This window comes from Glycine max, chromosome 2 (genome assembly GCF_000004515.6).
Source record: "Glycine max cultivar Williams 82 chromosome 2, Glycine_max_v4.0, whole genome shotgun sequence".
Classification (NCBI taxonomy): Eukaryota; Viridiplantae; Streptophyta; class Magnoliopsida; order Fabales; family Fabaceae; genus Glycine; species Glycine max.
The window spans coordinates 7,629,525-7,701,613 of NC_016089.4; the positions used below are offsets into that span (position 1 = coordinate 7,629,525).

General features: G+C 35.9%; 5 protein-coding genes across 5 annotated transcripts; 3 read left to right on the forward strand and 2 right to left on the reverse strand.

Moving 5' to 3' along the window:
• Window positions 1-3,401: 3,401 nt before the first annotated feature.
• Window positions 3,402-6,521, reverse strand: LOC100815328 (RuBisCO assembly factor 2-like). The gene is made up of 3 exons (XM_003518577.5): window positions 5,915-6,521; window positions 4,153-4,345; window positions 3,402-3,596 (listed from the first exon to the last, which is right to left on the reverse strand). The coding sequence occupies exons 1-3, from the start codon at window positions 6,275-6,277 to the stop codon at window positions 3,505-3,507; spliced, it is 648 nt and encodes a 215-aa protein (XP_003518625.1). The 5' UTR covers window positions 6,278-6,521; the 3' UTR covers window positions 3,402-3,504.
• A 5,680-nt stretch (window positions 6,522-12,201) lies between these two features.
• LOC100777207 (methionine gamma-lyase) lies at window positions 12,202-15,235 on the forward strand. Its single transcript, XM_003519964.5, has 2 exons — window positions 12,202-13,120; window positions 14,563-15,235. Exons 1-2 carry the CDS (start codon window positions 12,370-12,372, stop codon window positions 15,132-15,134), a joined length of 1,323 nt encoding a protein of 440 aa, XP_003520012.1. The 5' UTR covers window positions 12,202-12,369; the 3' UTR covers window positions 15,135-15,235.
• Window positions 15,236-16,497: 1,262 nt separating this feature from the next.
• LOC102668354 (uncharacterized) lies at window positions 16,498-17,365 on the forward strand. Its single transcript, XM_006575748.1, has 2 exons — window positions 16,498-16,684; window positions 16,965-17,365. The coding sequence occupies exons 1-2, from the start codon at window positions 16,498-16,500 to the stop codon at window positions 17,363-17,365; spliced, it is 588 nt and encodes a 195-aa protein (XP_006575811.1).
• Window positions 17,366-21,339: 3,974 nt separating this feature from the next.
• LOC100777730 (transcription factor MYC1) lies at window positions 21,340-22,820 on the reverse strand. The gene has a single exon (XM_003519965.5). The coding sequence runs from the start codon at window positions 22,688-22,690 to the stop codon at window positions 21,551-21,553; it is 1,140 nt and encodes a 379-aa protein (XP_003520013.2). The 5' UTR covers window positions 22,691-22,820; the 3' UTR covers window positions 21,340-21,550.
• A 40,723-nt stretch (window positions 22,821-63,543) lies between these two features.
• LOC100816401 (protein CANDIDATE G-PROTEIN COUPLED RECEPTOR 7) lies at window positions 63,544-65,333 on the forward strand. The gene has a single exon (XM_003518579.4). The coding sequence runs from the start codon at window positions 63,737-63,739 to the stop codon at window positions 65,060-65,062; it is 1,326 nt and encodes a 441-aa protein (XP_003518627.1). The 5' UTR covers window positions 63,544-63,736; the 3' UTR covers window positions 65,063-65,333.
• The last annotated feature ends 6,756 nt before the right edge of the window (window positions 65,334-72,089 follow it).

A 72,089-nucleotide genomic window follows, 5' to 3' on the forward strand; every position in this document is an offset into this window, starting at 1 on the left:
TTTTAGAAAAACTTAAAACCAATTTGAAAAAGTCAAAAAACCATTTGAAGAGTTACATCTTTTGATTATTCAGAAAAAATCACTAGTAATCGATTACCAAATCAGTGTAATCGATTACACAAAGCTTTTATGTGAAAGGATGTGACTCTTCACATTTGAATTTGAATTTCAACGTTCAAAGGCACTGGTAATCGATTACCAAAACATTGTAATCGATTACAGCTTTTTGAAATCAATTGGAACGTTGTAAATTCATTTGAAAACTTTTTCAATCCATTTTGCTACTAGTAATCGATTACAACAATCTGGTAATCGATTACCAGAGAGTAAAAACTCTTTGGTAAACATGTTTTGAGAAAAATTCATGTGCTACTCAATTTTTGAGAAAAACCTTTTCATACTTATCTTGATTAAGCCTTCTCTTGATTCTTGAATCTTGAGTCTTGAATCTTGATCTGTTGAATCTTGATTCTTGAAATCTTGATCTGTTGAATCTTGATTCTTGAAATCAACTTTCCTCTTGAATCTTGAAGTGTTCTTGATTCTATCTTGAATATCTTGAACTCATTCTTTGATTGACCTTTGAGCTTTTTGTCATCACCTTTGTCATCATCTTTTGTTATCATCTGTGTTATCATCAAAACATCTTTGAATCAATCTTGATTCATCATGAAGCTTTGCTTCTACACAAAAGCTAATCGGATGACGAACGAAGAACAATGAACGAAGAACAATGTAGAAGTCGATTACGGTCGCAATTCGGTAGCGCCTCAGCCTCGTTTTTCTCTTCTTTCTTCTTCTTCTCTCTGATTTCTCTCAATGTTGAACCTTGGAACCCTTTACTCAGCCTCCCTCATGCCTATTTATAGCAAAATATGGCATTAGGGGTCATGGAAGCTCGCCTAGGCGAGCTGTTGCTTCAACCTGAAGTAGCCTTGCTCACCTTACTTTACCCCTAAGCTATTTGGGGGCCCAGGCGAGCCAGGGTTCAGAAAAGGCTTAAATGACCCTTTTACCCTCCTTTTTGGGTATCTTTCACATTCTTGATCAAAACATTGAATGATCATATGTTTCACACTGTAACTAACGTTCAACACCGTAAGTCGACTACCAAGGATCAAAAGATCAACAAACGATAGTCCTCAGACGAAATTAGGGTATGACAGTTGCCCTTCTTTACTTATCTTTTATTGGAAATAAAAGGGAAGTAAAGATAAGGACACTAATTTCGTTCGAGCGATCTTGCTATTCGACCGGGCAAATGGCAAAAACCAAGGAAGTGAAACCGAGAAAACATGAGGACATTGAAGTTCTGTAGAGCGGAAGACATCTGAAGTTCTCCTTTTTTTCTTCTTCTTCTTTTAAAAAGCATAGAAACAAAGGACATCGAATCCTATGAAGCACAAAGACAAGGACATTGAGTCCTATAATAGACCAAAGACTTTGAAGTCTTATAAAGTGTAAAAGATGGAAGACATGGAAGTCTTTGAAATGTAAATAACAAAGGACTTTGAGTCCTATGAAAACATAAAGACAGAGGACTTTGAGTCCTATGAAAGATAAAAGCAAGGACTTTGAGTCCTGTGAAAGATAAAAGAGACGACTTTGAGTCCTGTGAAAGATAAAGGCGAGGACTTTGAGCCCTATGAAAGATAAAAGTAAGGACTTTGAGTCCTATGAAAGCATAAAATTGATGACTTTGAGTCGTATGAAAGATAAAAGCGAGGACTTTGAGTCCTATGAAAGATAAAGCGAGGACTTTGAGTCCTATGAGAGATAAAGGCAAGGACTTTGAGTCTTATGAAAGATAAAGGAAAGGACGTTGAGTCCTATGAAACAAGCCAATAGGTACTAGTACCAAAGGGCTTAACCTTATGAGAAAGCAAGAGGTTGACTCTTTGAGAGGGTCTCTCATCCTAAACTCAAAAGATTAGATTTGGGAAATTGGTATAAAGAGAAGTCTATGCACTTATAGCCTAGTATGAACATGATGTTTGGGATGCAGATGCATGCAATCTTCATCTTGAAATGCTAGTAATGTAAAAAGGTTTTGAATCATGAAAAATGTGTAATGCTCATGACAATTTTTCTTATTTTTGTGATTTTGATTTTGATTTTTTGCTTTTTTTTCTTTTTTTATGGAAAACACAGATTATCTGTCTCTTTCTGAAAGACGTGATGACTCATGAGACCTCATCCTATCTTTTGCAAACCTCTTTGGGGACTCCCTTAGAGTGTATGTTTTGTTTGATTTAGCCACTTGAAAATTTTGGAGTGATGACAATGGAGCCTTTTGACATTTAATCAATCAACTGAAATATTGATCCTAGGGTTTTCCCCTGTTCTTTTGTTTAAAACTTTGACGATTTTGCACAGCAAGAACATATAAGGCTTTGGGACCGATCGCATGCACCATGAAAGGATGACAATGGATGGTTACACTTTGGTGTATGACCAAATGAAACTTTCCTGACTTAAGATTATAGAGTGATGCCAAGGATCTGTCGATCCCACTGAAACTTGATGACATGGTCTGATCCCGAAAAAATTTATACTACAAAGGCCATCATTGGATTCAAAAAGGAATCCTAAGAAGTCCGCATGAGTGACTAACATCAAATGTTTATCCTACTATGATAATTGCCGGTGTTAAAAATTTTAATTAGTTGAATAGTATTTTTCTTAGAGTTAATGATTTGATAATTTACAATTGATTAAGGAAATGGAACCTTACAAATGATATTATCTGTAATACTTCATTAATAGATCATTTGTAATAACAATTTTGCCGCGAGATTTTTACGAAATAATTTGTTTGGATATGGAATATGATCCTTAATCATCTCGTATATGATTAAAACGCTAAAATATTTAATTGCTTTCATTTGATTTAGTATTCATATTAGTTGTTTGTTTCATTTTAGCGTTGCATCTTCATTTAAACGTCATCGGTTGTATCTGTAAGACTTTGATAAAGTCACGGCATATTTATACTCCTGATTCAACAAATCCATTAAAATCTATTTTAAGAGTGCATGCGTCAATGTGAATCCATCATCCCGTCCACTGACTTTAAGAATGTAGTTTGATTTGCTCCCTCTTATTTCAGAAATTTGATTCCCAGTTAAGTGTTAATAAAGTAATTGCCAATGCAAATGTTTTCTGATAGATTTTATAGATTCCATGTTGAAATTGAAGGTCTTTTCCACACAAATAGAGTCATTAAATCATAATGTCCAATTCTTAGTTGAACCCTCCAAGTTTTGGCATGCATGTGAGTTATAAAAATGGCTGGTTTAGACTTTCGAATATAGTTTTAGGATGCTGAAAGTTGTTACACTTACGAAACAAGAATAGATATGACACATGTACACAGGCATGGGGAGTGAAACACTAAAAAATGAAAGTAAAGAATAACAGATTTAATCAAATAACACAAACTAGTGGTAATTCAATGTTGAAGAAAATCAAGTGGCAAAATGTTTTATGGAGTTCGTGAGGGCATTACGCCCAAACCCTTTTCCTTGGGACAAGATCTGATGTCTTTATCTCATCTATCTTTGCAGCAACAATAAAATCATTCATAGTTAAACCTCCTGCAAAATTTTGAACCATTTCAAATGTTATAAGATGAGAATACGTGTATGTATATTCATGGGTACGTATAATAAGAATAATTCTCACTTTAAGAATGTGAGAACAATAATTATTGATCATATAATGGTACACAAATGATCAAGATTAGAAGTTAATAGTTACATGACTACTTAAAAAAAGAATCATGTAATCTTATTTTTTAATCTTCACTATTCAAATACGATATAATATTTATTTTAACAGATAATACGATTTAATAATTAAGATTTATAATTCTCTTTTTGTTTTTTGCAATAAGTGTTCTATAATCTATATGATGTATATATAATGAGTAACTCCTTTACACAGACATTGGAACTAGAACTAGAACCAATTATGGCCTAGGTGATGTTCCATGAGGGGATGTTGAACCCCACTACCAGGAACTTGCAACCAATAACTAAAATAAATGCTAAATAAAATGAAAAAAATGAATATATTGAGATTTTGATGCTAAAATGAAAATCTGATATCAAATTGAATGTGGAAACACAAGGGTGCAAATTTATTGCTTACCAATGGAAGCTGTCCATAGTTCTGCTCTGACTTGATTTGGTTGCTCCAAGTAGATATTTGGGAAATGGCCCAAAGCCTCAACAACCTTAGAGATCCTGTTAATGAGTTCAACCCCACATTTAAAATCTCTTAACTTCCACAAGCATTGAATTTTAAGTCCACCTTCCTCATTCACAAGTCTCCAACCCACAACCTGCAGAAATGAAGAGAAAATGAGTTTCAGAAGGTGGAAAAAGTAAGACGGACAATCAGGTAGTTATTCCAAACATCCTTCTCTTTGATTAAAAATTCACAATCAGGTAACTATTAAGTTTTAAGATTCTTTTTGAGTTTTTATTATTAAAGAAATATAATAAAAGAACATGCAAATTAGTATTTACCACTGAAAATGCTAATTGTAACTAAAAGCTATCCAGAACAATTATACATCACTTCACTTTATAAATAAAAATTCTGCATGTCCAACCATTGAAAAAACTTGAAAGCAATATCTTGGCAATTTGTGTTTCAACTAAATAAACATAACCAAATGTGCTGCAAAAACAGGATCAGATTTTAAAACTTGAAGAGGCAGAAAATTAGCATACACTGACTAAAAAAGCCCAACTAAATGCATCTTCAATATTCATAAATTTTTCAGAACAGAGCAGAATAAAATTGGTTGGATTGTTGATTTTGATCACAAATATTACATTCATCATATATGGGGTAGCATTTCAAACACTGTATTCACCAGATTATGATCAGAAACCCCACAAATTAAGAGCCCTTATTTCTTCATATAACCTTTCACATGCAGTGTGTATAATGTATATATACTCTAAGAATGGCAACAAATGAATTTACATTATCATGGCATCAAAATCTTTTGATCAATTAGTTAAATGTTTGATCCTCATCACCTGCTCTCTCTTCATAATCATATTAACATTTCAGCCCAGCATCAACTCAGCTACTCAAGCTTAGGAGCTATGGTTTGTATAAAATTTTAAGCTTACCTTTATTTTAATTTATTGGTATTATATATATATATATATATGTAAAATAAAGTGTAGAAGAAAAGGAGGCTACTCCATTACAACTCCAAGTTCATGGTTTCAACAAGGACTTACAAGGGTACTCATTAATCACTTACCCATGCGATTGCTGGCAGCAAGAACTGAACCAAGGCCTTATAAGGTATATAAGACAAGTGCTTTGGTCCTTACCAGAAAGAATCACCTGCTGCATATGTATTTATATATGCACAGTGCTACGAGTAGATCAAGAACCTGATTTACACATCATCCCAAAATACATGACATCATACCAGAGTAACACATTCCGAGTTCAATATTTTGATTATTTCTAGGCATAGGTACTATAATTTATAACCCACTCTATATAGAATATAGAAGACATAAACAACCCACATTTTTTCGCTCTAAAAGGTGAGCCATCCCAAGCAAATAGAGACAAACCATTTCTATAGAATATACTACCATTTCTTTCATGAATTTAATTGAAATGACGTAGATTTACTATCTGATAACGAATTAACATATAATTTAGTTTTTTTTTATCGACCAATGTTAATTTGTTAGAATATTAGTTTTTGTCTGCAGAGGGGGTCAAAGTGGCAAACTTCTTCCAAACTTCTTCCTAAATCATCCAACTCACATTATATCTCCCGTTAATTTAGTTAGTTACGTTAAATTTGTTAAGATAAGGAATTCTACTCTTTCTCTGAAGCATATATGGGTAAGGAAATGTTGGTGGTTACCTTTCTAATGAGCGTCTGGGCGTCATCCAGCGAGATGGGGGGCTGCGAAGGGGAAACGGGAGCACACTCCTGCTGCGAGAGGGCGAGAGCAGTGATGGTGGGGATGAGGATTTTGTGCTCGGTGTTGCTGTATCCCAGCACTTTCTCCCCGAAGGAACTCTCAAGCTCCGCGGGGAAAGGGTCCCGCGCCCCGAAGTCCCCCAGGAACTCGTTCACGTCGATGGCGCGCGTGACCAGGAGCGAAGGTGACGACGACGCGCCACGGCCACGAGCGAGGAGGGACGTTGGGGCGCGTGGGGGGCACGCCATGGGGCGTGCCACGGGGAGTACTAGGTTGAGGTTGAGGTTGCCTGTGATGGCCATGTATGCGTGCGCGCTGACACTGTCTTGTGTTATGGTTGTTGTTGGTTGGGTTGGGAAGTTGGAATGGATAAAATGGAATTGGTTTTGTTTGTGGCTAGTGAGTGGAATGGAACGAAGGATGTTGTGTGGTGTGGTGGTCAACAGCAATATATTATGTTATCCAGTGGTGGAGGGAACTCTAATCTAATGCCAATGTTTTTTATTTCTGTTGAATTTCTTGTTTCGTGTGTTGGATTGAACAAGTAGTTGCGATGAAATGAAATCTTCATTTCATCCTTTATATTTAAAAAAAAAAATAAAGGCACTATCGTATTTACTCTGCCACAACACAAACTATATTTTTCAGTTTTTAAACTTTTGTTTAGATGTGGTGGATTAGAGATGATGGAATCAGAGAGGAAAAGATCGAGAACCAATGGAATATTTTTATTATTTGAATGGGTTGATAAAACAGGAAAAATGGAAATTGTATTACTATGGTCTACCAAAATCAATTTCTTCTTCAATATATTTGAAATGAGTGGAAATGATTGTGGTTTTTTTTATTCAATTTTTATTTTAAGTTTAAAAATCAAATAAATGTGTTTATAATATTAAAAATGTTTTCTAAAATAAATGAGGGGATAAATCTATTTTTATGTATGTAAATTTTTTACAAATAATTTTTTTAATTACCTAAAAAAGGAATGCATGTGATAAAAAATAATTTTATACAAGGTTGTTTTTTTAATTCTAAAATATACTAAAACGTTATTAATGCAATGTAATGTTGAAAATGCTTTGAGGCATTTGTTTGTGGATTGTGGTGTATTCGAGTAGTTCTAGTGACTTGGTTGGAGAGGAGGGAAAAAGTTATCCTTTCTCTTATAGTGTGAGGATCAAGGTGAACGCACTATATTCGTAATGTTGCATGACAAGATGACATGCATTTCGAGGAATGCTAGGCAAATTGTGGAAGCGAGCAAGGAAGTGACTACATAGGGAATTTGCTTGTGAAAAATTGTTTAGAGTTATGAGAGATGGGTCTATTTTTAAGTGTTTGAAAACTTGGGGATTGAAAATAAAGTTTTTTCAATATCTGTGGATAATGCCTCTTACAATGACTCATTCATAAGATGTTTCAAAGAGAATATATCTCTAAGTAGTAAGTTATTCTTTGGTGGCTCTTTGTTTCATGTTAAATGTTGTGTTCACACATTGAATTTGTTAGTGCAAGATGGCCTTAGTACAATTAAGGATATCATTTTCAATATTCGTGAAAGTGTCAAATATATTAACCACAACGATGCAAGACTAAAGGCATTTTGTGATGTTGTTGAGAAAAAACGCTTGAAAGAAAGGAAACTTGTTATTGATTGTCCAACAAGATGGAATTCAACCTTTAACATGCTGTCAACTGCTTTGAAATTTAAGACTGCATTTGCTTCTTACAAAGAAAGAGAGCCTCACTATAATTATGCACCTTCACTTGAGGAGTGGAATCAAGTTGAGAAAGTTTGTAAGTTGTTGGAATTTTTAATCTTGCTACTCATGTCATCTCAGGTATAATAACAATTTTTTTTTGTATTTTATTATATCACTTTGTTATCCCTAAAAGTCTTTAATATAACTATTATTTAAGCGCAGGTAATGAATATCCGACTGCAAATTTGTATTTAGCATAAATTTGGAAGGTTAAACAAATACTTGATAAGGAGATTGAAGAAGAAGATCTCTTCATGAGGGAAATGGTAGGTCCAATGAAGAAAAAGTTTGACAAATATTGGGGGGAATGTAATATGTTGATGGCTATCGCAAGTGTTTTGGATCCTATGTGCAAATTTCATATGGTGAGTATATGTTTTCCCTTGATATATTCTAAAGAAGTTGTTGATGAGAATATAAAGGAGGTGAAAAGTTCATTTGAAGAATTGTATGATGAGTATGTAGGTCTATCTTTACAAGAGTCTACGTCTAGTGTTGTTAATTTGGATGATAATATTTCATCATCCTCCCAATTCAATACTTCAGTTGTCACTGGTTTTGACGAAATTATGAGCATGCTACGTGAAAAGGAAGCTGCTTCTCCTATAAAATCAGAGTTGCAAGATTATCTTGATGAAGGTATTTATGCTCCTAACACTAATTCCTTTAGTGCTTTGGACTGGTGGAGGAACAATAGCATGAAACATAAGATATTGTCTAAGATGGTTGCTGATATACCAGCTATTCCAATTTCAAATGTGGCATCGGAGTCCACATTTAGTGCTGGAGGTAGAGTAATTGATGAATTTCGCTCTAAATTAAACGAAGAATCTATTGAAGCTCTAATTTGTGGTGGAGATTGGTTTCGTCAGAAATATAATGTGAAGAAAAAATCAAAGGTTAATATTACTTATTTAATTTTTATAAGTAATATTTAATCATTTTCTAGCAACTTGTTCATTTATTTATGTAGTGTTTTTTCGTCCAGTAACTAACATATATGTTTTTTTTTTCTTATTTTGAAGGCAGAAAAAGAAGAGATACAAATCACGTTGAAGTTTTGATTGTCTTGTGTGGTTAGAGAGCTTGCATGCATTGAAATTCTTATGGTGAATATGGAGGAACTAATGATGAAATGACGTTACTATTAATTTTATTGGTAGATATTTTATGTATCAGTTCTGTTCAAATAGAATGGAGATGTAGGCTTTATTTTTTGGTTATAATAATTAATATGTTGGTTTGATAGACTTGGATGATACTACCTCAAGTATGAGGTTTCTTTTGTTTTAGATTATTTTATATCATTTGGTGATTTCTGTTTATATTATTAATATATTTTTAGGACTACCAACTAAATTAACGTTAGATTAAAAATTAAGGCAAATTATATATTAAGGCCTTGTTTAGCCTATTATAGAAGGTGTGTTTTTTTTTTGGTAAAAACAACTAGGAATATTAAAGATTTAATGTGAAGAAGGTTTTTAAATAGGCTTTTAAATAGACTACCAGGCTAGGCTCAGGCCTTTTAAAGCCTGACCTGGCCTATTCCTACCCCTAACTCCAACACACTTAATACACTTTAAAGAATATTTTCACTCGAGTTAGCATCGGCCAAACTGACACAAAATACATATTTACTACATTAAGATATTCCAAGAATAAATTAATATTTGTATTTATTATAGGAATGATTTAAAAAAAAAAATGCCAGCCATAGTCATTAAATATCAATCAATGATTTATAAATGTATACCAACAAAATAATTAAAGAAACATAAACAAAGGCAACCATGAGTATGGACGAATCTAGAAAAATTGTTTAGTGGGGGCAAGAAAATGTTATTTTTTTATCCGTGACAAGAAAATAATGTATTATATATTTACATAAGAAAAATAATATAAAATTTTACCTGATATATAATTTTCTGATAAAACTCCCCATTACTTATATAAGCTTTTACAAATTATAATCAAGTCAATATGTGTGTTTCTCAGTGACTTTGTGTATGTATTTAGTATTATACAAGCAAAATAGTAAATATTATAAAGATAAAATGGTAAAATTAGTACTAATTTATTAGCTCTTTTATATCTTAGTTATAACTTTATGCATTCATCTAAAAAATGATTATTTATGGGGACAACACCTATTTTTTTATCAAGCAAAATCTTTTTTTTATCAAATACATATTAGAAACAAAATATCTTGTGGGTGCAATTTCCCTATAGTCTCTAATCCCTAACAATGATGATTAAATCTAAGACCCAAAGTATATTATCCAAACACTTGACTATATTGTCTAAAAAACATTTAACTACTAGTCTTTGAAATTATAATGATTGGCTACATGTTAACAAAAGAAATAAATAAAAAAGAGTGAAGGACCAATTTAATCTTTGAAATTATAACGATCAATTAAATTGGTCCCTATAATTTATAAAATGATAATCAATTTCTATAATACAAATATATTTATTTAATACATTAAAAACATTTAAAGAATCATTTAATATTTGTGCTTATCATAAAAAACTAATTAAGCATAGTTAGTAAATATTAATAGAAGAATCATAAATGTATCAACAAAATAATTAAAAAAAGACAAAGAAAATACCAATATGTCAATAAAAGAAATAATTAAAGAAATAGGTATTTTGCGTCAGTTTGCTAGAGGCTAAATACATGACAAGATGAAGTGTACCAAGCTCCAAGACAAACAAAAAGTACAAGGTGTCACTCAGGTGAGGTCTTCTACCTTTTTAGTGACAAAAAATACTCATTTTGGTAAATATTTCTTGACCAATCCCATTATGGTAATTAGCTTTTATTTTTAACCTATTGTGGTGGAAAAGCCTTAAGTATTGCATTAATTGGTGATGGAATTGAATTAATTTTTTTTAATGATTTTTGGCTTAATGGTAAATTTTATCACTCAACTTTTATTATTTTGTGATGGAAAAGCCTCAAGTTTTCAATTTTTTTACCACTGACAAAAGATAAAAGATGAGTAATTTTAACTTTTGATATTAATTATAATTGTAACCAACTTAAAAAAAGTGATTTTTTTTGCATTGATTATAATCATATTAATGTAGAAAGTCATTTTTTCTATATTGATTATAACTACAACCGGTATATAAAAATTTAGAAAATTTAATTTTTATATTGTTTTATTACCAACGTGATAATAAAATGTATAAAAAAAATTGATGATAAAATATGTAAAATGTTAAAATTTTGATAGTAAAATTCATGAAAAGTACATTGAGTGATAAAATCTACAAAATTATGAAAATTAAGTGATAGAATGCACAAAAATAAAATTTGGATAGTAAAATTTCACAAAATAGTAAAAGTTTGTAATTAAACCATAACTTTTATAAAGAATTGGGAATTCCGTAGTTGACCTCTATGGTTTTAGGAGGGAAAATTGTGGGCCTGTGTATATTCTTTTTAAGTAATTAAATAGTAATAAGTGTTAAAATAGTGTATTAGCATTTAATGATTGTAATCAACATTTAAATTAGCATTATTTAATGACGTTTCTCAAAATTCAAATAGATAAGAATAAAAAGAGATTTTGGATTTTGTTAGTATTTCCACATTTAAAGTAATAAATATTAAAATAAAAAATGCATTAGCATTTATCGACATTTTATTAGAATTCAAATTATCATTTTGTCGAAATTCAAATAAATCAGAATATGAAGAGATTTTATGTTTTTATTTTTATTTTCACAATTTAAGTACTTAAGTAATAGAATTTAAAATAAAAAATTGATTTGATAAAAAAATAAAATTGGTCCATTTTGATATAAAGAAAAGAAAAAACTGCTTTAGCATTTATTCACGCTTTATTAAAATTTAAATAGATCATAAGAAGAATTTTTGGATTGTTTAAGTATTTTCAGAATTAAAGTAATTAAATAATAAAATTTAAAAGATAAAGCAATGTATTAGCGTATAATTACATTTTATCAAAATTCAGATTAGCCTTTAAAGATTTTTTCTCTAAAGGAAAAAAAAATAGATATTATTTTACAGGAAAATAAGATAAAATTAATTCTCTAAAATCATAATTTTTTGAGAATTTTTTTAGTAATTATTGGTATCAAATATGAGAATCATAGTTTTGAATCTAATATCTCTTCCGTCTATCAAATATTTCCTAATTTTGATGGTAAAAAAATAATAATAAATTTTAATGCATGACATCCGTGTCGAGTGAACCACTAGGGTCCTTTTGTAAACACAAAACACAGGAGAACCATTGTGAAAAAGAAAAAAAACACGTGGAGTAAAAAAACATTAATGATAGGCGTTTAATTTTTCTGAAGTTTTCAGAACCATTAAATACAGGATTGAGTTTTCTTTTAATTGGGTTTGACTAATCTTAGAAATCTGTTTTCAAAGGACCAGATTCACCATTTGCTCAGATATTACGTCCAGGTTCACAGGGTAGAGGTTATTATAAATTGACGCAGCTTTAGCTAGAGAAGAACGAAAACCAACAGGGAGCACTTGCGGAGAGGGTTGTCTTTTGGGTCATCCTTTTCCCAATTCAATAACTCTCTCTCTCTCTCTTGCTCCCTACATTTTCGATCACTTTAAAGTCTCAAACGTAATGGCTGAAAGCGCGGTGACGAACAGGAAGCGCAGCAGCGGGGACGACGCCGTTTCGGAGAATGACAGAAAGCGGAAGAATATGGTGGCACGCAACATGGACCCGGCTGAGGCGTTGGCCTTGACGCGGCACGAGTTCGGGGAGCACGGTGGCGTAAACATGTCGATCGAGGCCTCGGCGACGTTCACGGTGATGGAGCCGGAGACCCTCGGTCGCATGTTCGCCGGCGAGCTGGGCCCGGACCGCGATTTCTTCATTTACAGCCGCCACTTCAACCCGACGGTTGTCAACCTGGGCCGCCACATGGCCGCCCTGGAAGGCACGGAGGCCGCCTACTGCACAGCCAGCGGCATGGCCGCGATCTCCTCGGTACTCCTCCAGCTCTGTAGCACCGGCGGGCACGTGGTCGCCTCCACCACTCTCTATGGTGGGACTCACGCCCTCCTCACGCACTTCCTCCCCGGGAAATGCAACATCACCACGACGTTCGTGGACATCGCCGATTTGGAAAGCGTGGAGAGTGCCATCGTGGAAGGGAAGACGAACGTGCTGTACTTCGAGTCCATGGCGAATCCGAGCCTGAAGGTCGCAGACATTCCGGAACTGTGCCGCGTGGGACACGCAAAGGGCGTCACGGTGGTCGTCGACAACACCTTCGCTCCCATGGTCATCTCCCCCGCTCGTCTCGGCGCTGACGTCGTCGTTCACAGCATCTCAAAGTTTATCAGTGGCGGTGCTGATATTATTGCAGGTACGTTTCCTTCTCTCTTCATTTACTATTATTTTATTCTCATAAAATATTGTCTGCGATTAAATTGTGGAAATAATAATTGGTTATGCATTTTTTCGCCGTGGAAATTATTATCTCTTCAATGCTCCTGAAACTGATCTGTGATAGTTACGGTTGACTATTAAAATTCTATAGGAATATATAATAAATTTGGTTAAATAAATTTTTTAGTCTTTTAATTTATTTTTAGATTTAATTTATTTTTTTAATTTTTTAAATTGATTCATTTTGTTTTTTTAATTTTTTTAAACTGATTTAATTTATCCTTTCAATTTAAATTATAAGAAATCATGGTAACAATTTAAAACTGTTTGATTTTAAACGGTTACAAAATCTATATTAAAAAAATGAATTAAAACATCAAATTGAATTGATTTTAAAAAATAAAATATCAACCTGAGAAAAAAAATTAGAAATTAAACTTAAATAATAAATTATAGAATTAAAAAACTAATTTAACCAATAAATTATCATTTTTTATGATTTTATGTAACTGAAATTTAAATAAATAATAAATGAAAACATTTATGATAATATAAAGTATTAAATTTTGTTAAAATCAATTTTGTCGTTTTTAATTAATGATTTTGCTTGACTGAAATTCAATTTAAAATAAATAGTAAATGAACAGATTTATGACATCGGATTTTAATATTGTTATTGAAAAATCTTTTCTTTTTCTCTTCCTCATTCTCATTCTCACGATGTGTATATTCAAATATTGTTTAACAAATTAATTACATTAAAATTCTTAGATTTCTCTAAACACTAAAAATTTTACAAATATATAAGTCTTAGATTTCCTTTTTTTTATGTTATTCTCATATTAGAGATTTATTTTGGCAATTTATATGTTCATTTTTAATATAAGTTTTTACTATGCAAATCATTAAAATAAAACTCCAATTTTAATAAATAATAGCATTAAGTTTTATCTTTTTTATTTTCTCTTTTTCATTTCTAAACTTATTTTGCCATACAAGAAATACTAGGAATCGCGAAAGCGATAATATTCTTTTTCGACGAAAGTCCTTGTTCTTTGCCCTTTGCTCCTGTCCCGAATGCACACCATGTGAACATACGATCTTGTCTTTTCGGTCACTTGTCATATTTTCGTTATCCACGTGTTAGTTGCAATGTGATAGTGATATAGTTCTATTATAATAATTTTATTATGTATAATAATAGTATATAAGTTTTCGTAAAAAAAGAAAATAGTTTATATTTATCGTAAAATATTTTTATAGTGTTCATGTATTATAATTAACATTTTTTACATATTATTTTATGAATGGTTTTTGTTATTATTCAATTCCTTTTAATATGCATCCTGTCTTGAGAATGAAGGTTTTGATTTGGTGAAATTGGAAATGTAAAGTGACAATCGATGTTGCAATGGACAGGGGCTGTGTGCGGGCCTGCGAGCCTAGTGAATTCGATGATGGACCTTCACGACGGGTCCCTGATGCTGCTGGGTCCAACAATGAATGCGAAGGTGGCGTTTGAACTGTCAGAGAGAATCCCACACTTGAGCCTTAGGATGAAGGAGCATTGCCACCGTGCGTTGGTGTTCGCCACAAGGCTCAAGAAATTAGGGTTGAAGGTGATCTACCCAGGCCTTGAAGATCACCCACAGCACAAATTGCTGAAATCAATAGCCAACAGGGAATATGGCTACGGTGGGCTTCTTTGCATTGACATGGGAACGGTGGAGAGGGCAAACCTGTTAATGGCTCACTTGCAAAATGATGCTCAATTTGGATTCATGGCTGTTAGCTTGGGGTATTATGAGACCCTCATGTCCTGCTCTGGTAGCAGCACTAGCAGTGAGATGACTGAGGAGGAACAGAAGCTTGCTGGAATCTCCCCAGGCCTGGTAAGGATGTCCATTGGATACATTGGCACATTGGAGCAGAAATGGAGTCAGATGGAAATGGCACTCGAAAGATTCCAGGAAAAGGAGCCACTAGTTTAATTTTACTTCTATTTATTACTATTTTGTTGGACTAGCTACCGTTTTGAACCGCTTCAGTACATTGTCAATACAATAAACTACTGTTTAGTTTACTTCATAAATTTCTTGTTTTTGGTTTATTTTATAAATATTCTTTTATATATATAAACCTCTGTATTTAATTTCATACTCTTCTAACTTTCACTAAACTTTGACACCCCTTATGCCAAATTAAATATTTGTTAATAAACTTATTTAATTATGATTAAAATCAATTACCTTATTTATAAAAAAAATTATCCATTTAAAAATATTTACTTTTAGTTTAAAATTATCATACTATTTTTAAAAAAATTTCATAATAGAAATAATTTAAAACATGTCTGATAAATTAAGAATTACTCCTAATCGACATCTAATCAAGCAACCCCCAATGATGTTGCAAAATCTAGTTTCCGTATGAAAATGATCATGTTTGCTAATTATAGCCCAGTTTATAAGATCCTCTTTGTCCATATTTCCGTTTGTCTCTTGAAATCTTTTGAATTTCTACTTGTGAAAAGAACAAAAATACCATTTCCACCTTCATTCTTGATGCCATTATCTTGATCATCCATTCAAGACTATAGACAGAGAAACAAAAAAAATATAGGAAACAAATATATGAAAGGAAACAATAAAACATAAAAGTAAAATAAAAATAAAAAATAGAAGTCTTTCGAACGGATAAAAAGAAAAATTACCTGATATGTATGCATGTCAATTTGAGAATGTATTTTCTTACCTTAACAAAGAGACATGGAGAACTTTTTCTATCAAGAAACGATTGCGAATAGCGGCAAGGTGAGTGCTCTCAATGGGACGACAGGTGATCGACCCCCTAAACCACCGAATGGAGATGGGGAAGGACTGAGATCGCCATTCACAACGTCCTTAAGAGACAAGGTTCTAGGGAAACCAACGGAACCAAAGGAGATACGTAACCTGCTTCGTGAGGGAACCATGCAGATGGAACTTGAAGGTGGGAACAGATTGCTACCAAAGTTCTCCCTGGATGCAACAGTTTTTACGAAGCTATGTGAGTCGTGGAAGAAGTTTTTGGTTTTAAAACTACTGGGGAAAAGGATAGGGTTCTTGGCGTTGCGTGACAAGCTAAAGTCTCAGTGGAAGTGTTCTGGGGGTTTTGATCTGATGGATGTGGATAATGGATACTTCCTTATCACTTTCGACTTTGAAGATGACAAGAATAAAGCGATTAGTGAAGGCCCATGGATGATATACGATCATTAATTAGCTGACAGTTCGTCCTTGGTCACGACATTTTTCTGTTACAGAGGATAATATTGATACGACTCTCGTGTGGATCCTCTTTCCAAACCTAGGAATGGTTTACTATGATGATAGTGTGCTCTTGACCATTGCCTTGGCGATGGGGACGCCATTACGGGTTGACATGAATACTGCAAATCTGGTACGAGGCCGTTTTACCAGAGTATGCATTGAAATCGACTTAACCGTTCTGGTGGGAAAATTCTACCTTAATGGAAAATGGTACAATGTTGAATATGAGGGTTTGCATATTTTATGTGCATCATGTGGTTGTTATGGCCACTTACGATGAAATTGCACCACCAAAGTTCCATTAAACGACGACCAACGCAGGCATAGGGAAACTAGATCAGCAAGATACGATAGGGGAAGATACTGCGAATCCAAAGATACCAGGTTTGGGTAAGGATTTAATTCCAGAAGATATTCAAAAAAGGAAGAAAATTGGAAACAATAGGGGGGGGGGGGGGGGGGGTCAATCTGCTCGAGATTCCCAACTGCAAATCTTCCTCCGATATTCAGGGCCGGGAAAGAAGATATCTAATGATAAAGAGATATGGGATTCAATTATACAATCAGTTAATACTATTGATGCCAAAATCCCACAGAGGCCCCACGCGCCTTCAAGGCCACCAAAGATACCCAAGAAGAATGACAAAATGCACTCCTGCACTGAGCTTAAGAGCAAGCAGCCCATCATGGGCCAAAAAGCCAATCACGCGGCCACAACCTCAAATGAGCGACATGGCAACAGGGTCATTCATGATGAGCCAATGATATGCGATTTAGGGATGGGAGGTAAAACAATACACGCATTTGAGCATGTCCAGGGCAACCATTATCGTCTTCATCATAAGGATCCTGTTGGTGTTCATGATAAGGAAGCTATGATGATTGATAGTGGACCGGATAATCCTCAATAGGCCTTGGCCTCAATGATAAAGCTTGATGATGCAAGGGATGAGGTGGTGCACTCCCCGCCAGAGTTGACCATGGCGAACTGAATAGGGCTTAATCCATTCCCATCTTAAAATCATCTTATGATAGTTTTCAAAGAGTTGAATACATTGGCGTGGAATGTTCATGGAGTAGTCAACGCAAAAGGTAGAAGGAGAGCTAAGGAACTAGTTCGAATGTATAGACCAAGTATCTTTATTTTACTGGAAACACATTGGCCATTTCGTGTTGTTGAATCCTTTTGGCAATCAATGAGCTATGAAGTTGGTGAACTTCTTGAAGCTCAAGCCCATGTTGGAGGAATCTGGATTCTGGTGGAAAAGAATAGTCAATTCTAGATTAATACCTTTGACATCTTTTCATAAGCAGTAAACTTTAAGATCTCGAAAAAAAGCTATCACTATTAGAAAATATATTTTTTACATCGATTAATTATGACTTTTTCCATCGATTTTTAATAAATGTTGAAAGTATTATCATTAATATCGATTTTTTAAAATCGATGTTAACATAAAATTGACTACATCGGTTATTTAAATAACCGATATTATATTATAAAAATTACATAAAAAAATATATGAAGGTTGACGGTTCACATCGGTTTTTATATAGAACTGATGTTAACGTATATTGATTTTTATAAAAAATTGATGTTAACGTATAACATCGATTCTGTATAAAAACCGATGTTAACCTACAAAGTTTAACATCATTTTAAGTAAAAAAACTGATGTTAACATTTTTTTACGTTAACATCGGTTTTTAATAGAAACCAATTATATTGGTTAGAATGTGCGTAGTAAAAACATCTTTTTTTAGTAGTGTACTAGTGGTTCTATAAGAGAAATAAAATATCACATTGGTTAAAAATAATCATCTCTTAAACCATTTAATTTTATGAGTAATCTTGGAATGTAATTAAAATTTATAACAAATTAACTAATCTAATCACTTATATTGGTCTTGATGAATTAACTAATTGGTTTTTAATGTTATTTTTGGATTACTTAAGAGTAAATTTTCAATTTACTTGTAGCAACTTTTCTAACTAATATATTTTTATTAATTTATTAACTTTATCCATAAGTAAAGTGCGGGACACAGGTTTGGGTGTGAGTATATAGGTACCCAGTAGGTACGGGATAAAATTCATACCCAATGGGAATTAAAGTTGCTACCTGTGCGGGTATTGGACCGACTATGTGCTAAGTATTTTATTTAAATGCGAGTATGAGGATGAGTATTATAGGACCCTACCTAGATCCTATCTATTGTCATCCCTAATCTCAACTCTCAAACGAATCTCCCTTTTCTATGAAAATAAACAACTTCTAAAGTCAGGAATGTGTTACCCATATCTTTAAAGGTTTGCTAATGGTGGACCACTTGTTAGAAACCAAAACATATCGGTAATTGAAGGTTACTCACCGGAATAAAATAATAATATAAAATTAAAACTATCCAAAATATGAATAAAATAAAAAAACATAATTCATATTAAATGGAGATAGGTTACAAGTTTAGTGGGTATCAAGCTAGTTTGGTGATTCAGACTAAAGAAGGGAAACCTGTTTAACCAGATTTTTTTTTAATACATTTCAATTTTTTATAATTGAAAATTTCCTTTTTTCTAATTTCATCAATTCTTCCTTGTCACCATATCCATCCGTAGAAGCTACCGGAGGCATCGATGGAGATCTTTGAGGCACAACATGAAGCAATTTTGAAGATCTGAAGCAATTTTGTAGATCTAGGTTTTGAAATTTGAAGTGGTTTTGTAGATCTAAGTTCGAACCAAATCCCCACTCCTTAGAAATAAATTCACGGTTGGGCATGGAGAGAATGCAAAACCCAAACGAGTAGATCAAAGAAAATGAAAATTCTTTGAAATGTTTGCTACCTTGAGCACTCTCGACTCCATCATTAAGTTCGCCCAACCCCTCCACAAGATCGGTCATTCATCCCCTTGATAAACCATTATTTGAGTGTGTTTGAGTCCTAATTTTTTTGTCTCATTTTACTTTGTTTTTATCTATTTGTATTAGCATAACTCATGGGGTGTTTGTTAAGTGTTAACAGTTGAGCAAAAAAGTTGGAAACTTGAGAAAAAGGTCAAAAGAGAGAAGAAAATAACCAATTTGGGGTGCCTTTCTTCAGCAGAACCCATCCTATTTTAGCATGGCTCGTGATTGTTTAGCATGGTCATGCCATTTTCAGCACAACCTGTGCCTTCCTTCAACTCCTCTAAATTAATTGATCATTCTAATTAATAATTAATTATGTGTCAGTCACCATTTACTCATAATTAACTGACCAATAGAATGAAAGTGTTCATAAAACTAGCATAATCAAACTAGTAACATGAATGCCCTTTTTACAAACCTCTTTATAATTCATCTTTAATCCTAAATTAAGTCTCGAATGACCAATTGAGGATTAATTTAGAGGAGTATTTTCAGATGCTGGCCATGGGTTGACAAAAAACTTGAGAGGTAATTTACGATTAATCGATAAACGAGGATTCTTAATTATAATTTGAATTAGGGGAAACGAGTACTTGCGAATTCATAACTTGGGTTTGTCTTTATTCATACATCTCTCTTAGAGATTGTTGTCTGGTGTAAGTTTTATTCCTTTGACGTAATTGATAAACAACCTCCCAAATTCAAGATAAAACCCCTCAAAATTATTTGGTTTATTTGGTTTATGCGAGTTGCATTATTCAGGAACACAAATGGTTCATAGGGTATGATATCTGGACTTTCCACTTCACGATACTAGTGCATAGATTCACTTGCATTTATGCAACCTTATTTTTACTCATCACCCCTCTTTCCCCTTTCTTTGATGTTTCCTCTCTCCCGTGGTCATGACCGTCATCATCACACGCTCATTATCTTGGCTACGGTGAATTCGATGCCAAGACCTTTGCATTGTAGTCGATGAAGGTCGGGGTTGAGATGGAGAAAAACAAAAGCCAATGAGTGACAAGTAGTGGTTTTCTCCTATCCTTCATCGTGACAACTTCAACAAGATCAGAAAAACTGGAGAAACAAAAAAAAATTACAAATGCAAGGAAAATCAAACCAACACATACGGGAAGAAAAATAAGAAGATTAAGCGACGCTAACGTTATTCACCTACAGCTTTTTTTTTTTTTTACCTCCTACCAGTTCCCATTTTTGCCAACCACGACCCATCTGAATGAAAATGAGGGAGACGATTGTCGCAGGAAATTAAGTCTCTTTGGGGACACACAAATTGATGCAAAGCAAGAACATATCTTGAATTTAATGACGCAAGGCACAAGATGAAACAATAAGGAACCCAAAAAATGATTAAAATCAAAAGAAAAAAGGTGGATTGGTGTGCGAAGGAGGGGCAACGAACCATGACACGGTGGTGCGAGGGGATGAGGGAAAGGCGTCCTTTGAAGCAGAGACATGTTGTACGTTGCTGCTCCTCAATGGTGGTGGGTGGTGATCGAAAATTTCTTTCAACAACTGCAAAACTAACTTTTTGCTTTTGCATTTTTGTCAAAATGCTCTATATATATTGGGGTCAAGTTGTAAATTCGTAAATTCACTTCTAATCGGTAACAGGTATCCCAACCCCTCATTTTTTAAAGAAAAAGAAAGAGAAGTGTAAATATTATGAGTGATATGATTTGATTAAAAAAAAAAAGTGAAAACAAATGCATCAATTAAATGTTTTGAAATTTGTAAGGACTTAATATAAGCACTCTAAAAGATAATAATAGAAGAAAATATAAGCTAATAATTATAGTAATGGATGCCATACAGTGGCATCTCTTGCAAACTAGCTAGAGCGATCTCTTGATAAGTAATTACGCGAACGTTCATAAACACAACAAGCACGCATGTTTATAAACATTTTTACATTCAAAATTTTATGTTTATGTCGCGGAAACGCAAAAAAGTAAACTAAAACTAGTTGCATTCATTCTTCTATGAAAAATCACATCTATGATCCATTTCCAAAAACACAGACTAGTGTATGATGATAGATAGCCATACATGATGCACTCACAACGAACTCGTAAATTTAGAAGAAGAAAAAAACTGAAAGGAAAAACGGATAATAAATAAATAGCTACTAGCTAGCTAGAGTGAGGGAAAAACGGTGAATTGTCAGAGTCTGTGAAGAATGGCATTTTGGAGCGCGTCTTGGGTCATGAGGTCATGCGGAACTTTGACGACGACGTCTTGCAGCATCATCTCTTTGATGTTGGACATTGTGGCATGGAGAATTTGCAAATTGAGGTCCCTGAGAGCATCCATTAACCTTGCAGGGGGGTGGTTCAGGTTTAGGCTCTGGACCATTATCATGGCCTCGGCACCCAAGATCTTTACTTCGACTCTCATGTTGGAACTTGCAGAGGTGGAGGAATGAATGACTTGGGCCTGCTTGGGCCTGTTGGCACTGCTCTCCAGGTGATTGATCTTGGCCTTGAGTTCATTGATGTAGTCAACAGCGTCCAAAAGCAGAGAGGCTTTGTCCATCTTGGACACGTTGGGGACCGCTGAGCGAAGAGTGTAGAATCGCTGGTTCAGCTTCTCTCGCCGTTGCCTCTCAGCTTCCACGTGATTCATAGGCAGCGCCTCACGTGCCCTCCCTCCTCCCCTTCTCGTCATCGGGAAAGTAGCATCCGCATCCGCATCAGAAGAGTCTGTGGACGATCCATCAACCTTAGCAGCAGTTGCATCATTCATGCCCATGGGGTTGTTAAGTGGATTCTGATTCTGACTTTCCTCAAACACTGATTTCGCCATTTCCAGAAGGCCGTATCCGAGAGTGAAGACGTGACACGAACCCAGCTCAAGGATGCCACCTGGCACATAGACGCAGACCAATGTGTGGATCCCGTGACTACGAGCTTCCCTTACTCTGTCGTCACAGTCATTCAGTTCAAACTCGTTCACTCCGCTCAACCAAACATCTACCCCTGAGCTGTAGGCACACCCAACCACACCGTCCCCGGCAACATACGACCGAGTTTGCGACATTCTGTAGAACCATTCGATGTCGTTCACGTTCCTCGTTTGTTCCTCTTCCTTCTCCTCTTTGCCCCGAAAGTAGCCGTCGCCATATTCTAATTTGAGACGCGAATCACTGTCTTTCGTGGCTTGCCAGAAGATGGCATATACCCACCACTCGGGACGGCTCTGCAGAATGAATTGGAGGCGCTGCTGAACCGCGTTTGAGACCACCGATGAGGAACCGGACTCAAGAAATTCTCTACTCTGCCCTTTCATTTTCTCTGATTTCATTTGTTAATGCAGTTTGTTTTGATACTGTCTTATTTTGGCAATGAGTACTGCTAGCTACTGTGTATGAACCTATCCAATATATCCAATAGAGAGACTTTGAAATTTTGAACTTCGCTAGAAACTGGCTACGGAGTAACTGTGCTGCAGCAATTTCACGTGTGCACACAAAATTTGACTGTAAAAGGATGTGGGTGAGTTCAATGTATCATTAGTTGTATTATTTTTTTTCTACAATTCTTCATTATTATTACTTTTCTTTCGTGTCACATTTTGTTGAAAGATTTCTATCACCATCACCGGTATGTTTGTTGTTGATATTTTGATTCTTTCTTGTTCCGAGAAACTTCACTGTGGAAGAAACGAAACACCAGCACAACTGAGAAAAAGTTCGACAAGTAGATTTGATATAGGACATTTTTTTAAAAACAAAATATCGAGTTTGATTTTTACATATAAAAGTTGTTGTAGCAATTAATTTTACTGTATTGTTGCAAGAATAAACTTTTCGAATAGGTTACTTTTAAATAAAAGTTGTTGATATCCAAGTTGTTGGAGTTGACTTCGATTACAATTTGATTGGTTTTTTTTTTTTTATCAAGGTCGAACTGCTATTCATCGATATGTATGAGGTGAGCTAACAGTGGAACGTCCATTCCATGCGGCTAATTTATTGTGAAAAGTGTTGATATATCGGTATCTCTTTCTTTATTACAAAATACTCCATCTGAACCATATTAATTCATTCAAAACGATGTCAGCAATACACGCAGGAAGATCATCGAAGTAATAGAGACCAGCTAAAGAATTTGCCCCCCTATCTAAACTATATCTGAGCGACAGAATCACATGTCTTTTAACAAAACAAACGCTGAAATTTGTAGACTGTGAAGCAAGTAATTAGGACATTGATCAATGATAATCCCCAACTCTGAATGATCAAGTGCATGGTTATTAACTGAGGACACAACCTTGTGGCAGTCCGACTCAATAATCACATTATCAAAGCCGATTCGCGAAGCCAAATAAGGGCATGTCTTAAGGTTAAAGTTTCTTTGTCTATCTTTTTATCACATTATAAATATATAACAATCATATCCATATATATAATAATCATATCTAGAGGCGAAGCCAGAAATTCGGCTCAAGAGGGGCCAAGAAAATATGTAATTTATTAAATAAAATTTAAAATTTTTCATTCATAAAATATATGAAACTTTAATATATTATAAATTTCTAATATTTTATATAAAAAATAAGTATATAACTAAATCAAGTATAAAAATAATACTATCTTTTATATGAAAAACAATAGATACTTTTTTTCTAGCTAGCTCTAATTATAGAAATATATATTCATTTTCAAATATATTAATGAAACACTCAACTATTTTACAAATAAATGCATTCATTGTCATATTGACTGTTGTTGATTTAACTGTGTAGCCAATTGTCACATTTGATTAGTTAAGCTCTGAATGGAGGCTCTGGTCTCTTGTTGAAACTGCATGTTTTGCATAGTCATTTGTCTCACAAGTTCTTCAAGGGAAGGTTGCAGAGGAGCCTCAACTGTTTGTTGTTTCTGGGGCTGTTGCTGTTGTTGTTGTTGCTGCTGGATTGGTGGAGGAACGTATGGTCTGCTTGAGCCAGCAGCATTCTAAAAATAAATTTGTTGTTGTTGTTGTTGTTGTGAAGGATTCAACCATCTAAGGTTGGGATGATTCCTCCACCCGGGATTGTACCTGCTGCTGGAGAAGTCATAATTGTTCTGTTGTGGCTGATTTTGCTGCTGAGGTTAAGGAGGTCTACTGTAGATGTTTGCAGCATAAGCTTCAGACTATTGAATTGCTTTAGATTGTTGCACAAAAGGGCAAAGGTTTGTGTGGTGGTCGGCAGAGGAGCATAAACCACAGAGTCTGGCGACAGGTGCAGATTTTTTATTCATGGCCAGTTGGGTTACTAGGTTAACCAAGGCATCTAGTTTACCTTCAAGCTTCTTAGTCTTAGCTGATGAAGATGAATTCGTGGCTACTTCATGCACTCCTCTAATGACAATAGCATCATTTCTGGCACTAAATTGCTGGGAGTTTGAAGCCATATTCTCAATTAAATCTCTGGCTTCAGCAGGGGTCATGTCTCCAAGGGCTCCACCACTGGCAGCATCTATCATACTTCTCTCCATGTTACTGAGTCCTTCATAAAATATTGGAGAAGAAGCCGCTCCGAAATCTAGTGGTGAGGGTAACAGGCACATAGTTTTTTAAATTTCTCCCAATATTCATATAGGCTCTCTCCACTGAGTTGCCTAATGCCTGAAATATCCTTTCTGATGGTCGTGGTCCTGGAAGCAGGGAAAATTTTTTCTAAGAATACTCTCTTGAGGTCATCCCAGCTCGTGATGGACCTTGGAGCAAGGTAATATAGTCAGTCCTTTGCCACTCCCTCTAAAGAATGAGTAAAAGCCTTTAGAAATATGTGATCCTCCTGGACATCTGGGGGTTTCATGGTGGAGCAGACAATATGGAATTCTTTCAAATGTTTGTGCGAGTTTTCACCTGCAAGGCCATGAAACTTTGGAAGCAAATGGATCAGTCCATTTTAAGAACATATGGGACATCCTCATCAAGGTATTGGATGCACAAGCTTTCGTAGGTGAAATCAGGTGCAGCCATTTCCCTTAGAGTCCTCTCACGGGGTGGAGGTTGTGTCATGTTCTCAGAATGTTCAAAATCACCAATAACAGAATGCACAGACTCACCAGTAACAGAATGTTCAGGATGCTCAAAAGGTACAAAATGATGCCTAACTAATCTATGAAATATCCTATCTATCTCAGGATCAAAGGGTTGTAAGTCAGATGGATTGCCTCTAGTCATACACTACATTCAACATGCACAACTAGTTGCCTTCTTATGCAAGTAACAGTGTAGGTTTGAACTACAGCTACCCTTAAATGATATCCAAATGACTTGAAATTTTGTGAGCAACACCCTAAAATCATGAAAAGATGGCACAAAAAATTTTCAGGCAAAAATTCAAAGTCTAACTATGGAAACTACCTAAGGAAAGTTTAGAAAAATAAAACAATAAAACTTGAAAAAAAAACTAGTAAATGGGCGATTATGGTTAGCTAGAGACCTCAGCCAGCCTTTGACGAGCTTCCACGGTATGGGGAATTTTTTTCTACCCCAAATACATATATAATAATAGTCATTCTGATACCCAGAGCAAAAGTTATGGCCGTTTAAGTTTTGCTAAACACAAGTTCTCAAATTTTTTTAAATCTCTCAAATCTGGCCACACCAAGTGTTCCTGGTATTTTTCACACAAAATATGAGTCAAAAGAACCTACCACACCAAAATGCAGCCAAAAATAACAACCCTAACTATCAAAACAAAAATCGCCAATTAAATTGTCAACAGCAGTCACTAATTCAGTCACTAATGGATTTGCACTACTACTCTGTTTCCCAGGTTAGCATAAGTGGTCGCTAAATCCGTCGCAAAGCACTATTCATAGCAAAACACAAAAACTGAAACAAGGGAAGTGTTGACAAGAAAAACAAAAACAAAACACCACACTAAACAACACGAAAGCATAAAACAACCAAACCCGAATCAAATAAACATTAAAAATGCAGTATCTAGGAAGTGATCCTAGGTCGTCTCCCAATGAGCAATGGTCAACCAAACGTTCATAACATATAGTAGGAAAATAGTAACGAATTGGGGGGGTTGTTTGCTTTTGTAAATTAAACAACGAATAGATTTGAATTAGAAAATATCAGAATTAAAACACATTGCTTCCCCTTGATTCACAAGCAAGTCTCTTATCCTAGGTTACGAGAGTTTATCCTTTATCAGTTCAACCACTTAATCCAACCCTAAATTAAATTACTAAGCGAAATTTAACATAAGGCATTCATTATGTGATTAAGCAACACATACACCAATTAATCATGAACGATCATTAAGCATGAACGTAAATTAAGCGCAGAGGCAATTAATCAAGCACTAAGCATGCATGAATTAATAGCAACAAATACAGAGTAATTGGTGAAGAGGAAAAACTGATCAGAATTTAATAGTAATAATAGAACCTCAAAGAGAGTTGGCTTGATCCTCAAGAGAAAACAACGCTGGAGACTTAGCCTTCCATTAATCAATAGAAAACGAAATTGTAGTAGAAACGAAGAAAACTAGAATTATTCTCCAAAACGAAAAAGAAAACTAAAACGAATTGAGAGTAGCACTCTAAAACTAAAACGAAAAAAGAGAGAGGAGAGGAGAGAGAGAAGAGAAGCCACTACTAGAACCTTGGTGCTGTTATATATTTTTCAGCCCCAAAGCTTTACAAATCTGTTTTAAATCCAAGCCCATAAATCAAATAAAATCTAGATAAGATAAGATCTAGATGAAATAATATATAGATGAGATCAAATCTAAATAATATCTAGATAAGATAAAATTTGGTAGAATAAAATAGTCTGCTCTCTTCAAGTCCAAGCCCAATTCTGGATTCAAGCCCAAGCCCAATTCTGGATTCAAACCCAATTACTTATAATTCTCTTGAAATTAAATTAAAAACACAAAATTAATCCAGTAGGCCCAAATGATAAAACTGCATAACTAATTTGACAATTAAGGCTAATCAGTAATTAAAATGGTGACAAAAATGGTTAAGAAATATGAGAAAATGATGACACATCAGCAGACTAGTTATATCCTCAGGAAACTCTCTAACAACAGGGAGGTCACACATAGAAACCTTTGTCTCTATTTCCAGGCTAGACAAGATCATGTACACTTGAGCATCTTCTTTTAAAGATGTCATAACTTGGTTGGCAGAGATAAACATCATATCCTTACTCACTCCAGAATCATCAAACACCACACTTTTATCAAAACAGTTTAACAAGACATGGTTGGAAGATAACCAGTCCATACCAAAAATAACATCAATATGGCTTAAAGGCAAACAAATCAAATCAATCAAGAATGTTCTACCAGAAATCTCCACAGGACAATTCAAACACACATAAGAAGTTAACACAGAACCACTAATAGGGGTCTCTACCACTAGATCTTTATTTAAAGAAGACACAGAAAGCTTAAGTTTTCCTACACACAAACAGGATATAAATGAATGGGTTGCACCGGAATCAAACAACACAAGTAACGGAATCCCATTTATGAAACATCTACCTCGGATTAGATCTTTGGATTTCGAAGCTTCATCACCATTAAGGGTAAAGAATCTTCCCGTGGCCTTTAGATGTCCAGTTTGACCATTCGGGCCTCCACCATTTTGCTCTTTCTTGAGTCGTGAACAATCTCTTTGAGTATGTCCATTTTGTCCACAATTAAAATAGATCATATATTTATCTAGACAATTTGAGGAGATGTGTCCTGGCTTCCAACATCTGTAACAAATGATATGAGTGGGGAAAGTATCGGGATTGCTACCATTACAACCTGCAAATCCCCTAGCAACAGTCCTCTAATTTTCATGGCGGTTACCATATTGCTTAGGAGGGGTCGAGTATGGTTTTCCCCGATGTTGAGGCCCATTCTTTTTGTTCCTCATTGGACCTGTACTCCTATAATAGGTCGCCCTGTCTCGAGAATCTTCATCCCAAATCCAACACATGTTAACCAAAAGTGGGAACTGGCGAACACCTTGGTAATTCATAGCTTTCTTCACTTCTGGTCATAAGCCATTTAGAAACTTTACACACTTGGAACTTTCACCATCTCTCCCTTGATAATGGGGAAAGTACCACAGTCATGTTTCCTTGCTTAAGCTCCAAGAACTCCATCTCCTTCTTGTTCCTAACATCCTCAGGAAAATATTTCTCCAAAAACACTCTCTTGAAGACATCCCAGGTCACATCTTGACCTTCAGCCTCTAGGCATTGGCGAGTATTCTCCCACCAATACTCAGCCTCTTCCACTAGAGTATATGTACCAAAAGCAACCTTTTGCCTCTCCGGACATGCCATAACTCGAAAAATTTTCTCAATTTCCCTTACCCAGTTCTGAGCACCATCAAGGTTGTATCCTCCGTTGAATGAAGGAGGGATGTTTCATTGGAAGCAGTCCAACCCTTGGTACTCAACAGCTCCACTAGCTTCTCCCCTATTCGGATTCCCTATAGCCTAAGCTAAGGTTTGAAGGGCATCAGCAATCGCACGATCATTCCGTCCAGCCATCACTCCCTATACACACCAAGAAGTTAGACTTGGAAGGAATACACACAAACAAAGAACCATACAAAATCACAACCATCACAAGTTCCTACTTTGTTACTCTGGAGAGTTGATGCCTCAAGACATTAACACCCATTTTCCATCATTTGTATTTTCTGATCGCTTGCCATATCATCCCATTGCCCTTCACAAATTATACACACGGCCAGTCTGATAACCCGTGACTCGGCATTGAAACTCATGGTATAGCAGACATCAGAAAAACAAATCCAATATGACTACAACAATCAAATCTCTATAGCTCGTAGGAACACAACTAATGAGTAAGTGTTAATAGCAGAAAACGAACATCAAACATCAGCAAACAACCAACATCAAGCATTCAACAAAACAACCAGAGAATGCATAGAAAAACATAGCAGACTCACAACTCACTGGAAAAAAGGTTCGACCTGCTCTGATACCACTAAATGTAACGACCCGCCTCGTCGCTACGATATCAACACTCTAAAATGCGATAGTTTCAATTTTTATAAAAACTCCCTTAATTTACTTATGAAAATAAAAGTAATTTTGTCCCAACATACATTCGCTAGATCATACACATTTACTTAGATGAATATATATATATATATATATATATAGGAACAACAACTTAGTACACGTCATCCACATGAGGGAAAATTAAATTTGTTCATACATATCATTAAAATCCAAGTTTTACATCTTTAACTCAACAAAATAAAACTTGAAAACCAACTACGGAGGAATTGATTACAAAACACAACTCTCTCCCAAAATAATGCCAACGTCGTCATGTCGCTCGGCGACTCCTCACCATAATCTTTCTCCCTACACCCTGCTGTTGTCATTCTGCTCCCACGAACCATGTTCGCGATCATCATAGGTATCAACCACACGATACAAAATTGAAAGGGTGAGTTTATTATAAAGAGAACAAATACCAGTTCCAAATAACCACAATTAGCAAGAAACATAGGAAAACATTATGAGCTTACACCACATTCAACACTCACATCCAACAATTGTTCATCATCCACATTCAACAATTACTCATCATTCATATTCAACAATTATTCATCATCTATCCATGGATCCAATCAAGACTGCACAAAATGATGCATGCACCTGACTCAACTCTCAGATGCAATGTGGTACGTACCAACAACCAAATCCCAGGAAATAGCCTAAGTGTGTCCACACGACACTCTCACTTAGGAAACCATGCAGAGTTCGTTGAGACCACCCGGTTGTGCATGTAACTACCCCCCCCCCCATAGGTGATCATCCTGGGGACCAAAGGAGTTCCCTACCAGGTGGCATGCCCCCTCAGTACAAAGTACACTCTGCCATAATTATTCTATTTCCTGTGTCGTATGAGCTATGAACATGGCCAAAAGTAAGTGCCAAAGACCATGGACCAATAAAAGCGCCTAAGCATCTCCTCAGAAATACTTAGATTCTTTAACCATGCTTGTCCCCCACGAATGGGCCATCCGACAAGGTCAATGCACTTTCCCTCATGAACATACACTACATACGATGTATGAACGTGGCCAAAAGTAGTGCTAAAGACCATGGACCAATTAAAGAGCCTAAGCATCCCCTCAGAAATGCTTAGATTCTTTAACCACGCTTGTCCCCCACGAATGGGCCATCCGACAAGGTCAGTGCACTTACCCCCCACGAGCATACACAACATCCAACGTATCGAACATGGGCACCATCAAGTGCAATGATCGTGGACAAATTAATACGCCTAAGCATCCCTGTAGCGAATGCTTAGATTCTTTAACCACTCTAGTCCCCCACGAATGGGCTGTCCGACAAGGTCAAAGCACCCCCCCCCCATGAACATACACAACATGCACATGCCAATGCATTTCCAACATTAACCAACATTCCATTCTCATATTATTCTCAACATAGACATCATCTCATCTCAATGACGTTATCAACAACAACAACATCCTCATTTCATATTCACATAGCCATCAACAATAACATCAATTCAATTAACATGGCCTTTATTAACAACATCATCTCAAATCAATATCATCATAATGATCAACATCATCACATATCAATTAAATTCATCAATAGCAACATCAACAATATATTCGCATTCCGCATATACGTATTTCTTTCATGCCTAAGATTCACACTTCCCAGGTCTTCAAACAACACAAATCAAATAAACACAACAATTTCATTCATCACAATAAATATATATATCGCATCCCATTCATCAAAACATAGTTTTTCCAGAAAACCAGCATACATATCAATAACAATTATATAGCATCCCATTAGTTAAAAACATGATTTCTCTTGGAAAACCCGCATGCACATCAAGGACAATTATATCACATCCCATTAGTTAAAAACATAGTTTTCTATAAAGGAAAAATCATCATGCAACAGGGACAGACAGCTATTCTCATAGTTAGGTTCCCTAATCCTAACTATGGTGTTAAAATGGTAAATTTTATAATAAACTCCTCTCACCTATTGTGAGCTACCCGCGGGTTTCTCGTCACGTCACTTGGAGATTTGTTTTTTGTCTCCGCTCCTCGGTTCCATGCAAGCCTCTACCATACCAAAACGAAGGAGACTTAATATGGATTTCAGAAAACAAAGCTAATAACAATGCTCTGGGTCAAACACCCACGTCACTACATGAAAGGGCTGAGAGCATTTCGGGTTTTACAAAGGGACATCATTTTGAAATTCCGATCACGCCAATGTGACCAGGGTTCAGTGAAGGTCACGAAAATAACACCCATTTCATAAAAAGATAATGTTTACAAAGTCTCTTTCTCTAGGGTTTTTCAAAGGAAGCGTAAAACATGCAATGGTGGTTCCAAAGTCAGAAAAGATGCAAAGACAAGCTGAAACTAACAAGGAACAAGCATAGAACCATGGTTACCTCGAAGGAAAATGAAAGGTCAGATTAAGGCTTCATTCTCTACCAAAACCGCGAGGCAAGTTTGGAAGATTTTGCTTCGGTTGAAGGGTTCCTCTTGGTGTGGGGTTTCAATGGAGCACAATGGCGATTTGTTGTGGCTACTGGTGGCTGTGGGTGATAGAGAAAGAGCTTGGAACGTTGGAAATGATTTTGGAAGAAAGGAAGGAGAAGAAATGGCATTTTTCCTAAGCTATGCGAAAAGCAAAGGCTGAAACACTTAAGTGTTTTTGCTCGTGGGAAAGAAAGCGCTCCTCACACGCCAGACGTCATATCGAAGATCGCAATGGCCAAATCGTGGACAATTTCGTTGTGAAGTTGTAGAGCAAATTTCGAGAAGATCCAACGATTAACGAAGGTTGGGCAGCGTTTTTATCGAGGCAGCTTCATGTAGCTTCCTTGAGAAGCTTCATTAAGAGGCTTCCTCGAGAAGCTTCCTTGCGGCTTCTTTGAGAAGTTAGATTTTTCTCTATTAACTAAATTCACCTCTTTGAAAATAATTATGGATAAAATAACACAACAAATATAATCAAACATCAAATATAATTACTAATAATATTTCAAGGTGTTACCTGCAGCGCAAGATAAAGGAGAAGAGGTGAGAGGAGGCGCCATCCACTAGGGAATAAGCCATGAAAGAAGGAGCTTCACCACCAAAAGAGTGCCTTGGATAAGAAGCTTAAAGGGGAAGCTTCAATGGAGGAAAAGAAAGAAAGAGAGGGGGAAGCACAAAATTGAAGGAGGAAAAGAGGGAGAGAAGTTGAACTTTGAAGTGTGTCTCACAAGACTCTCATTCATCAAAGTTACAATAAGTGTTACACATGCTTCTATTTATAAACTAGGTAGCTTCCTTGAGAAACTAGAACTTAGCTACACACACCCCTCTAATAACTAATTTTACCTCCTTGAGAAGCTTCCTTGAGAAGATTCCTAGAGAAGCTACACACACCCTTCTAATAGCTAAGCTCACCTCCTTAAAATGAGAAGCTTGAGCTTGGCTACACACACCCTTCTAATAGCTAAGCTCACCCCCATGCCAAAATACATGAAAATACATAAAAAGTCTCTACTACAAAGACTACTCAAAATGCCCTTAAATACAAGTCTAAAATCGTATACTACTAGAATGACCAAAATACAAGACCCAAAAGAACGAAAAACCTATTCTAATATTTACAAAGAAGAGTGGACCCAACCTTGGCCCATGGGCTCAGAAATTTACCCTGAGGTCCATGAGAACCCTATGACCTTCTTTAGCAGCTCTAGCCCAATCTTCTTGGAGTCTTCTATCCAATACCCTTGTGGGTAGGATTGCACTTGATGACCCTTCTCTCTTCTCTAACTAAATTCTCAAATGGCGTTGTTGGGTTGGTTAGTTTTCCCCCCTCGGAACCCATGCCTCCTCTGCATTAATTCCCCATACCTTCGCGTCTTTTTTTTGCTTTTATCTTGTGCTCTTTTTTGACCTAATGAGTTCTCTTTGAGAGTCCAATAGGCCACAAAATATATTATTATTATTGTTATTAGTTTTTCTCTTTTAAGACGTTTTTTTTTTTTTTACTCTTCTTTTTTCTTCTTCCCTTTTCATTTTCCCTTTTCATTTCATTTTTTTACATTGCTTTGCTTTTCTTTTCTTTTTTTTTTTACTTTCACGTTTCTATTCTTTTCTTTTTCTTTTTCTTTCTTTTTCATTTTGTTTTTTCTTCTTCTTTTTTTTCTTCCTTTTTTCATTTTTTTTCTTTCTCTTTTTCTATTATTAATGTTGTCTTTTTTTTCTTCTCTACTTCTTTCCTTTCTTCCTTCTTTTCTCTTTTTTTCATTTCTTTTTTCCTTTTGTTTTCTCTAGTTTTTTTTTCTTTTCTTTATTTTTTCATTTTTATACTTTTCTCTTTTTCTCTTTCTTTTTTCTTATTTCTTTTCTTTTTTTTCTTATTTTTTTATTATCCATTTTTTTGTGTTTTCTTTTCTCCATTTATTATTATTATTATTATTATTATTATTATTATTATTATTATTATTATTATTATTATTATTATTATTATTATTTATACATTTTCTTTTTCCCCTGTTTTTTCTTAATGCTTTTTCTTTTCCTTTTTTTTTTCTTTTGGACCTGGACAAAATTAGGGGTCTAATTGCTGCCCCTCTTTACTTATCTTTTATTGAAAGTAAAAGATAAGTAAAGACAAAGACACTAATTCTGTTTAGATGATTCTTTGAAAGATCACAACATGAGAATGAAGAATCTTTGGAAAAAAAAAAAGACAGAGAATGTTGAGTGTAACACCCTGATATATATATATATATATATATTGAGTCCTATGGAAACATAAAGACAGAGAATGTTGAGTGTAACACCCTGATATATATATATATATATATATATATATATATTATTAGTAATTATGTTTGATGTTTGATTATTTGTTGTGTTATTTTTATCCGTAATTATTTTCAAGGAGGTTAATTTAGTTAATAAAAGGGTATGGTAGATAAGGATCTAGCTTCTCAAAGAAGCCACGGGGAAGCTTCTTGAAGAAGCCTCTTAATGAAGCTTCTTGAGGAAGCTACATGAAGCTGCCTCGGTAAAAACGCTTCCCAGCCTTCGTTAACCGTTGGATCTTCTCGAAATTTGGTTTGCAGCTTCACAAGACACTTTCCATGATCTACCGTTGGGATCTTTGAGAAGATGTCTGGAGTGTGCTCGAAGCTTCCATTCCCGAGAGCATTCTTATTTAAGCATTTCAGCCTTTGCTTTCGTGTAGCTTAGGAAAAACGTCATTTCTTCTTCTTTCTTTCTTCCAAAGCCATTTCTAAAGTTCCAAGCACTTTCTCCATCACCCACAGCCACCATTAGCCACCACAAACCATCTTGTTCTCCATTGAAACCCACACCGAGAGGAACCCTTCAACCGAAGCAGAATCTTCCAACTTGGCTTGCGGTTTCGGTAGAGAACGAAACCCTAATCTGACCTTTCATTTTCTTTCGAGGTAACCATGGTTCTATGCTTGTTTCTTGTTAGTTTCATCTTGTCTTTGCATCTTTTCTGACTTTGGAACCGCCATTGCATGTCTTATGCTTCCTTTGAAAAACCTTAGAGAAAGAGACTTTGTAAACGTTATCCTTTCATGAAATGCATGTTATTTTCGTAACCTACACTGAACCCCGGTCACATTGGCGTGGTCGGAATTTCCAAATGATGTTCCTTTGTAAAACCCGAAATGCTCTCAGCTCTTTCATGTAGTGATGTGGGTGTTTGACCCAGAGCACTGTTACTAGCTTTGTTTTCTGAAATCCATACTAAGTCTCCTTCGTTTTGGCATGGTAGAGGCTTGCGTGGAATCGACGAGCAAGGACAAAAGGAATCTTCAAGTGACGCGACGAGGAATCCTGGGGTAGCTCACGATAGGTAAGGGAGTTTATTATAAAATTTACCGTTTTAACACCATAGTTAGGGTCAGGGAACCTAGCTATGAGGATATCTGCCTGTCCCTGTTGCATGCTGATTTTTCTTCAAAGAAAATTACGTTTTAACTAATGGGATGTATATATATATTATTGTGATGTGTTTGTTGTTGTGTGTTTGGTGTGGTGTGGAATATTTGTTGTGTTTGTTTGAATTGTTGTTGATGTTGCTATTGAGGATTTTAATTGATATGTGATGATAATGATAATTATGATGATATTGATTTGAGATGACGTTGTTAATAAAGACCATGTCAACATGAATTGTTATTATTGATGAATATGTGAATATGAAATGAGGTTGTTGTTGTTGTTGATAACGTCATTGAGATGAGATGATATTTATGTTGTGAATGACATGGAAATGGAATGTTGATTGATGTTGGAAATGCATTGGCATGTGCATGTTGTGTATGTTCGTGGGGGGCACTGTGCACTGACCTTTCAGGGTCTTTGGCACTAGCTTTTGGCCACGTTCATACGTTGGATGTTGTGTATGATCGTGGGGGGCACTGTGCACTGACCTTCCAGGGTCTTTGGCACTAGCTTTTGGCCACGATCATACGTCGTATGAGTGTATGTCATGGGGGGTAGAGTGCACTGACCTTGTCGGATGGCCCAGACGTGGGTAACTAGCGTGGTTAGAGAATCTAAGCATTTCTGAGGGGATGCTTAGGCGCTTTAATTGGTCCATGGTCTTTGGCACTTACTTTTGGCGTGATCATAGCTCATACGACACAGGAAATAGAGTAACTGTGGCCAAGTGTACTTTGTACTAGGGGGCTGTCACCTGGTAGGGAACACCTTTGGGCTCCCAGGCTGATCACCTATGGGAGGGGGCTGTTACGTGCACAACCGGGTGGTCTCGACAAACTCAGCACAGTTCCCTAAGTGAGAGTGTCGTGTGGACACGCTTAGGCTATTTCCTGAGATTTGGTTGTTGTTGGTACGTACCACATTGCATCTGAGTGTTGAGTCAGGTGCATGCATCATTCTGTGCAGTCTTGATTGGGTCCATGGATGGATGATGAGTAATTGTTGGATGTGGATGATGAATATTTGTTGGATATGAGTGTTGAATAATGATTGTTGTGTATGCTCATCATGTTTGCCTATGTTCCTTGCTAATTGTGGTTATTTGGAATTGGTATTGGTTCTTTTATAATGAACTCACCCTTGCAATTTTGTATCGTGTGGTTGATACCTGTGATGATCACGAACCTTGTTCGTGGGAGCAGAATGACAGTGGCAGGGTGCAGGGAGTAAGATTCTGGTGAGGAGCCGCCGAGCCGACGTGATGACGTTGGCGTTATTTTGGGAGAGAGTTGTGTTTTGTAATCAACTCCTCCGTAGTTGGTTTTTAAGTTTTATTTTGTTGAGTTAAAGATGTAAAACTGGATTTTAATTATATTATGAACATATTTAATTTTCGTTATGTGTATGACATGTACCGAATTATTGTTTCTATGTAATTATGCATATTCACTTAAGTAATGGCGTGTTGTTGGATGAATTTATGTTGTGACAAAATCACTTCTATTTTCATAAGCAAAAATTAAGGGAGTTCTTTTTATAAAAATTGAAATTATCGAATATTAGAGTGTGGATACGTAGCGATGAGACGGGTCGTTATATTGAGTCCTATGGAAACATAGAGACACAAGATGTTGAATCCTATGGAAACATAAAGACAGAGGACAATGAGTCCTATGGAAACATAAAGATAGAGGACATTGAGTCCTATGAAAATATAAAGACAGAGGACATTGAGTCTTATGAAAACATAAAGAGAAAGGACATTTGTGTCCTATGAAACATAAAGGCGGAGGACATTGACTCCTATGAAACTAAGAAAAGGACATTGAGTCCTATGAAACATAAAGGCAAGAACATTGAGTCCTATGAAACTAAAAAGCAAAGGACATTGAGTCTTGTGAAACATAAAAACGAGGACGTTGAGTCCTATGAAACTAAAAAGCAAAGGACATTGAGTCCTGTGAGACATAAAGGCGAGGATATTGAGTCCTAAGAAACATAAAGCAGAGGACTTTGAGTCCTATGAAACAAAAAGGCGAGGACGTTGAGTCCTATGAAAACATAAAGCAAAGGATGTTGAGTCCTACAAAACAAAAAACAAAAGGACGTTGAGTCTTATGAAAACATGCCAATATATCCAAGGGCTCTGCCTTATAAGAAAGCAAGAGGTTGACTCTTTAAGAGGACATTGGATTTTTGAAATTGGCTTATAAAGAGAAATCCACACACTTATAGCCCGATATGAAACATGAGTTTTGGAATGCAGAGGCATGCAACCTTTGTCCCGAAATGTAGTAAATGTAGGCTTTGTATCTAGCCATGCAAAAGGTTTTGAATCATGAAAATTGTGCAATGCTCATGACATTCTTTCTCTCTTTTGTGATTTTTTTTAAAAACACAGATTGACTGTCTCCTTCTAAAAGATGTGATTATTCGTGCAACCTCTTCCTATCTTTTGTAGATCCCTTAGGAGACTCCCTCAAAGTATATGTTTTGTTTGATTTAATCACTTAACAATTTTGGATGACAATAGTGAAACCATTTGACATTTAATCAATCAATTTAAAAGAATGTTTTCACATGAAACCGAGTGTCAGCATTTCTTGGATAGTATTAATTACCTATACCAAGTGTCAAATTTTTATATAGTATTTGTCAACCGCTCATTTGGTAAAATTTAATAAATAGTCTTTAATTTTCAAATAAATTATAATTAAATAAGTATAAAGGAAATGCAAATAAAATTGTTTGATTGCAATTGTTAGTATTTAAAATATAAATAATGAATTATAAAAACAAAATTATTAAAAAGTGAAAAAGTATACTTTTAAAAAAGAGATAAAATATAATTAAATGACATTATATTTATCTCAAAATAAAAACAATTATTCTAATTGTAAAATAATATATAAAATATTTTTTTAAGAAAAAAATTAGGGGGCAAGGCCACAAGGACCAACGTAGGTCCACCCCTGATTCAAATTCATTTAAATTATAATTATAATTATTAAGGCCTAAGGTTGATAAGACTTTATTAAATTCGACCTCAAGTCAGAAAACTTTGAATATCACAACTTCGTCTTACATGCTCAGTCACATTGGTAAACATAAAGGACTCAACTTTTTTTAAAAGTAAATACACTTAAAAAACAAAATACACTTTTATATACATGTATATAATAATTTATAAAATAAATTATTAATGCATTTTCTTAAATATTTCTTTTAAAAGAGTTAAATTAAAGAGAGAGAGAGAGAGAGGCATACCTGTTATAATCCAAAATAGAGATTTAAAGTAAATACACTTAAAAAAAACAAAATACACTTATATATACATGTATATAATAATTTATAAAATAAATTATTAATGCATTTTCTTAAATATTTCTTTTAGAAGAGTTAAATTAGAGAGAGAGAGAGAGAGAGAGAGAGAGAGAGAGAGAGAGAGGCATACCTGTTATAATCCAAAATAGAGATTGAAAAGGCGTGAGATACTGAGATGGGTAGGAGTTTTGACAAATTGAAAGGAGGCATGTGAGTGTGTGGGCTTAATGAAGTGTCGTCATCGTCACGAGCAAGTGCTGCCGTTGATTCGCTGCCACAATTGACGGCGGTGATGCGGTTTTCCGCTACTAGCTAGCCTACTAGGATTCAGAAAGCCATATGGGCCATAGTCCAAATTGTTTAGCCTGGTTTATTTTAGAACCATTAGGGTTGTTTGGGCTAGTCCAATTTGTTTAGCCTGGTTTACTTTAGGGTTTTTGCTTCCTCCATACTACTATTGTTTTCTGTACTTTTCATTATATTATGAAAAGTTGATTACAAAATACAAATTACATTCCAAAATGAGTTTTCCATAATGTAATGAAAAGTGCAGGAAGTTTTACCCTTGCTTTAGTCTGTATTTAAATAAATTGAATCGGATTCACTCCTTTACTAAAAGAATTACGTTTAGGCAATTGTTATTTACACCTCCCACCTTTATTGATATACCTCTCTTTTATTTTTTTTAAAAAATATACTTTTTTCCAAATAAATGTTTAGAATTACTTATTGCATTATTTTCGTGCTCTTTAGGATTTTAATACTAATAGATGATTTTCCATATTTGAACATGACCACCTAGGTACAAACTCATCATAAGGATACTATATTGCTCATTTTTTATTTCTGTCATTTATGTGCATTGTAGATGACTTATATGCGTTGTGATTTTTAATAAGTCAACATTAACAAAAGTGAACTGGTGGAATGAAATGATGGACAATAGAGTCATCATTTTTCTGTTTAAGATCTATTTCAACACTTGTACTTGACAAGCCAAGTATTAGTGTGATTTCTTTAACAGAAAATTTTATCAACCTGTCTTGAATTTGAAAGGATTTGCTTTTTGGATTCCAGCTACAGTAAAAAAAGGCAAAAAAAAATAAAATAATTCAGCAGAAATAAAATTCAAAACAAAAAAAAAAATATTCGAAATAAATTTTTACCGCCTCACAAGCTCTAACAGCAATAAATTGCTGACACGGATGTTTTTACCGTCCATCCTAGTCAGCATCAAGTTAAATGGGGTACTTTCCATTTTGCCGAGTTGTTCTCGAGATAACTCATGATTCAATGAACATACCTTACCCCAATGCAAGGCATTCTTATTCGAACCTGACCCTACAAACAAGGCAAAATATATGAAGACAGGTAAATATTATATTATTAGCCTACTAGAGTTAGAATCAAGAGAAAACACCATACAAGTGTTGAAATAGATCTTAAACAGAAAAATGATGACTCTATTGTCCATCAGTTATGTGATGGAAAAGTTTGTTATGAAAAAATTGTCAGTAATGGAAAAATTAAAAAATGATGAAGATGTTGAGAACTTTTGTCGTTTGTATATTGCTGCTTCCTTTTTAGAATTTCACTGCTTGATTTTCCCTAAAAATATCTAGATGATTTTAATCATCTAGGTAATTTTAACTAGGCAAAAGCTGTCCATGCCAAACTTGTTTATTCCCTGAGTAATGCATCAAGAAAACTCACCCACTTCCCTACCAAAATTGATTTGAATGGATGTGTTGCTGTGTTAAATGTATGGATGTTTGAGCATTTATTCGCGTCCAATGGGCCAGAGACTATGAAATTCCCTCGGGTACTGCATTGGTTGGAAAAGACCTACTTCACGGACAAGGAGTTGAAGTCAAAATTTAATGAATCTCAGCTCGTGGAAACATTGTCCCCCTTTGACCATGAGTAGAAAATTAGTGTTGTCTGTGAGGCATTTGCTTCAATGCCCGATTCTGATGAAGAAGGCAACATTGGGGCATTAGAACTGGTAGCTTTTGATGATTTTCAAGAATTTTTTATTATCGTTTTTTCATATTTAATTTTGTTGTCCTTGGTTGATTTGCTCAAGTATTGTGAACTGCAGCCTGCTGAAAATTTGGAGGAGTAGCAGCACCAGGAGGAGGGGGTAATCCAGCAGCTAGCTTTTGGTGAAAACTGCTTTTTTTATTCTTGTTATTTTAAATTTTAATTGCTGTCCTTGGTTGATTTGCTCAAGTATTGTGAATTGCAGCCTGCTGAAAATTTGGAGGAGCAGCAGCAGCACCAGGAGGAGCTAATGCAGCAGTACCTGGAGGAGAACACCCTGATGCTGCAGATGATTTGGAAGAGCACCAGCAGGCTGCTACTAGCGAAGGCTTAGAAGAGGTGCAGCGTTTTTTTTTTAATTCTCCTTTTTTTTCGTTCTCCTTTTATTTAATTTATTTTAACTTCATTTTTTTAATCTTCTTGAATTGTTGAGCAGCAACAGCAACAACACCCGACCCGTCGAAGCAAGAGACAAATACGTCTCCCTGCACGGTATAGGTAATTAATACTATCCCAGAAATGCTGACACTCGGTTCCATGTGGAAACATTCTTTTAAATTCTATTTAACTTCATTTTTTAAACTTTAATACATAGACCAATCAAATTAAAAAATGGATGTTATTTTTTTTCCATTGCGTAAATTAAATTATGTTTGAAAACTATACCAAAGTTTAAATAAGCAGATAGGCCATTATTTGAAAAGATGTGCCAATGGGCCAATCTTCTTGAATTGGCCAATATTATAGAAACAAGGGCAAACAGGCCAATGTATAGATTCCATTTTAATAACGGATGCGTTTTTTTTTTTTTTTCCATTGCATAAATTAAATTATGTTTTAAAATAGCAAACAAACAATACCAAAGTTTAAAAAAGCAGAAAGGTCTATCGTCCAATACGAATACATAAGCTAATCCATGTACCTGCAGAAAAAGGCCATTATTTGAAAAGAAGGGCCAATGGGCCAATCTTCTTGAATTGGCCAATATTTAGATTCCATTTTATTTCCTTATCATTGGCGTCCAATCTTCTTTAATTGTCTCCCGTGAGTACTCCTTGTCTTCGATATATAGCTTGATGTCGAAGTACCAAGGTCTATCATCTTGCTCCTCCTCCATTAAGTAACAATGTGCAGACTTGTCGTGACATCTAAACTCGATATACGACAAATCCCCATGCGGAATTAATTGGAACATGGATGTCAGGGTGGCAAGGGCATCAACCATCTGGTTCTCCTCTCTGTGAATGTGGTGGAAGGAGACGTCATCAAAGAACTCTATAAATTTCTTGATGTAGGCCTGATAGGGTATGAACTTATGATCTATGATCCTCCATTCTCCTCTCAACTGATGGATCACCAAGACTGAGTCTCCATATACTTTGGTCAATTTGACCTTGAAGTCGATTACTGCTTGGATTCCAAGGGCGCACGCCTTGTACTCAACCATGTTATTCGTACAGTCAAAGCCCAACCTAGTTGTGAAGGGTATGCATTTGGTGAAGTAGTCGATCGCAACCAAAATGAAGCGATGTCCGTTCAAAGTCTTGGGCTCAATAGCTCCAATCACATCTATTCCCCAGTGGAGCCGCCAATTGTTACAACCTACCCTTCGGAGGGAGGACGACGCAAGACTCACGGGAAACGTTAGAAAAACCAAAAATCGGTCTTTGAATTTTAAGAACAAAAGGTTCGGGAGTTGTTTATGTGCGAGAAAGGTATTAGCACTCCACACTTCCGTCACAAGGGACGACAACCTTTAATCGAATGTGCAAAAAATCATGACTTCAAACTTTATTTTTATTTTCCTTTTTTCATGTTTTTATCTTTTTAGGGTTAACAAGAGCGGGACTCTCGTTCCTATGTATCCTCAATTGCGATGAGGAACTCAGACCTACGTAGTTCTTTAAAGAAAGAAAAATTATGCATATAGTTGATTTTAGACTTTTAAAAGGTCCATTTTAACCATTAAAAGTAAAAGAAATCGTTAAGGCGTTGGACCTTTGAACGGATTCAAGCGATTTTCTTGGATGAAAGCTTGATTTATGTATTGATTTTAGCTTTGGCTTCACTTGATTACTTTCAAACGTATTAAAAAAGTACTTGAAAAGTAAATGACCGGTTGAATTTTATTTTTTCAATGATTAATCGAGATTACAGCACAAACGATCGGTTGAATTTTATTTGAACGGTGATTAAGCGAGATTATAATACAAACGATCGGTTGAAACTCATTTTAACTGAGATTAAGTGAGATTACAGTTTAAACGATCGGTCAAAACTCGCTTAAAACAAAGAAAAAGGTCACCAATGGTAGAAGAATGAAGATGAAGACATGCAAAGCAAGGATGAACTCCTAAGGGTGCATAAAATGAATTCAAAGCTTCAAAATAGGAAAATAAATGGTTAACGAACGATGAACGATGAAGAACGATCACGAAATCGATCACAAAAACGTTACGGAAGCACCTCAACTTTGATTCTTCATCTTCTTTCACTAATTTCACTCAAATCTTGTTGATTTCAGGTGTTGGACCCTTCCTTCAGCCCCCCTCATGCCTATTTATAAGAAATGAGGGGTGGAGGTTGCACAACAACTTGGTCAGGCGAGCTGCTTGCTTCCTCCTAAAGTAACTTGCTCGCCCAGGCAAACTAGTTACCTCACTCCTAAGCTTTCTAGTAAGCCCACTTGGGCCCAGGGACTAAAGAATGCCCCTAAATTGACCCTTTTGTCCCCATTTTGAGTATTTTGCTCATTTCCTTCCGAAATGTCATAAAACCCTATAGATTGCGCGGCAATTGGTGTTAAGAAGCTCAACTCGGCTGGCAAAAATCGAAATATTGACAAACAATCGTTCCCGTATGAAATTAGGGTATGACAGTTACCCCTTTTTACTTATCTTTTATTGGAGATAAATTGGAACTACAAGAAGAAAGAAAAGATCAAATGGTTGTCTTGCTATGGAGCATATAGTGGAGGAGGAATGAAAGGTTTGAAAAACAATGATGTCCCAAATGAGTTTGTGGTTAGAAGAGGAGAGAAGTTTCATCAAAGTTGGAAGTGTGCAATGAAAAAAGATCATTTGGGAAGAACTGACACTCGAAACTGCGCCATTGAAGGTTTGGGAAAACCAGAACATGAATGACTCAAATGTAACTTGAATTTTAGCTTCCATATGATTCATAATACCATTGAAACTGATTTGTGTGTTCATGATGATCAAAGGAGATTGGTTTAAAATATAACATCATGGAGACAATCATACATGAATGTTCAAGAAGGTGAAGTATGAGGTCTATTGACAACTCTTCATTTGGTAGCTACAATGAATTATAATAATGTAATATTTGAATTAAATTTTAAAATGATGACCGGCAAAGTAAATAATGCATGTGGAAACTTGACCGAGTTAAGAAATATTATTGTTGAGTATAAAAAGATGTTTGTTACTCATTCCTTATGAAATATGATTTGTTATTAGATTAAGTTAATGAAGTTGTTCATGAGCTAGTAAAGGTAACTATTGTTCCCTAGCCCCTATTTTATTGATCATGAATTTTTTTTTATGTTGAACATTTGATTAATAATGAAATGAGATCACTACTTTTCATTAAAAAAATCTAAAACTTTTGGACTATTATTTAAATTTTAGTACCCAAATAGTGTTTTATTAGTTGGTTATAGATAAAATTTAGAATTTTACTAATCAAATAAACAAAAATTAGAATTTTTTCATAACCACACAAAGGCACAAGCCAACGTAACCATATCTCATCCTCGTCCATTCTCTCTCTGATATGAGGTAAACACCACCAGAAAACCACCCTCTGAGTTTCAAAAATCTTTTCTTCTAATCACCATTTTCAAATCAAGAAATTAAGCTAGCTTTCTTTCAACTCCCTTGGGAGCTTTAGGAGGCTTGGGTGGCGCAACTCATCACCTCTTTTTCTCCTCTCTTCGCATAGTTCAACTTGAGGTAAGTTTTTTTTTTTCCCCTTCTTTTTTGAAGAGCAAAAGAAAATAACTTTATTAATAACTACTTTGAAAGCACAAGACATGCCACAAACTGTTTCATCACAGGAGTACAAAACATATGTTTCAATTACAAAACAGGTACCCAGAAACCCACTTAACAATAGCATATAAAACAGAAATGCCTTCCCACAATGGTGGTATTCCAACTTCACAGATCAACAGATATTGCTAACTTCGCACACACTGACACTGGACAAAATCGCAGCAATCTGTATTCATACTTCTCAAGCCTAATTAATTGTTTTCCTCTAAACAATACTTTATAATTAATAAATCATAAGACATAATAAACATTTATAGTCTCTGCACTGAGCACACGTGTACTTTTGACTCTGATATCTGCTAATCATGTTGAGGGAAGTTTCCAGGGGATTTGGTTCTTAGTTACTAATTTGATCTCAAAGTGGGTCAAGAGTAGAGAGAAACCCCTTTATCTCTCTTTAATTTCTGAGATAGTTTGTGTTTAAAAAATTAAAAGCCTATTCCATGGAAATTTAGCATTCATGGTGCTGTGAATCAATGCTTGGCTGGAAGTTTTTATTTCTATTGATGATTATATATTAGTACTGGAACGGTTGCTCTATGTATTTTGATATTAATCGCTTGAATCTTAAGCTTCTATAAAAATCTATGCTTCTCTCTTGTTCTAAGGTGAATGAAATTTCTTTGGAGCAGTGCGTGTGAAGAGAGTACTGAATAGTGGAACAAAATTTTCCCTTTTCTGTCTTGGTTGATATGCTCGGCATTGGGAAGGTTAAGAGAAGAGTTTAAAAAGATCTTGTTTCTGTGCTAGGAAGATGACTACAAATCGTGTAATTTAGTGTCTAGAAATGGAAGAGATGTTATGCTAACATCTGCACCTATATATGTGTGAATAAACTGGAGAATAAGACATTTTTATTTTAAAATATGACATTTTATTTTTATTTGTGTTGAATGGTGGTTTTAGTTGGGTCAGGTTTGCAAACGTACAAAAAAATGAAAAATGATGATACAAGCAACAATAAAACAGAACACGAAAGTGAGTTAGAGAAGAATTATAAAAGAAAATACTGATCTATCATAGATTCAACCAATACATTGGATTAATGTATTCAGACTTATGATTCTGGTATTTACGAGAAAACAAAAACATTTATAAATATGTAACAATTGTTAATGGCATATAGGTATATGTTAAAGATATAACCATAAATCTTAATTCACATGTTTCTAACGTAAAAGGCATTAGAATTGGGAAAAATAATAAATTATTTAATAATTAGTATAATATTAATGCTAGTAAGTTAGTAATAATAACAATTGTTTCAATAAATTGAATTAAGTGAAAATGAGGATAAAATGAGTTTTCTCATAAAACTTAAAAGAGAACAAAACTAGAATGGTTTAGTTAGGGTGAAGTTTTATCATAAAATATAATAAAATTGAAAATAAGATCATGAATTATAATTGCTCAAGAGTGAGTGATGGTGAGGAAGGATGAAAGTTTATGAGAAAATTAGGTGTAACTTGATTTAATTCCTTATTATTATTATGAATTGATTTTACTTGAGTACTTTATAATGGTTTGCTTTTTATGTTGAGTTGATATTGGATAAATATATTGAATTATTGCCTTTGGCAAAGATAATGGATTGATGGATTGTAAGCTTGAAAGCTACCTATATTTAACCAAAAAGCTACGACGAGGAAATTTAGAATGCTTGATATCATGGATGATTTTGATGATCTGTTATGCTGTGAAATGATGACCAGGTTTCTGTTGTGATCTGTTTCAATACCTTTTGAAAAGGGCATGAGGGGAAGTATTGAAAACAGAGGAAACTCTGCTGGATTTTCTGGAGAGACTTTAGATTAAATAAATTCTTAGTCTGGGAACATGAATCGTGTGCATTATAAATATATATTTCTATATATACGTACAATTATGAGATTTTTAGTATGTGGTTATTAGTATGGTGATTGATTATTTAGTATTACTACAATTGGTTGAGCATCTTCGTTTGGAGTATCAATCATAATAATTAGTTTTCAATTCCTTTAATTATTTAGCCGTACAAATCTGTGTAAATCTGTTATTTCCAATTCTGATTTGTTGAAAATTATTAGGAGATTGGTAGCTTGATTCACTACATATTAGGGTTGTTCACTTGTATATATATCACTGTAAACTAATATCAAATTGATAAATAAAAGTTACAAACTTATTCATCTATATGGTATCAGCCTAAACGATCCACCCATTCCCTATTTCTTCAATTAAGGACGTCGTTCCCCACTCTTGCCTCCCATGGCCGACAACAACTCCTTCATTCCCAACCCTCATGAGTCATTCAAACCCCTTGCTTGCATCACTTTCACCAATGTCACCAAACTTCTTCCCAACAATTATCCTAATTGGAAACAACAAGTTGAAGCTCTCCTTGATGGCTATGATCTCCTCCAATATCCAGATGGATCTTTTCCTGCGCCGTCAGAAACGATCCTCACCGCTCCAACATCTTCGACGCCGACTCCGTCGGAAACGACCCCCACCACTGCATCACTTCCGGTAACAACTCAGAATCCTGCTTACCAAACCTGGCGTCGACAGGACCGCCTTATATATGGTGCTCTCCTCACCACTCTCTCTAATGAAGTGGCCTCCCTGGTGTCTCAAACCAAGACCTCGCATGATCTCTGGATCCTTCTCAAAAACACCTATGCCAAAGCATCTCGCAAACCTTTTCTCGGCCGCTGTCAGTGGTGCAACATCAAAGGTCATGTTCTCTCTGAGTGCAAAACCTTCCAGCAGCAGCATCCTAGTGTCCCACCGCCACCTCGTAACTCTCCGGCTCACACTGGACAGGTTCAGGTCAATACTGCAACTGCCGGCCCATCGCAACATGATTTTCTGTTTGACAGTGGAGCGACACATCACGTAACCAATGATCTCGATAATCTGGCGCTTCATCATCCGTACACTGGTCCTGACTCACTGTTTATGGGTAATGGTTCAGGTTTAAACATCACTCATTCTGGAACACTTTTACTTAATGATTTATCCTTGTCTAATGCTTTGTGTGTTCCTTCCATGAAACAAAAAATAATCTCTGTCTCTAAACTTACCCAACAAACCAACTCTGCTGTTGTTTTCCTCCCCATCCATCACCAACTCCCCATATATGGCCCAGTCCTCCACCGAACCCACAAACCCCACTCAATCTCCTCCTCCAACCTCACAATCATCCCCGCAACTCTCTGCTCCACCACCCCAAACCATTGTCAACCCAAATGGAGGTGGGATCATCACTCGGTCTAAAAACAACATTATCAAACCCATCCAAAAGCTTAATCTCCATGTCCAAGCCTCCTCTCCCATTGAACCCAACACCATCACCCAGGCCCTTCGCGACCCTGATTGGCGCTCAGCCATGCAAGCCGAATTTGATGCCTTACACCACAACAACACTTGGGATCTTGTCAGTCGGTCCTCTGATCAAAATTTGGTTGGTTGTAAATGGGTATTTCGAATCAAACGAAATCCAGACGGATCAATTGATCGTTACAAGGCTCGGTTAGTCGTCAAAGGGTTTCACCAACACTTTGGTTGGGACTATACAGAAACTTTTAGCCCCGTTGTTAAACTGGTGACCATTCGCATTGTCCTAACTCTTGCAGTTCGTCAAGGGTGGCCCATACGTCAGCTTGATGTCAACAATGCATTTCTTCAAGGGACACTTAAGGAGGAAGTCTTCATGATACAACCACCTGGTTTTGTCAACAAAAACTTTCCTGATCATGTTTGTCGCCTCAAAAAGGCACTCTATGGGTTGAAGCAAGCACCCCGCGCCTGGTATACGGAGCTTCGCGTATTCCTGCTCTCCCTTGGTTTTGTCAATTCCACTGCAGATGCATCTCTTTTCATCTACAAAAAACCAGAGGTTACACTTTACTTATTAGTATATGTTGATGATATAATTATGACTGGAAATTCATCTGCAGAGCTGTCCAAACTCATTGCCACACTTGCTGCTCGGTTTTCGTTAAAAGATCTTGGACGTCTCAGTTATTTCTTGGGTGTCGAAGTAATTCCTTCCGCTGCAGGAATGTTTCTTTCACAAAGGAAATATATCATTGATCTGCTACATAAATCAGGCATGACAAATACAAAACCAGCATCCACTCCTTTGTCAGCGAGTGTTCAATTACTTAAGGATTCTGGTGATCTCCTACCCTCTCCAAAGGAGTACCGCACACTGGTTGGAAGCCTTCAATACTTGAGTCTTACACGTCCAGACATCGCCTTCAGCACTAACAAACTCGCACAGTTCATGCAAAATCCAAGAACGACGCATTGGTCTGCACTCAAACGAGTGCTCCGATATTTGGCGGGCTCTTGTGACAAAGGAGTCTTCATCTCAGCGACTGTTCTTTTGACCTTTCATGCCTACTCGGATGCTGATTGGGCTGGTGACAAGGATGATTATGTTTCAACCACTGGTTACTTGTTGTATCTCGGTAACACTCCTATCTCCTAGAGCTCCCGCAAACAACGTTCTGTTGCTCGATCATCAACTGAAGCAGAATACAAAGCCTTGGCTGACACGGCTAGTGAACTATTATGGGTTCTTTCCTTGTTCACAGAACTTGGTCACATGCCCACTGCCAATCCAGTCATATACTGTGACAATCTTGGTGCCACAAATCTCAGTGCTAATCCTGTCTTCCACTCTCGGATGAAACATATAGCCTTAGCCTACCACTTTGTCCGAGAACATGTTCAACATGGCAAGTTTCGAGTGTCTTTTGTGTCTACCGATGATCAACTTGCTAATATTCTAACAAAGCCTCTGCTTCGCCCTCGGTTCGAATCGCTACTGTCCAAGTTGCATCTCTCATCCAGATTATACAACTTGCGGGAGGATATCAATCATAATAATTAGTTTTCAATTCCTTTAATTATTTAGCCGTGCAAATCTGTGCAAATCTGTTATTTCCAATTCTGATTTGTTGAGAATTATTAGGAGATTGGTAGCTTGATTCACTACATATTAGGGCTATTCACTTGTATATATATCACTGTAAACTAATATCAAATTGATAAATAAAAGTTACAAACTTATTCCTCTATATGGAGCAGTTATATATAAAAGGAAGGGACTGGGATTTTTGATACGTTATTGTGTGTTAGTTAATTCAGAAACTCGGCAGTGGGAATTGATGGTAGCTCTGAGCTTGCAGGGTGTGCAGGCAAGTCCTGCCCAACCCCAATGCCAACGCCCATCATCACGTGGTGGAAGAGCAGCTGGAGTCATCAGAATTCGGTGTGGGATAGCTGAGCCATCTGGTGAACCTGCTCCTTTAGGACAAAAGACACGGTACAATGATGGCATTTTTGAGAAGGCCTTCATGACTCTCTTTGCGCGTAAGATGGAGAAATTTGCTGATCCACCAGCACCAGCAGGAAAAGCCAGAGAGAATAAGGGTTGGTGGGATTGGGGTTATGACTATGAGAGTTTCGTGGATGTATCAAGGAGAGTAATGCAGCGTAGGTCTCGTATCCAGCAACAACAAGTGGTTCGGGAGGTTCTCCTGTCTATGCTTCCTCCAGGTGCGCCTGCCCAGGTGGATGGTTCATTTTCACTGTTGCTTCCCTGCTTTTAAATACTTAATAGTGAAAATGATAAAGATGAGTTGACGGCTAACTTGTGAACATATAATATATAGATGCCTGCTCTTGGGCCTGTATGTGTGCAATTTGAGTCTCTTACCGCATGTATTGAATTGAATTAGCTATGTTATTGCAGTTCCGGAAATTATTTCCGCCAACAAAATGGGCTGCAGAGTTTAATGCTGCTTTGACAGTGCCTTTCTTCGACTGGTTAGTTGGGCCATCTGAGGTAATTTTATATTTGTCAATGTAGTTTATAATTGCTTTACTTGTTTTGCGCCACATTACATTGCATCCTCCAGGGAAGCAAAATACTTGCAATGTTTGCCAAGAAAAAATCAAACTGTATAAATTTATGTGCTAAATTGTTGATTATACAAAGACATCCAGAAACAGTTTTTCGAACCTTTTCAGTAACATACTGCAGTCAAATGAACAACATTTCAGATTATCTAGTGATTCTATCATGCATAGCTAAATTTCCGTGTGATGTGATATTGCCCAAATGCTTCCATTTTGTGCAAGTTTTTAGATTTGCAGAACTGGATCACAAGATGTTAAGAGTAAATTGCATCTAACCTCCTATGTATTCCAAGCCATTTTCAAGTCTCATACATAAAAGTTATTTTGTAACAAAGCCCCTGAAGTTTGGTTCAAATGTAAAATTCTCTACAATTAAATCTTAATGCCTTTTATGTACAATTGGAAGTAAACAAAGACAGCTTGCAAGTAACTTAACATTCTTTTTTGAACATACACGCTTTCCAGGTTAGTATGGGATGTCAGCGAATAAAATTAAACGTTTTTCATTCTTACTCAAACATAATAGGATTTGTTGTCTAATAAACTTTATCTATGATGATCGGAAAATGGCTGAAATATTAATGGAGTTATTGGTTGTTTACCCTTAATTTTCTGCTATATTACTTAGTATTGTCATTGATATTTAGATTCTTGAGATGCACTAGGTTATGGAAGTAGAGATAAATGGAGTGAAGCAAAAAAGTGGCGTGCATATAAAGAAGTGCAGGTAGATTTCATGTCTTTGAGATTGGTAATTGAACATTTGCGCAAAGTCATCTGTATTTCAATTCAAACATGTATATATTAGATTCATCTTTGGGGTCTTGAACCCCTTTATATCAACCAAAAATAAAAATAAATTCATCTTTGTATGAATGACAGCAATCAATTGAGGCTGGGAGACCTGAAAAAGGACGATTAATAGCTAGTATTTATTTTGAAATTTACTTCTTGCATTAATTAAGGCCGTTGTAACAATTTCACCATTTTTCCATTGTTTCCTTGATATTTATTCTTGTGAAGGTACCTGGAGAATAGTGGCTGTGTTGGAATGTGTGTCAATATGTGCAAGATTCCTACCCAAGATTTTTTCACTAATGAATTTGGACTTCCGTTAACAATGACTCCTAGTATGTCTTCTTGCTATTACTAGCCAAAATTTAAGGTTTACATTCTTGATTACATATATAACTTCCCAAAAAATATTATTGGATTATTATTATTTTTTAATTTAAAAAATAATTCAGATCATTTTAAACTTTTATTCACGTGTATCTGAACTTAATCATAGATTTTGAAGACATGAGTTGTGATATGGTGTATGGCCAAGTCCCACCTACATTTGAAGAAGACCCTGTTTCAAAACAAGCTTGTTATGCGAATATATGTGAGTATGATTCCCGGGTGTTCAATGAATCAAATAAAAGATTTTCATATTTTAACAAGGTAATAACACTTTCAGGTTCTATGGCAAAACCAAGCTCTAGTGTGTGTCATAAACTACAGGCATGAGAAGGCATTCCTTTCTAGTGTCTAGTAAGCTTCTATTTCGACCTGAGGTGCTCTTACCGGTCTAGCTTCAGAAAATTTCATTTTTCACGCGTGTAATTATACCAGCCTTGTTAGGCTTTTACTTCTTTCATAGAGTCATTACATTCACAAATGAGAGGGCATTGTCTACAAATACTTCATGTAAATTTGTAATTATAGTGTCAAATATCAGTATTGCTAGATTGTACAATTTTTTTGCCAAAACTAACACCCAAACTACGTGGCTATATTAGTTAATTAAACATCTATATTGCACTCTTTTTTCTACTAAAATTTGGGATTATTTAAAAGAAAAATATCTTCAACAGTAATCAAGGAAAATGTTTCTTTCCTCTACAATGCTTGTTTAGGATGTGTCTCCCACATTCTTGAGTTCGTGCAAATAAGGAGAAAAAGTTGTTCTTAAATGAGGATTGACTTAAATTGAGGCACACAATAACCACTTAAAGATATAGTATAAACACAGTCTATCATGTTAGAGAATCGTCTCTACTAGACTTGGCCACTTATTGGTCCCGAACAACCTCCAGTTTAGGGGATCGGGATTCCCTGTAGTAAAGGAATTCCCACATTCAGGCATTTGATTCATTGCAACTGTTAAATACAGATTGTACAGCTCAAATTTATCTCCATACATCTAACTTAAAATATGTATTGTAATGTGAATAATTGAGCATTTGGTAAACAATAATTGTGTATGCTTAATAGGGGTTTTGGGGAGCAATTTGTCTTGTTTTACGTATTAAAACACCTCACCTACTTTTCTTTTGTTTCTCATAAAATTGAAGAGGAAGATGGACTTGTTTGAAAAAGTAAGGATTTCAAGAACTTTCTCACTAAAAAAAGTAAAGTTTTGTGCTTCAGATCAAGGAGCACGATCATGCTTCACAATTGCTAAAAATGATGAAGCACAATCAAATAGAGTGTGGTTGTGCTAGAGTTTGGAGGTTTGCTTAGAATTTGGAGCACACCCTTTCCTATTTTATCGGATGTTGATAGCAAACCTGAATCAAAGGCTAATTGCATGCCCAAAAGAATTATCAAAAGGCCACAAAGGTGGGAAGAGTTTATTCAGTAAATGATGTCAAATCATCACAAAATTTTTGTTAGTAGTATTTGTTAGTGGTATTTATTATTGGTTGTCCCCTAGTGCCTAACCATTCTGTTATGATTCCATTATGCTTGTTTCGTTTTCATTATTCTGTTGTTGTTGTCCTTATCCTATTAGCTAATGTAAGTCTATATATAGTGTGTTATCAATGAAAAGGAGACAAGAATTTGCAAATTAAAAACACTATCTTCTAACCTTTCCTTCTGGAGGTATTTCCTTGCCTCAAATATAGGAACCATTATTCATAGAGCACCATCATTTGGTGCTTTCATTGATCCCTTCCCATGGCCGATAATACACGTTCTCACTCCTTGTCTCGCCTTCAGGAGGTTGTGACCCTCTTGACTCAGAACTAGAGTGCACTCACCTTCACCCAGAGCTTCCTCCACTCCAAATTGGACGAGGTTATTTCTCGTCTTCACACCCTGGAAACAACTTCACCTATTTGTTCATTGTGGCCCCCACCTCCTCGTATGAACCTTGAGGTTCCTCACTTCGACGGGACTGATGCCATGTCTTTGGATATTCAAGATTAGTCAAATTTTTTACTACCATGGTACCCCTGATAACGAACGACTCCAGGTAGCCTCCTTCTACCTCGACGGGCCAATCCTCAACTGGTTTCAATGGATGTTCTACAACGACCAACTGCCTTCTTGGTCTGGTTTTCTTCAAGCCTTGGAGATGTGTTTTGTGCCCTCCTTCTACGAAAATCCCCGCGACACACTCTTCAAACTCACTCAACAGGGCTCAATTAATGCCTACCTTTCCGAGTTTGAAGCCTTGGCCAATCGTGTCGTCGGCCTCCCTCTGCCACTCCTCCTTAGCTGCTTTATTTCCAATATGTCTACGGACATTCGCCGGGAGGTCCTCTCCCTTCAACTGTTGTCCCTAGTGTAGGCCGCCACCCTTTCCAAGTTGCAGTAGGACAAGTTCAATGACTTTCACCGTCATTCTCTCCGTCACCCCTCCCCTTCCCTTTTGCCATCTCCCATTTTGTCTCTGCCCCCACCACAACTCCTTCCTCTCCTTCCAGCCCCACCAAAAACAACTTTCAAAAAGCTTACCCCGGCCAAAATGGCGTTGCACTGTGAGAAAGGGTTGTGCTATAATTGCGACGAACACTATGGCCCTAACCATAAATGTCGTGCAAATTTTTTCCTCCTCGTTGCCTTTGAAAATGAGGACCTTGTCGATTCTGATTCACCAAGCCTAGACCAGAGTGATTCTTCCAACCCACATGAAGATCCACACACGACTCAACTAAGTCTTCACGCCCTTTCGAGCCACCCAGCTTCGGCTACTTTGCGCGTCACGGGCACCGTCACGGCCACGAGGTCGTGATCCTCGTCAATGGGGCCAATACCCATAATTTTGTCCAAGATCAAATGGTTTGCTTTATGAATTTAGCGGCTCAACCCACTCCTCGCCTCACAGTCATGGTTGGCAATGGCAGTGAGATTGGGTGTGACCAAGTTTGCAAGCATGTGCTCGTTTTGATTCAAGGCCTTCAATTTTCATTTGGACCTGTATGTCATGGCTCTAGGGGGTGCCAACATGGTGTTTGGGGTAGCATGGCTTAAACTTCTAGGCCCAGTTACTACAAACTATTCACACCTCACCATGTCCTTTGTGTGGAAAGACCAGCCCATCACATTACAAGGCTATTCAGGACCTGGCCCAACAGAGGTGACCAACGGCCAGGTCAAGCGCCTCCTGGACACATCTCGGGTGGCAGCCCTTTTTTATCTCCAGCTCCACGACACCACCAGCCCAATCACCATTGACACCACCCCCCTTCCACCTAAATTCCGTCACTTCCTTGACAAATATTCTTCCCTTTTTCGGCCACCCACTCGCTTACCTCCACCGCGAACCAACGGCCACACCATTAACCTCACACCCAACACCTAACCAGTAAACGTAAGGTCATACCGGTATCCTTCCTTTCAAAAGCAGGAAATAGGAAACCAGGTTGAGGACATGCTTCATCGCCACCTGATTCACCCAAGTCATAGTCCATACTCGTCGCTAGTGTTGCTCGTTAAAAAGAAAGATGAATCATGGTGATTCTGTGTTGACTACCATGCTTTGAACACAATTACTATCAAGGACCGATTTCCTCTCCCTACCATTGATGACCTCTTGGATGATCTGGGTCACGCCACTTGGTTCTCAAAGATGGACCTTGCACAAGGTTTCCATCAGATTCGAATGGTGGAATCCGACATTCCTGAAACCACATTTTGTACTCATCAAGGACACTATGAGTATGTGGTTATGCCATTCAGGTTATGCAATGCCCCTTCCACATTCCAAGCCACGATGAATGACCTAATTCGACCGTTCATACGAAAATTCATCCACGTCTTCTTCGACGACATATTAGTATATAGCCACAACTTCGATGAACACCTCGACCACTTGGACCAAGTTTTGCACACTCTACAACAAGGGGAGTTCAACCTTAAGCTCTCCAAATGCGTGTTTGGCCAACACAGTATCGATTACTTGGGGCACATCGTTTTGACGAACGATGTTGAGCCAGAACCGTCAAAGATACAAGCCATGCTGGATTGGTCCATCCCCATGATAACCAAGTCATTATGCGGATTCTTAGGCCTTACGAGCTTCTACCGCCATTTTTTCAAGAATTATGCCCAACTCGCTTATCCATTGACCCAACTTTTGTGCAAGGATCAGTTTTCATGGTCCCCTGATGCTCAAACGGCCTTTGATACCCTCAAAAGGCGATGACTCAGGCACCGGTACTATCCTTCCCTGATTTCAATATTTCGTTCGTTCAGGAGACAGACGCTTCCAATATGGGAATAGGTTTTGTGTTAATGCAAATGGGTCATCCAATTGCTTACTTTAGCAAGCAATTTTGCCCAAAGTTGTTGCGTTCTTCCACCTATATTTGCGAGTTACACGCGATTACGATCGCTGTGAAGCGTTAGCACTAGTATCAATTGGGTCACTCTTTTGTCATCTTGACAGACCACAAGAGTTTGCGCAAATTAATGACCCAACCCATTCAGACACCAGAGCAGCATATTTACATCGCCAAGTTATTGGGGTATGATTATACCATCCAATACAAGGCAGGGCATAGCAATGTCGTGGCTGATGCCCTTTCGCGCATTCGCGAACCATCACCAGAGGCTTTATGGATTATGAATGTGCCTCATTTTCAGTTCCTTGATGACCTCAAACACGAGCTGTTCCAAATGGAGGAATCAATCTCCTTACTCAATGTTGTCTGTATTGAGCCATAGAACCACCCTGAATTCAAAATCAGGGACGATCTTCTTCTCTACAAAGGACACATTTGGCTAAACAAATGAAGCTCATTCACTCCATTATTGCTAAAGGAATATCATAAGTCCCCTCTAGGTGGCCACATGGGTTTGGCAAAAACCTTGAGTCGAATTCAGTAGAACTTCTTCTGGATAGGCATGAAACAAGACATCCGGCAGTACATCACACAATGTTTAGATTGCCAGCAAACCAAATACATCCCACAAAGGCCAGCAGGTTTACTTCAACCAATTCCTCCTCCGCCGAGCCCTTGGGAGGACATGGCCCTCGATTTTATCACTGGACTTCCCAATTACCAGGGCGCCACTGTTATCTTGACAATTGTAGATCATTTTTTGAAAGTGCTCACTTTGGCATGCTTCCCATTCACTTCACATCACATAAGGTGGCCCAACTTTTCATTGAGATCGTTTGCAAGCTCCATGGATTTCCTAAGAGCTTGATCTCTGACAGAGATCCCATCTTCATGAGCCGCTTCTGGTGCGAGCTATTCAAGCTCAACGACACTAAATTGCGCATGAGCATGACCTATCACCCCAAAGTGACGGCCAGCCCAAGATGCTTAACCGCGTGGTGTAACAATACCTGGGCAGCTTCGTGCACTAGAAACCTTTCTAGTGGGGAAAGTTTTCATGTCTTGTTGAATGGTGTTACAACACCTCATGCCATTCCACCACCAACTTATTGCCATACGAGGTCACCTATGGGAAACCATCAGCGAGTATTCCCAATTATATATCAGGCTCCTCATCTATGGAGACAATCGATTTCCTTCTTACTTCTCGACAAGATATGTTCATACACCTCAAGAGAAAAATTGAGCACACCCAGGAAAAAATGAAGAGTTCTGTCGGTAGCCACCGCTGGGACATCTCCTTCCACGTTGATGATTGGGTCTACGTGAAACTACGACCATACCGGCAAACTTCTTTGGCTGGCAATAACTATCAAAAGTTAGGCAAGTGCTACTATGGACCATATCAGGTCATAGAAAGGGTTGGCCTAGTAGCGTACAAATTGGCTCTCCCTGCTTCCGCGAAGATCCACCCTATGTTTCATTGCTTGTTGTTGAAGCCGCACAGCGGTCCTATGGCCTCAGACTAGTCATTACCACCAACAGATTTGGATAATCAGCCCATTATCGAGCCTCTCACTATCTTGGACCATAAATGGGACAATTCAGACCCACCTCAGTTGTGCGTCCTTGTCTAATGGTTGGGCTTGCCACTAGAAGATTCAATTTGGGAAAATTGGACTGAGTTACAAGCCAGTTACCACCTTGAGGACAAGGTGATTCTCGAAGCAATAGGGAATGATAGTAACCCTGAATCAGAGGCTAATCACATGCCCAAAAGAATTATCAAAAGGCCACAAAGGTGGGAAGAGTTTATTCACTAGATGCTATTAGATCATCACCAAAATTTTGTTAGTAGTGTAGTGGATCAATACATGTTAGTGGTTGTCCCCTAGTGCCTAACCATTTTGTTATGATTCTGTTATGCTTGTTTCATTTTCATTATTTTGTTGTTGTTGTCCTTATCCTATTAGCTAATGTAAGTCTTTATATGTGTGTTATTAATGAAAATGGGACAAGAATTTTCACTAAAAATACTATCTTCTAACCTTTCCTTCTGGAGGTATTTCCTGGCCTCGAATATAGGAACCATTATTCATAAAGTGCCATCAGATGTCCTTGAAGGGATAAAGCACACCCTTTCCATGAGGAAGAATGCCCTTACACGATGGTGCAAAATTATGCTAAATTCAACATGTCTGAGCATGTGGTTTGGATTATCCTAAAGTGATTTGGAAGCTCATTAAAAGAGAGTTAAATAATGATACTTATCTAACTAAGGATCTTTTCTACATAAATAAAAGCAACTTTTGAAATTTTCTCCTTAAGCTTTGACAAGGATATCAAAATTTAGTTAGGAGCAAGGAATCATCTTTCATAGTTAGGAATAAAAATAGTAATAAGATACATATTGTTCTTACTAGCTTTGGCAGAACCTTCTCAAAAAGGACCTTGAGCTCCTCTACGAACGATGGTGAGATGTATCTATAAAGACACTCTGACGCTTAAATTAGAGGCATGGAGGTTGTGACACCCTTTACCCCTTACATATATACTAATAAAGGAATAAAAATTCAAATATTAATTAAAAGTATTTTTAAAACATTTTTAGAAACAAGTCTTTCAAAGGGGAAAAAAACTCACATTCACTTTCTTCTACATCATATTCAAACTTGTCCAAATAAATAATCAAGTCATTTTAGCTCAAACAAGGTCGTCTAAGATTTCATACAATTAATATAAAACTCTATACCCCAATGTCACATCCTATTAGAGCGTTGTGTCACAACATCCTTCCGCACAAGGTTCCTTAAAGCAATTCACCTAGTCATCTGCTCCCCCGAACACAAAGTTCAAGTCATCACAGGATCCAAACACAAACAACACACGGGGAGTGAGTTATCACATTCCTAGCTAATAGAGAAACAAGACAACTAAATATACATATCATATAAATGAGATACCACTTGATTAAACATAATTCACGTAATTCCACCACTTTATCATTTAAAATTCACTTTTCAATCATCAATCACATTACACATGAATCACATAATCCGATCAAGACATAATAACACATCAATTTCATAATGAACAATTAGCAGGCGTTATGCAACAGTTATGCTAAGACTCAAGCCTATATGCAATGTGGTACCATGTCAGTGAAAAACCACCCTAGGGCGCTTAGAAGTACATAACAAGAGACACCACACAATGGGTATGTCAGATTACTCTCACTAAATAAAATCATATGGAGATCAGTCAGGGTCACAGTGTTTTGCGAGAATGCTCCAATCATATGGGATCAACATAGGCTTAAAGGAACACTCAAACCGGGTGACCCCCAAGGCCTACACTCCGAAGAGTCCGTCAGGACCTCTCCCTCCTGATTCAGGTCCAACCCCTAAAATCATTTTTGCATGTAGACACTGCTCATGAATTATACAATACACACGACCTCACACTCGTGTTTTAAACACGTTAAACACAATTGCGCCACAATTTAACGCTGGTTCCTGAATAGGAAACCTACATTTTCTCTTTAACACTGGTTCCTAAATAGGAAACCTACATTTTCTCTTTAACACTGGTTCCTAAATAGGAAACCTACACTTTCTCTTTAACACTGCGCATCAACACTGGTCGAATTATTGTACAATTCACAGCTTACAACACAAGTAATGTCACATCAAGAATTAATCACACACTTATTCACAACCAAAACTCATTCACAATTTCACATCTCATAGTGTCACAATCCACCATTACATGTTTACACGTATCTCACAAATTAACACATGTTCAACTTTACACTTATACTTAATCTCAATAACAATATCATAATCTCAAGCCAACATGTTATTCCACAATTCATCACATATTTCATTTATAAGAACTACTCATGAATTATACAATACTCACGACCTCACACTCGTGTTTCAAACACGTTTAACACATTGCGCTATAATTTAACATTAGTTCCTAAATAGGAAACCTATACTTTTTCTTTAACACTACGCATCAACATTGGTCGGGTTATTGTATAATTCACAGCTCACATTACAATTATTGTCATATCAAGTGCTAAACACACTTCATGAATCACATACACTTTACCTATGAACCATGCAATACACACAACTACTCAATTGTTTTCAAAATCATTTTAATTGTCGGGTTCCCACAGTGGATCTCATCACAATACTCGTCGCCCTTAAATGGTCTTACAATTGTGTGATTGCATAGTCCATAGCTCACATCTCAACATCTCAATACACATTCACCATTAATCACAAGTTCAAATTATCACAATATGGGGAATAAAACCCCTCAAATAATTTTACACAATTGTATCAAAATCATGGGTCAAAACACAAAAATATCAAGAGCACTCAAGCTTATCAATCAATTCTTATTAGAACATCAATTGGTACATAAAATACAATAATATTGTATTTATAACCATAAAGCAAAAATTATAAGTCAATAAACATCCCAAAATAAACTCCAATTTAATCCTCTAAGGATCTCTATACATGTTCATTCTAATCCCTAATTGTGATAAACTCATCCCTTACCTCTAAGCGGGCTCACGTGTCTTATGACAGCGATAGCGGCATCTCTAACAAGTTCCTAAGATTTCTCAATTTTTTCCTCTAGTTGCTCTAATAGGGTTCCCAAACGTTAGAGAGAATGAGAACGGATTGTAGCCTGTATTTGTACTGCCTTCATGCCATTCCTTTTTCTCCCTCCCCGAATATTATCTCGTAAATCCCAACGGTAAAGGTGTGCACAATTGAATTTCGAACAACATATAAACATTTTGTGAAAATCCAACGGTTAAAGAATCCGGGATCATAGTTTTACCGAAACAGCTCTGGGTTTCTGCGAGAAAAAAAATGTCACGATGCGAACAATATTTCTCTCAGCTCCGACATCTTTCCGTAATTCCCAACGGTAAGAATTCTTGGAAATGAGTTTCAGACCTGGTGCTTAAATTTTACGACGATCCAACGGTGAATGTATTCGAGATCGTCATTTTTTTGAGACAGGTTTGGTGGTCTGCAGGAAAAAGAGAGGGCTTTGGGAGAAGAAGAGAGAAAAACGAAAATGAGGGAAAGAGGAGACATCGTCGGTCCTATGAACTAACATATCATCATTTATACCTAGGGTACTCACAACTTATTATTTACTCTATTTATTTATTTTTATTATTTTATAAAAAAGAACACTATTTTATTTCTTATCAAATGAATAAACCAAATATATATATATTTCAAAGCATTATTTTTATTTATTTATTTATTTATTTTTACTAAAAATTATTTTTAATTTATTTACGAAAAATGGGATGTTACAGAGGTATGCAAGTATATGAATCTAAATTAGATTAAAGTTTGTTTACCTAAAATGATCCCCTTTTATAGATATGAAATTGGATGATAAGATCTCAATTTTTCTTATAAGATAATGTAAATAGGAAAATATATGATTGTATCTTATCTTTCCTCAAATTATAGATAATTTCAAATTTTAAGGGATAACTTTATCATTCTAGCAAAAAAATAGATTTTTCTTCTTACCTTAATTATATACGTTAGGTTCTCTTAATACCAAGTTTTATTTTATGAGAAGTTGCTTCTCAAACCTGTTTTTTGAATTCTAAGATTTTGCTCTATTCACAAATTTTGATATCTAAATTCGTTAAAAATCTTATTGTTGCATCTAAAGTTTGAAAACTATATGAAAAACTTTTTTTAATAAGTTAACTAAGTTATGCTAGTTAGTTTAAAACAATATCTTTCACCTATCAATATAATATGAAGCATGCATGTAAATATGAGAAGTTTGTAAAGAGGATACAACACAAATAATATCTATTAGTTCCCCTACAAACCTTGAGCTACATCAAGTCCCTACATCTATAGGATTTGTCACTAAGACAAATACCGACTACTAAGGTTATCCTTTCACCTTAAGGCTCCTCGGGATTTCACAATATCATTTCTTAGCCTCTCCTAGATACTTCTCAACCCAATATTCTCACCTTTGTAAGTCTCTATAGAGTTTTCTCACCTCTTCAAGTCTACACTAACATTTGTGTAGAAACCTACTACACAATCTAAAACCCTTGAGAAACCTACTCTAGAACACAACTAAATGCAAAGAAATAGGAAAGAATTCACATGATTGATTAGTGAAAGATATGAAAATGATACACTTATACTATAACATTTCAGCTTTACATCATGGTTCCATGAAATAAGATTCATTGGCTCTTCAAGATAAGAACATGATTTTGCAACCAATGAATCTAGAGGATGATGACACACAAGATCTCTGAGTACTCTCTTTGAAAATTCTGAGTGAAATGTGAAAAACAAGTGTCACATACAAAAAAAGTTTCTTCAAAAATTTTGTTTTTATAGACCTCAAACATAGATAATCAATTGTTTACTAAGGATAATAAATTATTTTGTTCACAAAATCACCTAGGTATCACAAAGATAAATATAATTGATTATTTTTCATCTAGTCAATTAACTGCAAAAACATGTATTTTGCTTTAGGGCCAAACAATGGATTATCTTAAAAGTGGAAAATTGATTATTTACGAACCTTAGGCAGTTATGAAAAACAGAGCCTTGAGATAATCAATTAATATGTTTTGGTAATTAACTATTTTGTTTTTTGTATTAAAAACTAATGATTTTTTAAAAATATTTTTGGCCAGATTTAATCCTAACATGTTTTAAACCATGGATCTTGCTTAGAAACCTATGAAGAGAATATTGAAATGGATTCTAACCTATTATACATGGCTCTCACACATTCAGGCATAAAAGAAACTAAATCAAACAACCTAAATAGATTAGAGTTCACACTAGATTAATCCTTGGTCCCACAAATTTCGGTCCTTTGAATAGACTATAAAATTAATCTTTGATGTAAAATTTAGTCACCTTTAAAAACTCTTCATCCCTTTCCTAATAGGAATTAATTATTAAAAATCTCATAAAATAATTTAAGATTGTAAATGCTAAGTGATGTTATTCTCCTCTAAAAAAAGGGGGGGTTATGTTATTCATAAATTTTCAATGATATAATTATGGTGTCTATTTTGATCAAGTTTAACAAAAATAAAATTCCCCATTATACATTTGATGAGTGTTTATGTCATTATTTTTAGACGAAAGTATTTTAAAAATCCATTTTGACCATATTATGTTTCTTTAATTAGTAAACGCTAACTATAACTTTACCGGTGTCCTGACAATTTCAAGTTGACGAACTGTTTGGTCTGTTGTTGATTTACATTAAACATTACATTACATTACCTGCCGACTAGTTTACGCTATCAGCAATAGCAAGTCGGTCGCTCAGACACGCACAGATCTGATCTGATCTGATCTATCTGAAGCCGAAAACGCCGACGGTGATGATGAAGATGGGGTGTTCACGTTGCTCCTTCTTCCTCTTCCTCATCCTCTTAGTGGCGCTCTTCCCCTCGTCGCTCTCCGAGATCCGCTTCTCCGAGATCCGAAACGACGATCGCCGCATCATCCCCTTCGATCAGTTTGGATTCACCCACAAGGGTCGCCTTGAGCTCAGCGTTTCCAAAATCTCACTCTCCAATTCCAATTTGGACCTCTCGAAGGTCGGCTTCTTTCTCTGCACCCTCGATTCCTGGCTTCATGTCCTCCAGCAACTCGAGGACGGTGAGATTCGGTGCGCCCTTCAATCCGATCTGGTCAAGTCCGTCTATTCCTTCAATTCTCTAAACGGCAAGGACTCTTTCAGCACGCTCTACAAAGAGGAAACCGACGCCGATCAGTACAACCTCGTCTTCGCCAACTGCCACTGGCAGCAACTCAAGGTGACAATGGACGTTAAATCTGCCATGTACAACCTAGAAGGGAATAGCAACGTCCGCGATTACCTCTCTGCGGGCAGAACCATCCTTCCTAGGGTTTATTTGCTCTTCTCGTTGGTGTATTTCGCTCTGGCTGCTCTCTGGATCAGCGTCCTCTACAAGAAGCGCCAAACCGCCTTCCGCATCCATTACTTCATGCTGGGCGTGGTCATCTTTAAGGCCTTGAATCTCTTGTGCGAGGCCGAGGACAAATCCTACATCAAGCGCACCGGAAGCGCCCACGGTTGGGATATCGTCTTCTACATTTTCAGCTTCCTCAAGGGCATTTCGCTCTTCACTCTAATTGTCTTGATTGGCACTGGCTGGTCCTTCCTCAAACCCTTCCTTCAGGATAAGGAAAAGAAGGTTCTCATCATTGTCATCCCCCTTCAAGTCATTGCCAACATTGCTCAGGTCGTTATTGACGAGAGTGGGCCCTTTGGCCATGACTGGGTTACCTGGAAGCAGATCTTCCTCCTTGTTGATGTCGTCTGTTGTTGCGCTGTGCTCTTCCCCATTGTCTGGTCCATCAAGAACCTCCGTGAGGCCGCTAGGACCGACGGCAAGGCTGCTGTTAATTTGATGAAGCTTACTCTCTTCCGGCACTACTATGTCGTCGTTATCTGTTACATTTACTTCACCAGGGTTGTCGTTTATGCCTTGGAGACTATTACCTCCTATCGCTATTCTTGGACCAGTGTTGTTGCTGCTGAGTTGGCCACACTTGCTTTCTATGTCTTTACTGGCTACAAGTTCAAGCCTGAGGCTCACAATCCTTATTTTGTCATCGATGATGAAGAGGAAGAGGCTGCTGCAGAGGCCTTGAAGCTTGAAGATGAATTTGAATTGTAACTTCTTTCAAAATACAAAATTAAGCTTTTTTCCTAGTTAGGTTTTGAACAAGTTGGTTCCATGCTCAGCAATGCTCAGGTTTCATCTCAACAGCCAGTAGAAATTTTCATCTTAAATGTTATGGGTATAGTCATTATTCATAAATCATTGCGCTATATTTTGTGTTCTGGACTCATGCCAGTTTTTTTAATTAGTGTTATAATATCCTAAACCCTTGTGTAGTGCTATGAACATATATTACGTCTAAGTATTGATACCGATACCTTGCAAATATTTTTTGTCATGAATGCTTTTGTTATACTTATCTTCCAACTTGGAACTTCTGTTGCTGCAAAGTTGCATTGGAATAGTAATTAGTATTTGAGTTGGCAAACATTAATCCAACTGTTACCATTGGAATTCTGAATTTGCTTCAAGTTCAACTAGAAAATTAGTGGTAATAGAATATTAGTAATTACTAACCTCTATACTCATACTAGATTCCTAAAACACCACTTATTGCTAGTGCGTGTCTGAGTTGGCAAAGTTTTTTTATTTGGATATTTAGCAGTGTCAATACATTTATAGTTTCATACTCCGTATAAGTGTTGAAGGATTATCAATCCAACGCTCTGATACAAGAAATAACTATGTTGGTGGCGGTGCCTCATTTAACAACATAGAAATGATAGAATATTATTCATAGTTATATTCCAAAAAGGAATCTCATTCGCAGTCTATTTTATTTTTATCTTTCTGGGCCTTCTATATCATCCTCCCATCGCTATTCATTTGTGAATCTAATTTTCACACTGTGAAGTTCTTCTCTTTTCTCCTGCTGGCTCTTTTGCTTACCGTGATGTGGCCAATATGATGACCCCCGGCCTCATTGGTCCGGGTTCATGCCCTTTCGAAAGATGTTTGGCTGTCTTTTGGGTCTAATTGTCTTCTGACCCATTTGACTGACTCAACCGCCTTTCCCTTGGTCAATGCTGTTGGTGTTTGTTCTTCCAGCATTTTTATGTTCTTGTTAAATTTTCAGCTTTGCTCTCTTTTTGGTATTATCATTGGTTTTCTATGTTGTCCTGTCTTTTTGTCCAAAATGCAGTATGGCCATTGCCTTTGTCTCGAATGAAATCTAGCACTCAATCCCCTGCCTGGCCTTGTTTTTGTCCTAGATGAAGTTTGGCTATAGCTCCAGTCCCATGAGTCACCTAATTTTCTCAGGTTTAAAGCTTATTAAACTTTCTCCCGTGGATAAATCTTAGAATATCGAAGAAACTTCTCATGATAGGATGATTATATTCTAAAGAGAATCTTAGATGATCTATTAGGAGTGGTTTATATATTTCTTTATATTTCTCGGTTTACAACTGTATAGATGGCAAAGAGTCCAAATATTTTGATTTGGATTTTGTTTTATTGAACTTGAAGTGCATGGGTACTATCTTGCTGATTAGATTGCTCCATCTTGGCATCTTTGTATGGATTCTTGTTGGAGATCTCGCACGAATAGTGATATGATGAGACTAAAATAATGAAAATAATTCTTATTTTATAAGTTGATTTTGTAAAGTTGAGTTAGACTTTTAACTCATTCTAACAATTCTGTTTTTTCTCATCCGACTTGGATCAGAGATCATTTTTGCTTTAGGCATTATTTTAATGTGATAAGTGAATTGAGAGTCGTTGGAGTTGTAAGTCCCAATTATGGATCCCATGTATGGTAGTATACAATGATGTTTATCCTTTACGAAATCAACGTCTTTGAATTAAAATAATCCAGAAGCTTAACTTAGTAGCTTCATTAAGCCACTTATTTCTTAGTTAATCGTTAATCAGCTAAGTGGATAAAGAGATGATTAATTTAAAAGTATAAGTGTGAAGAACAATACAAGATGTCATTAACTGAATTAATCAAATTTTTTAAAGAATTTCAATTAGTTAAAAAGATCTTTGTAAGGACGAAGACTATTTTAATATTGTGTATCAAACTTGCTTTGATGCTTGTTTTACAAAAGAGTTTGGATGAGTTTTTAACCTAAGCTTGTCTTAATTGCTTTACATCATCTTATAAAAAGATCACACAGAGGCTTTCTAAAAGATTTGCATTAATTGTTTTGAAACAATTCAACCGACTCTAACACTGTTTGATGTAGTTTTTTTCCCAACTTATCAATTAAGGAGTATTCTTGAATTATTATCTATTTTGGAATAAGTCGTAATATTTATTATGATTTATGTGTCAACAGTCATAACATTTATTATAATTTTTCTTCTTCTTATTTTTAATTGAAATCGTAAATTTTGTTAGGATTTTAGCTATTTTTTATTTTATAACTTTAAAATTATAATATTTTGTTTTTTACATTTACGACTTTGATGTTGTAAATGTCTTCTTTTCTTTTTTACTTTTTTACGTTAATTTTTTTTAAAATTGTAAGTATTTTTTTAAGTTGATTTTTTTTAAATTGAAAATATTTTTTTACTTAATTATTTAATAAATAGTTTTTTCCTATTTTTTTAATTTTATTTAATATTTTGTATATGGTTTTATTTAATATATTTTTCATATTTAATATTTAATGTTTTTTCTTACTAATGTTAAAGAATTTGATTTGTTTTGTAAATGAAAAAAATAATGCAGAATACTTAAATCAAATAATGGAAAATGATATAATATATTAATATAAAATAAACAATACAAATTAAAAAGAAACACAATGCATTAATTTAGTAACGATTAATATTATTTTTACTTTTTATGTTTCTCTTTAATTTGTATTATTCATTTTATATTAATGTATTTTATTATTTTTATTTTAACAACTTTTATTACTAAATTATTTTCTATTTCTAATATTAAATTCATTTGTACAATAAAATTAATATTATTTAATAAATTATAAGTTAATATTAGTAACAAATTTTTTTAATATTTTCATTTAAATTTTAGTTAACTTATATTAATGTATTATGTTATCTTTTTATGTATTTCTTTAGTCTTTTTATATTTAAGTATTCTGTATTATTTTTTTCATTTACAAAATAAATAAAATTCCTTAATATTAATAAAAAAAATATAAACATTAAATATAAAAAATATTAAGTATATCAAATTAAAAAATATATAAAATATATTAAATAAGACAATATTCAAAAAATATATAAAATATTAAATAAAATCATATAAAAAATATATACAAAATATTAAATAAAAATAAAAAGTGAAAAAACATTTATTTATGAAATAAATAAATAAATAAATATGTACAATTTTTTTAAAAATTAACTCAAAAAAAGTGTTTACATTTTTTTTTTAAAAAATTGATGTAGAAAAGTTAAGAAAAGACATTTACGACATTTCATCAAAATCGTAAATCTAAAAAAATTAAAATCATAAAAAATTTACGACTTCAATTAAAAATAATAATAAAAAAAGTCGTAACACAGAAGTGTGGTGTTATGAGTTACTCCAAAATAGATAATAACTTAAAAATAACCCCAATCGATAATTTTTTTTTTAAAAAAAAATTACACTCAAACAATATTAAAACCCAATTCAACCTGCTGGTGTTTTCCAATGTTTTACAAGATTTGTTTAAATGCATCTTTTCATAACCTTACCCAAGAGGTGTCAAAATAGGAACCATAAACAAAAATCCCATGAAAGTTTTAGTACAACTTTGAAGAAAATCAAAGAAAATAAACACCATATATCACTAAAATGTGTTTGGAGTTTTTTTATTTTTATTAGCAATAAATGTATAATTATATATATACATGAGAACCAAGCAACCCGCAAAAACCAAGAGATCAATCCATAATACAAAAATCATATTTCCCTGGATATATCCTATTTAATTGACAGCCAACAAATAGCCTATATCCAAGAATATGATAGTCACCCACGTTTTACATGCCTAGGCTCATAAAGACACTCTGTCTCCTAACGCCTAGCAACATAAATGGACCAAAAACTTAGGCTCGATTCTTATAAGAGACAAGGTAATAAGTGTTCTCTTATGTACACCACAACTATAACTAAAAGCCTGCAAATTAGCACCAGTGCAAAGAATCACATTCCCAGCTCCCCCTATCACTTCACCATTATGTTTGACACGCCCTTATCCATAAGAAGACATGCTCCAGTATTTACCTCCCACCGTGTATATGATATGTTGAAGGAAGAATCTTTAACTTTCAACCATGACCAGGCTGTATATGTTATATCCTGTATGATTTTGTCAAATTCAGCATCACCATCTCTAAACACACATTTGTTATGTGCGTTCCATATTCCTCAAACCACCGCACTCCATACCACCTTCCATCTTGCATATTTAACAACATTAAACCTAATTGAGACAATGTTTCCATATCCTATTAGCCAACTTACAAGTGAACAAAACATGTGAAGCAATTTTAAGAATTAATGTCTCATGTGAGAGACATGTGACTTATGTAAGAACTAATAAATAAATAATTAATAATTAAGGGTTAAATTGTAATTAGGTTAAATTGTAATAGTTTTCAAAAATAATAATTATTTGATGAGAGTAGTGGTTAAAAAAGGGTTAATACCCACTCATGTGAAATAAGGTTTTCTTCCTGAAATAAAATGTTATCTCAAAACCCTAGCCACCACCAACGTAGAAAGACAGAAAGAATAATCAAAGGAGCAAAATTTTATTTTTCTTCTCTTTTAAGGAATCAAAGCGTAACGAAGAGAAGTTTTATTATGGAGAAATGTACATAGTGTTTATCTATTATTTGTGAGAATCATATATTTCAAGATCTTATTGGTTTCCTATAATTTTTAATCTCGGAAACACTTAAGATTTACACATGGTATCAGAACATGGATTATGAAATTTATGATTATTTAAGAAAGATTTATTTTCTCCCAATTATGCATGAACCCTAATTATGAAATTTAGGGATTTTATTTTTTTCGCTGTAAGTATGGAATTTTGTATCAAAAAAGGGCATCAATTGAATTAGCTTTCATGATTTTATTTTTCCTTGAAACTGAATGGAAAAAGAATCCCGCAAGGGCAAGACGTAACATACTAACAATTAGGGGTGAGTATGGATTGGATTTTGAAGAATCTAACCCATATGCAATTTATATATATCTACTTAAATGGATTGGGTCTTAAATCTATAACCACTTTTTTAAAAAAAAATAATAATTTGGATTCAAGATTCAATCCATTTAAGTGGATATGAATTTGGTCATATCCAATTTATATCCACTTAAATGTTATAAAGATTTTATTTTATTTTTTACAAATTTTAGTAATTAAACGCTAAAAAGTGAAATTTACCACCTATCCATTTAAGAGCTATTTTCAACCAACCTTGGTCAATACTATTTTCAATCGATCTTGGTTAGGGTATTTTCACCCTACCTCAACTAGGGCAATTTGGGCTGACATCGGCTCAGACATTTTTAGAATGACGTCAACCAAGACTCTTTTTCGGCTGACGTCAGTTAGTTCATTTTCGGTCGACGTTGGTCAAGGATGTTTTTGGTCAATCTTAGGTAGGATTATTTATGGTTGAGGTTGGCTAGGGTTTTTAGTCAATGTCGGTCAGTAATATTTTTTGGCCAACATCGACTAGGGGTTTTCAATCAGTATTGACCATGACTGGTTTTTTTTTCCAATGTTGGTTAGGGTTTTTTTGGTCGACATTGGTAAGGTTTTTTTGGCTGATGTCATTGATATTTTGGCCAACATCAGTCGATACTATATTTTGGTCAACACTGGCTAGGTTTTTATACTGACTCTGGTTGAAACTATTTTTTTGTTGGCGTCAGCTAGAGTTTGTTGGTCAACATTGACCATGATTATTTCTTTTGGCTGGCATTGGCTAGAGATACTTTTTGTTGACATCAACTAGGGTGTTTTTTATCGATGTCAATTGGGGGAATATTTTGGCTGACGTTAGCTAGGTTTTTTTGCCGATGTCGGCCAAAAAATCCTAGCCAACACTAGAAAAAAAGTTCTTGTCTGATGTCGATAAAAAAAACCCTGGTCGATGTCAGTCGAAAAACCTAATTGATGTCGACCAAAAAATAATCTCGATAGAGATTGCAAAAAAAAACCCTAGTTAATGTCGACCAAAAAATAATCTCGACTGATGTTGGCCAGAAAAACTTTGGATGACATCAGCCAAAAAATAATCCCAACCAATGTTGGCCAAAAAAAACCCATCCCTATTGAGCACGAGTGGCATTCCATCAGCCACGACATTAGTAACTAGAACCTTAAAGAAGCGATCCTTGAAATAGTGAAAGACGTTTGAGTCAAACTAAAACAGCTTCTTGGACACATTGTTCAAGGAGACCCATCCGATCTTATAAAATAATTTTATTTGAAAGAAAAACAAGAAGATCGACACACTAGGCCGGATGTTGAAGAAAGGACACAAAATTTAAAAAGTCCACACTATTGGCCAACTGTTCAGGTGAAGCTAGGAAGGGGCCACATTCAAGTGCTCCGGCAGAGAACACTGAAATGCGGTCAAGGGCAAAATGACACCCAAGACCTCAAACAAACATCTATACATAAAGAACAAGGGCGGATGGCTAGGCGCCGCCCTAAAAATCGGGAAGTCATCACTCCTGCAAGCTTGAATGACCAGCTTGCAAATGTCCTCAGGGTTCACCAGCATCACTTAGCGTTGAAGCGCAATGACACTCGCCGTCAAAGTCAGATAGGACTTGTACTTCAACACGTCTTCCCTCACCCAGTCCTAGCCAGGAACGGCTGGGATCGACGATGACAACCCAACATTCATACTAGGTTATGCGCAGGGAGATGACCTCATATCTTTATTGTCATTGGCTCTCCTTGCACCCCAAGAAGCAGAATAAAAGAGAGGGGGATCATAGTAACCGGGACTGGCTCCCTGGCATCAACAGAAGGTTGTGCCCTTCCGTGAGGGCGATAAGTGCCCACATTAGTTTGGCACGAGGTCCTCACCCTCTCTGATGAATCAAACAAACTTCCTCGACACGGGACAATCTACTTCGACACTG

What these genes read in the sequence shown, in the direction of transcription:
- LOC100777730 (XM_003519965.5), bottom strand. Translation starts at nt 22,690, where the DNA reads ATGAAATCAGAGAAAATGAAAGGGCAGAGTAGAGAATTTCTTGAGTCC.
- LOC102668354 (XM_006575748.1), top strand. Translation starts at nt 16,498, where the DNA reads ATGGTTTACTATGATGATAGTGTGCTCTTGACCATTGCCTTGGCGATG. An exon ending in GTACAATGTTGAATATGAGG is followed by an intron (nt 16,685 to 16,964) that starts GTTTGCATATTT and finishes TCCGATATTCAG; the next exon opens with GGCCGGGAAAGAAGATATCT.
- LOC100815328 (XM_003518577.5), bottom strand. Translation starts at nt 6,277, where the DNA reads ATGGCCATCACAGGCAACCTCAACCTCAACCTAGTACTCCCCGTGGCA. An exon ending in CCCAGACGCTCATTAGAAAG is followed by an intron (nt 4,346 to 5,914) that starts GTAACCACCAAC and finishes TCATTTCTGCAG; the next exon opens with GTTGTGGGTTGGAGACTTGT. An exon ending in ACTATGGACAGCTTCCATTG is followed by an intron (nt 3,597 to 4,152) that starts GTAAGCAATAAA and finishes AAAATTTTGCAG; the next exon opens with GAGGTTTAACTATGAATGAT.
- LOC100816401 (XM_003518579.4), top strand. Translation starts at nt 63,737, where the DNA reads ATGATGAAGATGGGGTGTTCACGTTGCTCCTTCTTCCTCTTCCTCATC.
- LOC100777207 (XM_003519964.5), top strand. Translation starts at nt 12,370, where the DNA reads ATGGCTGAAAGCGCGGTGACGAACAGGAAGCGCAGCAGCGGGGACGAC. An exon ending in CGGTGCTGATATTATTGCAG is followed by an intron (nt 13,121 to 14,562) that starts GTACGTTTCCTT and finishes TGCAATGGACAG; the next exon opens with GGGCTGTGTGCGGGCCTGCG.